The 72,089-nt window shown below is 41.3% G+C and overlaps 1 protein-coding gene and 2 pseudogenes across 1 annotated transcript; all 3 read right to left on the bottom strand.

Moving 5' to 3' along the window:
- Positions 1–35,179: 35,179 nt before the first annotated feature.
- Positions 35,180–36,485, bottom strand: LOC147456739 (uncharacterized; annotated as a pseudogene).
- Positions 36,486–37,597: 1,112 nt separating this feature from the next.
- Positions 37,598–38,101, bottom strand: LOC147456738 (uncharacterized; annotated as a pseudogene).
- Positions 38,102–39,416: 1,315 nt separating this feature from the next.
- Positions 39,417–40,034, bottom strand: LOC147456737 (uncharacterized). The gene has a single exon (XM_086515538.1). The coding sequence runs from the start codon at positions 40,032–40,034 to the stop codon at positions 39,417–39,419; it is 618 nt and encodes a 205-aa protein (XP_086371664.1).
- Between the last annotated feature and the right edge of the window lie 32,055 nt (positions 40,035–72,089).

Here is a 72,089-nt window from a genome sequence, read left to right as displayed (position 1 = left end):
AATGAAACCACGAGTGAGGTAGTCATCCAACTGAAGCTCAACCTCCTTGTCCGCACTAGCACTCATACGATAAGGTAGTTTACTCACTGGTTTAGTGCCTTGCATGACATCGACGCCATGTTGCACATCTCGTGAGGGGGTAAACCTGGTGGTAAATCACTTGAAAATACATCACTATACTCCGTGAGTAAGTGATGAAGCTTTTGCCGTGCAAAAGGAGATAGTACACTAGAGTTATGCTGGGATGGAGAATCTTATAATTCCTTGAATGTTTGCTCTATAACAGTTGCACGTTGCTTAACATAATTAGAATCTAGAACACCTTGATGCTTAGAATTGTTAGCACTTTGCATTTTATTATTGTTAGCACTTTGCTTAACATAACTAGAATTCACAGCACTTTGCTTTTGAGAATTCATTGTACTTTGCATACCATCACTAGAATTCATAGCACTTTTCTCTAGAGAATTCACAAGACTTGGAGACAAGCAATCACACAAAAAGACTTTATTTATTAAATCTGCTTTCCATAAAATAGAAAGCTCAGCTGTGATATAAGATGTGTAGATGGAGTGTTTTTATCACCATGCAAAAGCACATGTTTAGCATTGGCCATAAAGGAGAAGGAGTTATGTTCGTAACTAGGGTGGTGCAATGTGCTGATGGGGGCTTTTCACAAGCCAAGCTCCCATACCCCTTTTCTCTCGTCCCCACCCCATGAAAACCCCCTCTTAGGGAGGGAGTGATAAAAGACATTGGAAAAAGTAAGAAAAAAATAAAGTATGATTATGTAAATATATGAGAAAGGTAGAATAGGCCACCTCATGCCTGCGGGGCAGCTCATCCCCACCTTGCCTCCTTTTTCTTCACTGTTGTCCCGCCGTGTGTCCCTTTTCCTCTCCTCCACTCAAAAGGTCAACCCCCTCTCTCTTCCGCTTGTCCTTTCTCCTTTCTCTCTCCCCTCAAGCTACCCCACCTCTCACTAATAATGCATTCTAACTCACCAATAATGCACCCTAACTCACATGCAACTTACCCTATCTTCCAAAATAGTATACCCCACCCCCCCTTTCTCTCTCCTATCATATCCCATGACCCAAATACCCCCCCCTCTCTCTAAAGGGCGCCATGTCTCTTGTCTTGTAGCTAAATAACCTCCCCCACACTCACACACACTCAGTTTCACTAAAAAAAGTGCCCACAGACCCATCCCCACCCGGTGGTTACCTGATTTTTCTTGTGTTCACACACATCTGCACACAGATTCACCTCTGAACACACTCCTCTCTCTCCCCTTTTGTAATTACTTTATTCTCCATGTCACCTCTCACTTTTTTTCATCAACCCATCTCTCTCTCTCTTAGTCTCTCTCTCATGAGACTGCTGTTCTGGCACATATACACACAGCCAGACAAGTGGGGCCCACAGTCACATGGCCTATGTAGATAATGATTTCTTCATTTCTAAATTCTAGAATTTCTCCCCTCCCTCCTCCCCTATATAAATAGGGGTCACCATCACAAAAAAACACACAACATCACCAAAGAACACACTATGCACTGTGTGTGCCTAGTGCACACACACACACCCACACCATCACCATCACCATCACCACAATCACCATGCTTGTCTTGAGCATGACCTCTACACCCTTGGCTATGGAAGATGAAGGGCAACTAAATAAAGGATGATGGCCATAATCCTCGTGCGAGTCTTCGCCATCAACTCCCACCTATTCGCCATGTGCTCTACCACTCTCTCCCTTCTCATTCCCCTACCCTATGCTCCCCATTTCATCGCCTAATTCTCTAAATAAAGCTTGAGGTTTTGTGAGTATGTTTTCTTGCAATGTTTTGCCCATGTGAGGTGTGCGGAATCGCCACCTAGTCTTGTGTTTTGGAGTGAGCTTGTGTATGTGTGAAGGGTGTGCGAATTCGCCATCCTTTTGTGATGCCTAAGTACTAAGGCGTTATACCCCCTCCCTCTCTCTCTCTCTCACTTGATCTCATTCCCTTTCCTCTTCATCATTACTCCCAAGCATCCATCTCTCTTGGATGAAAACTTTGTTATGGTGGTGTGTTGTTTGCGTCCTAGCCACTAAAGCTAGGTGGTGCCCCCTGTTTGCTTTACCATGACAGGCTCTAGGCGCGCCATTCGGTCCCTGGTGTTTTAGAGGCCGTCGGGGTTCGCTTTGCTCCTGTCATTTGGTGCCCCCACGGAGGATCTTTTCATGAAAACCTTCAGTTTACAAGACTGAAACCCCTAAACTATTGTGAATGGATGAATGGATAGCAGGATTTGCTAATTGGACTACAGAAGAAGAAGAGCTCCAAGCACAACTAGACGAACTCCGCATCTCCATCGAAGCTCGAGTGCCAGGCGTAACGGTAATCGATTTGCAGTGGGAGAGTCAACCAACACGCCAAACCCAGTGGATATACATAGGCCAAGTGCCAAGAAGAAGAAGGAGAAGGTCGAAACCATGTCCGCAACCTACAGCCAACCCACAACAACAAAATGGAAGGAGCTCTACACAATAGAGAATCAACACTATTCTACTTTGAGAATCGGGTAACTCAAGTCACCGAGGTAATTATCACAATCAGTTTTCAAGTCGCACTTGATGCTGCAGCACAGATAACGGAAGCATTGGCTCACACTCTCACTAGAGAAACTAGGGATCTACTGAGTTTGTTTCAGGAAAGAACACCACCCTCTCCCACAAGCTTGGACAGTGACTAAGCACCTCTAAGCTTCACATGAATCAGTACAACCTACCTCAAGACAGATCACACATACCAACACGTGTACGCTCAATTAAGGTAATACTGGATTTGAAGGCTCACTACCAGCACGTCATTGACACCATGCTGGGTGGGGAGCGATTTTTTGAGGTTCTGGCATCAGATCAACCATTTGTCTTACCTTTGGTACAAGGCAATGTACCGTTTGAAGTTTTAATCTATGTCCTAGTATAAGAGGGTATACACGCCTCCTTGTAAAGAAGAAAAAAACTTTTGCAAGTTAAGCAGTGTGTCTTTCTAGCTCTCTCTCAGTAATCATGGCAAGTGTAGCATTTCTAACATTTAAAGGAAAGAAGGGGGAGGATTTGGTAACAGACTTCCTAGATGACTTTGAAGTAGCATGTGTAGTGAGCAACAAAAATACGGATGAATCCCGGGTTAGAATCTTTAAGCATCTCATGAAGCTAGAAGCTAGATCATGGTACAATGCACTTCCACAAGCAACCAAGGATGACTGGGAACCCTTAAAAACCGCTTTTAAGAGGCGCTTTGGGGGAGGTACCACTTCAGAAAAGTTGTGGGACAAGTTGAGAGACTTGAAGCAGGAGGGTCTTTAGAATATGCCACCTATGAGTCCAAATTTGTGGATTTGTGGGAACGGTGGGTTGAGTCACTGGCTAGGGGGAAAGCTGCACCCGATTTCCTAAAAAAAAGATCGGTTCACGCATGGCTTATGGCCGCTTCTCAAGGAGAAGGTGAAAGGTAGATTCCCGGCTACGTACGAGTTAGCCGTTGAGATTGCTTGCCTTAAAGACAAGAAGCTGCAAATGAAAGCCAAAGAAATTGAGTCAACAGAATCAGGAACATCGCGTCGACCAGCAACTACGACAACCACCATTCCACCACCACCACCGGCTCTTGGGGTAAGAGATGACCAACAAGATATGTTGGCCCATATTACTGACCAGCTGCAGAATTTGTCTGTCCACTTAATACAACAAGGGAGGAGTCAAGAAAGAGATCAAGACCCTGGAAGAGCACGACGACAAAACAGGGAGTATCATTGCTACAACTGCGGAGAAGACGGTCACGGTATGTACTACTGTCCCAAACCACGACAAAACTATAATAGAGGAGGTAGGAGGAACCAATTGTCACCCCCTAGAGAAAGAACACCACCACCCCGAGCACCACCCCCACCAACACAAATTCTACGTCCACCCCAGACACCACTACAAGCATCCATCCCACCTCTTCCACCAGCCCCACCACCTGATCGCCCTGTAAACATCATAAGGCTAGAAGAGAAAGGAAAAGCCATAGTAGTGGATCCACCCAGAGCAAAGGAGAGGGACAAGGGTAAGGAGAAGGTAACCTTTTTAGAACCACTTGAAGCCATGACTGTGAAAAGAGCTAGGAGGGAGAAAGCTACACAATCAGATGATGAGAGAAGCATGAGAGGAGAAACTAGCAAGAGGCCATCCAGGCCACGACGGAAATTGGGCATCACTGACTTCCAGCTAGGGGAAAGTTCTAAGCCCTATGATCTAACATTGGATGTGGCAGAGCAAGGACCGAAGATTACATGGCCACAGCTGCTACATGTTGCACCAAAAGTAAGGCGACAATGGTCTAAAATGGTAAGTACAAGACGCTCCAAAACAAAGGTAGCCGGAGCAATTTCAGGATGCAACATGGATGACATCCTTCCAATTGTCGACGTAAACATAAAAGGAAAGAGGGTTGGAAACACCTACATTGATGGAGGTGCACAAATCTGTGTAATGAGCGAAGCTATGATGCTTCGATTAGGGCTTGAGGTTGACAGGCCTTCTCCATGCAAGGCAAAGAATGCAAACAACGCAAAAGTAAAGTGTGTGGGTGTGGTAAGTGCCGTGAAAATCAAAGCTTTCAACACTGAGGTAGAGGTAGATGTTTTTGTAATGCCTACTAAGGGGGAGGGCTATCCACTAATTTTGGGAAGGCCATGGTTGATGGCCATGAAGGCAAAACAGGACTGGGTACTGGCCTTCTACGCATGACCGGTAAGAAAGGGGAGACAATCTACTACGACATGAGGATTGGCAAGCAGAAGCAAATGAATCTAGAAACATCGGTAGATGAAACCACTAGTGAATCTTCCAGTTCTGAGGAGGAGACCACATCCACCGAGGAAAGTGATAGTTCCATTGATGTGATGGGTATCATTATGAAGGATGCACAAAGGGTAAGCACAACTGGTGATCCATCACCAAAAGGGCAACCCAATGAAGAGGAGAGCAAATCACCTGGCCTAGGAGGAAGTAGGTTGAAGGGTATGTTGTCTACGGAATTAACACTTGAGGAGAAAGATAGTTTTTTGCAAATGTTGATGGGATTTCCTTACCTGTTCATTGACAACTATGAAAGAATCACAGGCATTACAGTGGTGGAACATCATATTAAGCTGAAGGAAGGGGTAAAACCAGTTGTGCAAAAGCTACGACGATTGGGGGTCATACAAGAAAAGGCACTCTTGGCCGAGGTAAGGAAACTGCTGGAGGCGGGATTCATCTATCCTGTAGAAAACTCAGAATGGGTGTCACCCGTAGTGGTGACGCCTAAAAAGAATGGTAAGTGGAGGGTCTGTGTTGACTACAAACCACTAAATGCAGCTACAAAGAGAGACCACTTTCCTCTCCCTTTCTTGGATGAAATTCTGAATGAAGTAGCGGGTTTTGAATGCTATACCGTCTGTGATGGTTATTCTGGATACTTTCAAATACGCATAGCCTTGGAAGATCAGCTAAAAACCACTTTTATCACGCCAGGGGTTGTTTTGCATACAGGGTTATGCCATTTGGTCACACAAATGCACCTGCCACATTCCAAAGATATGTCACATATGTTTTTCAACCGTTCTTTGGAACATCCATAAGAGTGTTCATTGATGATTTTTGAATATATAGCTCCCGTATTTCACATTTAGAAAAGGTAACTGAAGGTTTGGCCAGGTTGCAGAGCCTAGGTGGGCAATTAAATGTGGATAAATGCCACATTGGGGAGAGTAAAGTCATTCTACTAGGCCATGAAATTTCAGCAAAAGGTATCAACGCCGACCCAAGTAAGGTGTCCGCACTCATAGCCCTATCTTCACCAACGACCGCACGTCAACTGGTCTCTTTTCTATAGAAGGTGAGGTACTTAAGTAGATTCATACATCTACTATCACAACTTGTTCTACCACTGCAACAACTCACTCAAAGATCAACTTTCACTTGGGACGAGGAAAGCGAACATCACTACAACAAGGTAAAGGAGGTCTTAGCCACTCTGCCAACTATCTCACCACCTAAGTGGGATAAAAAATTCTATGTCACCTCAAGTGTTGATGATGAATCATTGGGGGCTGTGCTACTCCAAAAGGATACGACGACATCTTTCATGAGGCCAATCTACTTCTCTAGTCGAATGATGACAGCAGGAGAGAAAGGTTTCACCCATGTGGAACACTTAGTCCTAGCTCTTAGATTTGCAACTACAAAGTTTAGGTCATATTTGCTGCCTAAGCAATTTGTGATTCTAACCACGGATGAAATATTTCTCTATGTTGTACAACACATGGATGTGTCTGCTAGAATTACTAAATGGCTAGTTCGTCTGCAAGAGTTTGACTACACGGTACAGGTAGAAAGCACGACAAGGGCAAGTTTGGGGGGACTCATGACCTACCAAGTCTTTGAAAGGAAGGAGAAGCAATCTAAAGAAGGAGAAGTCCGATTACCTCCAGTACCACCGATGGTAGAAGGAGCATACTCTCTCTACTTTGATGGAGCCTACAAGCGAGCGTCCGACAAAGAAGCTGCAGGCATAGTGGTCTTTGATGACAAAGGGACAAAGGTATTTTCGTTGGGCCAATTGTTAGATTCACATTCTAACAATGAAGCTGAGTATGCATCACTAACCAAGGGTCTACAATGGTGCGTCTCGCAAGGTGTACAACGCCTTAATGTATTTGGGGATGCTCTACTTCTGGTAAGGCAAGTAAATGGAGCATGGACATGCAAGAATCCTAGTTTAAGGACTCACTTAAGTGGTGTAAAAACCTTGTTGGGTAAGTTTGAAGAAGTTCAAATACACCATATCCCAAGGGCTCAAAACCAAGAAGCAGATGCCCTAGCAAGTGAAAGACTACAGGAAGTGGTGGTTGGAGCAATAAAACTAAAGCTCCCTCTATTTCAAGGAAGTAATGCCTTGCCTGACATCATGCATTTTTTGGAAACAGGGGAATGCCCATCAGATTTAACAAAGGGACAGAAGCAATGGCTGACGCGGAAGGCCACAAGGTATCGACTCATCAATGACGGTTTGTACTATAAGGGTAAGGACCAAATACTCAGGAAGGTCCCTCTCTCTCAGGAAATCACGGGAGTAATTGCTAGCTGTCATGACGGGGTTTGTGGTGGTCACTTTGCCCTAGACATAACAAGTAGGAAAATCTTGCAGGCAGGCTTCATATGGCCTAGCCTCAACCGTGATGTACACCACTGGTGCAAAACATGTAAGTTGTGTCAAAAGGCCGGCACTAGGTCACTTATGTGCCTGAACCACAGACACCTATTCTCTCATATGGCCCATTTGAAAAATGGGGTATCGATGCCATTGGGCCATTACCTAGGGCCAACTCAGGAAAATTCTACATTATCATGGGGGTCGACTACATGACTAGATGGGCAGAGGCTACAGCCACCACTAGAATCACAGCGGTAGAGGTAGCTAAATTTATCTACGAGCACATATGCTGTAGGTTTGGCACACCTTTAGAGATCATCTCTGATAGAGGGCCAGGTTTCAGAACAGACTTGGTAGGAGAATTAATGCAGAAACTGGGCATTACAAGGAGGCACTCTTCACCATATTACCCTCAATGTAATGGCCTAGTTGAAAAGGTAAATGGAATGGTTTCTAAAATTATTACCAAGCAGGTAAACAATCATCCTGGAGACTGGGATAAGTATCTACTACCAGCTTTATGGGCCTACAGAACTTCATTTCGTACATCCTTGGGATTCACACCGTATCATCTAGTATTTGGTAAGGAAGCAATCTTGCCCATTGAAGTGCAACTACAAAGTCTCAGAGTAATGGCAAGCCAGCTTCAACAGCCCAACATACATTTGAGAGATCACATCATCAACTTGGAAAGACTGCAGCTGGACAGAGAAGAAGCAATAAATTATTATGCAGCACAAGCAGAGCATAGACGGCTTAGCTTTGACGAGCATCTCCGGAAAAAAGAATTGAAGAAAGGAATGTTGGTGCTCCGCTACGACAATCGCTTCGACACGTGCAAGGATAAGAAACTCCTACTCCGATGGGAAGGTCCTTTCATCGTCAGGAAAAAGTATGCCAATGGAAGCTACCAGCTTATGGAGGTTGATGGAAAACTTCATAAAACCAGGGTAAATGGTTGGCGACTTAAACCTTATTTTCTTCGATTTGACCAGGCTCCACCTATTGACATTCCAGATGAGGACACACCATCAGCTGCCACCTCCGACGATAATGATCAAACAGATGAGCTAGAGACATGAATGCCTCTAGCCAAAAGGGGAGGGCTAATGATGGGGGCTTTTCACAAGGCAAGCTCCCATACCCCTTTTCTCTCGTCCCCACCCCATGAAAACCCCCTCTTAGGGAGGGAGTGATAAAAGACATTGGAAAAAGTAAGAAAAAAATAAAGTATGATTATGTAAATATATGAGAAAGGTAAAATAGCCCACCTCATGCCTGCGGGGCAGCCCAACCTTGCCTCCTTTTTCTTCACTGTTGCCCCGCCGTGTGTCCCTTTTCCTCTCCTCCACTGAAAAGGTCAACCCCCTCTCTCTTCCCCTTGTCCTTTCTCCTTTCTCTCTCCCCTCAAGCTACCCCACCTCTCACCAATAATGCATTCTAACTCACCAATAATGCACCCTAACTCACATGCAACTTACCCTATCTTCCAAAATAGTATACCCCACCCCCCCTTTCTCTCTCCTATCATATCCCATGACCCAAATACCCCCCCCTCTCTCTAAAGGGCTCCATGTCTCTTGTCTTGTAGCTAAATAACCTCCCCCACACTCACACACACTCAGTTTCACTAAAAAAAGTGCCCACAGACCCATCCCCACCCGGTGGTTACCTGATTTTTCTTGTGTTCACACACATCTGCACACAGATTCACCTCTGAACACACTCCTCTCTCTCCCCTTTTGTAATTACTTTATTCTCCATGTCACCTCTCACTTTTTTTCATCAACCCATCTCTCTCTCTCTTAGTCTCTCTCTCATGAGACTGGTGTTCTGGCACATATACACACAGCCAGACAAGTGGGGCCCACAGTCACATGGCCTATGTAGATAATGATTTCTTCATTTCTAAATTCTAGAATTTCTCCCCCCCCTCCTCCTCTATATAAAGAGGGGTCACCATCACACAAAAACACACAACATCTCCAAAGAACACACTATGCACTGTGTGTGCCTAGTGCACACACACACATCCACACCATCACCATCACCATCACCATCACCGCAATCACCATGCTTGTCTTGAGCATGAACTCTACACCCTTGGCTATGGAAGATGAAGGGAAACTAAATGAAGGATGATGGCCATAATCCTCGTGCGAGTCTTCGCCATCAACTCCCACCTATCCGCCATGTGCTCTACCACTCTCTCCCTTCTCATTCCCCTACCCTATGCTCCCCATTTTATCGCCTAATTCTCTAAATAAAGCTTGAGGTTTTGTGAGTATGGTTTCTTGCAATGTTTTGCCCATGTGAGGTGTGCGGAATCGCCACCTAGTCTTGTGTTTTGGAGTGAGCTTGTGTATGTGTGAAGGGTGTGCGGATTCGCCATCCTTCTGTGATGCCTAAGTACTAAGCCGCTATACCCCCTCCCTCTCTCTCTCTCTCACTTGATCTCATTCCCTTTCCTCTTCATCATTACTCCCAAGCATCCATCTCTCTTGGATGAAAACTTTGTTATGGTGGTGTGTTGTTTGCATCCTAGCCGCTGAAGCTAGGTGGTGCCCCCTGTTTGCTTTACCATGACAGGCTCGAGGCGCGCCATTCGGTCCCCGGTGTTTTAGAGGCCGTCGGGGTTCGGGGTTCGCTTTGCTCCCGTCAGTGCTTCCTAAACCATGCAGCCACTCCCGTCCTAAAACTACCTCAGCACGGTCCATGTTCATAACTTGGAAGTCAAGCGTCATCGTATGTTCTTGAACATTAAGTTCAACCCCTTGAACTACAATGTCCCATACTTCCTTATCATTGCAAGACATTTGCTCTACGACATACTTGTGTGGCAGGGAGTCTGTATAAGCTTCAATTTCTTGACTAGCTTATAGTTCAGGAAGTTATCAGTTGCACCATCATCCACTAAAATATGAGCACGTTTTCCGTTAATAGTGTCATGCATGTGAAACAACTCATGGGGGCGAAAAGTGGGTTGTCACATTGAAGCAGATACACAACACTTGTGCTTTTATTCCGTATGAAGAACCTCTACAACACAATGTTTAGGAGATGAATCTAATGTGAGGCATTGCACCGTGTGCATAGCCTTATCTTGGCCTTTATGGGATTCAACTTCTTTGCCTTGCAAAAGAGGACAATCCTTCTTGTTATGCTGATCCGAAAGACGTGGAGTATCTCGTGCTTAGGCTTCTTAGCCTCTTGAGGACATGGAGAGGTAGATCGTCTCTTGTTCCTCTTGGAACATGTGGGAGATCTACCACACCATTGGCTCTTAGCTGAATTGCTCTTAGTATAAGTATTCTTAGAGTAGGGAACATTTCCCTTCCTCTCTTGGTCATCGTCATACGTTTGGGCATGAGCGATGGCTTCTTCCAAAGTTTTTGGATGTTGAGTCTTGACATGAAGACGATAGTCTTTGTCAAGACCCCTATTGAATCCCCTCATCTTCTGGGATTCATCTAGAACTTCTAGGTTTAACATAATTTCTCGATACTTAGAAAGATACTTGGTGAGAGAGAGGTTAGACATGTAGTATGCATCCCATGCAATCCAGTTCTTTTCTTCTTCATTACAGGGCAAAAAATATTTATAGAAAGAATCTCGAAACTCACTCTTTCAAGACTTAGGACGAGCATCTAATGGAAAAGTCATCCACCACTTGTAGGCCTTGCCTTTAAGCGATATACTTGTTTCCAATGTTGTCTTAAAATCTGGGGTGTGTCTCAACCTATGAATATCACTCCACTTGTGTAAGAATGTATTGACCGCATCCTTGTTCCGATCACGCTCTTCACCCTGAAACTCGAGAATGGTGATATTCTTAAGTAATGCATGGCTATCGTCTAAATCATGTGAAGCATGTGCCTCAGAGAGGAAATTAGGAATAGCAGCTATTGCATGGACTCCTTGAGTTGTGCAAGCTCTGGCTCCTTGAACCACGTGAGCTTGGACTCCTTGAGGCGTTTGTGAGTTCATAAACTCTTTTAGTAGCGCAGTAAGTTTTGAAACATTTTCATTTAATTTAGAAAAGTTACTTTTAAGTACACGAGAGTAGCCATTTCTATGAGGCCATGATCTCCTAGATCATCCTCTTCATGCATGCGAGTGTCGACAGCGCTCGTAGCTGTCGGATTTTTAACTTCGTGATCAAAGTCAAAGGTGTGTGTGTGAGGGGGGTCCTCGCTGGCCATGGTAAACACACACTAATGTAGAGAGAGAAAAAATTCAACTTATACCTTGTAAATCTTGAAGTTGTTGTGTTCTTTTATGCATGCAAGCACAAAAGATGTTGCATGCAACCTTTACCTTGTGTGTGATCTTTGCTTTGTATGTAACTTTGGCTTTGTACTCGACTTTCACTTTGCATGCAACCTTCGCCTTGTGGGATTTTATTCTTCGTAAGAATGCCTTCGAGTGTACTTCACAAGAATTCGACCTTTCTTTGAGAGCTTTGGTTCACGTGTGAAGCTTCTTTCTTGAAGAAAAAGGAAGCAAGAAAGAAATTTTGGTTTTTTCAAAAGGAAAGATCCTTCAAGTTTGTAGCTTTTACTTTCCTTGTAGCTTTCTTTTCACTTTAAGTATGCTATCTTTTCTTATTGTAAATAACAAGGGAAATAGCCTAGTTAGTAAGATGTTCCCCTCTTACCGTCATGGGGTGGGTTCATGAGGTGGGTTCAACCCTCCTTCATGTAAGGGTTTAGAGGGCCTTCGTACACACATAGTCAATGGCTATGCCTCGGTGCCGTAGAGTTACCGGTAGAGTTTGACTTGGTAGAGTTGATGGTATTGTTGCACACACATCCACTTCTTCTTTTGTTTTGTAGGTTGTCGGGCACATGGGTTTCTTCACGCACACTAATTTTTGTTGCTTCTCGACCTTGTCTTCCTTCTTTTGCGCACGCATAGAAGCGTTGCGGCTGTATGCAGGTCGTGAGAGAGAAGAGAGGTGTGGCATGCACATACAAATTCGCTTTTTCTCTTTCTCCCAAAATAGCTCGGATGCCAATGAAAGGAGAGAAGTAATGAAGTGTGCTAATCTCCACCCAATCGTGCATGTGCTAGCCTTCCCCAATCATACACACTTGTCCGTGGAGCCGTGCCTGTTGCCTTGCCCATAGGACCCGTGTCCTGATAAGCACAAAGGACCCAAAGTGGGAACAATCTCTAGTGGAACTTTTGAGCAAGTCAAAGGGGGAGCTTGTGGATAAATAATAGATGAATAAATACGTTGGGTGGAGAGTTCTTAGAATACTGAAAATCATGGTTATGGTCCATGCATAATGCTTGTTTGCTTGCAAGAAGGGAAAATTGCAGGTTTTTTCTCTCTTCAAGACCACTTTTCGGTGGCCCACCGTACTCAATCAGTAGAGGTGATGACGGAGGTGAATAGATAGGCTTAAAGAACATGTTAAGGAGGTATGAATAAAGCTTTTGTGTGTGTGGAACGGATTGACGGATGTGTAGTTATGGTAGGATGAAAGATGACTTCCAAATCTATTTTTTTGGATAATTAGTGAATGTACATTCACTAATCGAGCTCTAACTTATCAACGGTATATCCAAACACTACTCATTCTAGGAAAAGGTTAAAGAAATGGTAGATTTTCATAGATAAAAGAGAGTCTAGATCTGCTCTAGCACAAAAATGAGCGTCACCATTTGGGTAGCGATGATTGGGGTGCATAGCCTTAGTCCTAAGCTACGCGAGGTGACAATCGAGATCCAATTTGACGCCCAGAGCAAGCGGTAACGCTTTGTCTACGTATATAGGCGTCCGTTTTTAACGCTTTTTCCAAAAAAAGCAAACGTAAATCCGCTTCTATGTACTCAAACGAGATTCAATTGAGAAGACTTCATAAACATATCCAATAGAGTAGATAGAACTTGGCTAAACCATCTCGTTTCATTCCGGTGTGATTTCATCGCCCGGTGTGATTTCCCTTCTTGCAAGCAAACAGGCATTATGCACGGACCATAACCATGATTTTCAGTATTCTAAGAACTCTCCACCCAACGTATTTATTCATCTATTATTTATCCACAAGCTCCCCCTTTGACTTGCTCAAAAGTTCCACTAGAGATTGTTCCCACTTTGGGTCCTGTGTGCTTATCAGGACACGGGTCCTATGGGCAAGGCAACAGGCACGGCTCCACGGACAAGTGTGTATGCTTGGGGGAGGCTAGCACATGCACGATTGGGTGGAGATTAGCACACTTCATTACTTCTCTCCTTTCATTGGTATCCGAGCTATTTTGGGAGAAAGAGAAAAAGCGGATTTGTATGTGCATGCCACACCTCTCTTCTCTCTCACGACCTGCATACAGCCGCAACGCTTCTATGCGTGCGCAAAAGAAGGAAGACAAGGTCGAGAAGCAACAAAAATTAGTGTGCGTGAAGCAACCCATGTGCCCGACAACCTACAAAACAAAAGAAGAAGTGGATGTGTGTGCAACAATACCATCAACTCTACCAAGTCAAACTCTACCGGTAACTCTACGACACTGAGGCATAGCCGTTGACTACGTGTGTACGAAGGCCCTCTAAACCCTTACATGAAGGAGGGTTGAACCCACCTCATGAACCCACCCCATGAGGGTAAGAGGGGAACACCTTACTAACTAGGCTATTTCCTTGTTATTTACAATAAGAAAAGATAGCATACTTAAAGTGAAAAGAAAGCTACAAGGAAAGTAAAAGCTACAAACTTGAAGGATCTTTCTTTTTGAAAAAACCAAAATTTCTTTCTTGCTTCCTTTTTCTTCAAGAAAGAAGCTTCACACGTGAACCAAAGCTCTCAAAGAAAGGTCGAATTCTTGTGAAGTACACTCGAAGGCATTCTTACGAAGAATAAAATCCCACAAGGCGAAGGTTGCATGCAAAGCGAAAGTCGTGTACAAAGCCAAAGTTACATACAAAGCAAAGATCGCACACAAGGTAAAGGTTGCATGCAGCATCTTTTGTGCTTGCATGCATAAAAGAACACAACAACTTCAAGATGTACAAGGTATAAGTTGAATTTTTTCTCTCTCTACATTAGTGTGTGTTTACCATGGCCAGCGAGGACCCCCCTCACACACACACCTTTGACTTTGATCACGAAGTTAAAAATCCGACAGCTACGAGCGTTGTCGACACTCGCATGCATGAAGAGGATGATCTAGGAGATCATGGCCTCATAGACATGGCTACTCTCGTGTACTTAAAAGTAACTTTTCTAAATTGAATGAAAATGTTTCAAATCTTACTGCGCTACTAAAAGAGTTTATGAACTCACAAACGGCTCAAGGAGTCCAAGCTCACGTGGTTCAAGGAGCCAGAGCTTGCACAACTCAAGGAGTCCATGCAATAGCTGCTATTCCTAATTTCCTCTCTGAGGCACATGCTTCACATGATTTAGACGATAGCCATGCATTACTTAAGAATATCACCATTCTCAAATTTCAGGGTGAAGAGCGTGATCGCAACAAGGATGCGGTCAATACATTCTTACACAAGTGGAGTGATATTCATAGGTTGAGACACACCCCAGATTTTAAGACAACATTGGAAACAAGTATATCGCTTAAAGGCAAGGCCTACAAGTGGTGGATGACTTTTCAATTAGATGCTCGTCCTAAGTCTTGAAAGAGTGAGTTTCGAGATTCTTTCTATAAATATTTTTTGCCCTGTAATGAAGAAGAAAAGAACTGGATTGCATGGGATGCATACTACATGTCTGACCTCTCTCTCACCCAGTATCTTTCTAAGTATCGAGAAATTATGTTAAAGCTAGAAGGTCTAGATGAATCCTAGAAGATGAGGGGATTCAATAGGGGTCTTGACAAAGACTATTGTCTTCATGTCAAGACTCAACATCCAAAAACTTTGGAAGAAGCCATCGTTCATGCCCAAATGTATGACGATGACCAAGAGAGGAAGGGAAATGTTCCCTACTCTAAGAATACTTATACTAAGAGCAATTCAGCTAAGAGCCAATGGTGTGGTAGATCTCCCACACGTTCCAAGAGGAACAAGAGACGATCTACCTCTCCATGTCCTCAAGAGGCTAAGAAGCCTAAGCACGAGATACTCCACGTCTTTCGGATCAGCATAACAAGAAGGATTGTCCTCTTTTGCAAGGCAAAGAAGTTGAATCCCATAAAGGCCAAGATAAGGCTATGCACACGGTGCAATGCCTCACATTAGATTCATCTCCTAAACATTGTGTTGTAGAGGTTCTTCATACGGAATAAAAGCACAAGTGTTGTGTATCTGCTTCAATGTGACAACCCACTTTTCGCCCCCATGAGTTGTTTCGCATGCATGACACTATTAACGGAAAACGTGCTCATATTTTAGTGGATGATGGTGCAACTGATAACTTCCTGAACTATAAGCTAGTCAAGAAATTGAAGCTTATACAGACTCCCTGCCACACAAGTATGTCGTAGAGCAAATGTCTTGCAATGATAAGGAACTATGGGACATTGTAGTTCAAGGGGTTGAACTTAATGTTCAAGCACATACGATGACGCTTGACTTCCAAGTTATGAACATGGACCGTGCTGAGGTAGTTTTAGGACGGGAGTGGCTGCATGGTTTAGGAAGCACTGACGGGAGCAAAGCGAACCCTGAACCCCGACGGCCTCTAAAACACCGGGGACCGAATGGCGCGCCTCGAGCCTCTCATGGTAAAGCAAACGGGGGGCACCACCTAGCTTCAGCGGCTAGGACGCAAACAACACACCACCATAACAAAGTTTTCATCCAAGAGAGATGGATGCTTGGGAGTAATGATAAAGAGGAAAGGGAATGAGATCAAGTGAGAGAGAGAGAGAGAGAGGGAGGGGGTATAGCGGCTTAGTACTTAGGCATCAAAAAAGGATGGCGAATCTGCACACCCTTCACACATACACAAGCTCACTCCAAAACACAAGACTAGGTGGCGATTCCGCACACCTCACATGGGCAAAACATTGCAAGAAAACATACTCACAAAACCTCAAGCTTTATTTAGAGAATTAAGCGATGAAATGGGGAGCATAGGGTAGGGGAATGAGAAGGGAGAGAGTGGTAGAGCACATGGCGGATAGGTGGGAGTTGATGGCTAAGACTCGCACGAGGATTATGGCCATCATCCTTCATTTAGTTTCCCTTCATCTTCCATAGCCAAGGGTGTAGAGGTCATGCTCAAGACAAGCATGGTGATTGCGGTGATGGTGATGGTGATGGTGTGGGTGTGTGTGTGTGCACTGGGCACACACAGTGCATAGTGTGTTCTTTGGTGATATTGTGTGTTTTTGTGTGATGGTGACCCCTCTTTATATAGGGGAGGAGGGGGGGGAGAAATTCTAGAATTTAGAAATGAAGAAATCATTATCTACATAGGCCATGTGACTGTGGGCCCCACTTGTCTGGCTGTGTGTATATGTGCCAGAACACCAGTTCATGAGAGAGAGACTAAGAGAGAGAGAGATGGGTTGATGAAAAAAAGTGAGAGGTGACATGGAGAATAAAGTAATTACAAAAGGGGAGAGAGAGGAGTGTGTTCAGAGGTGAATCTGTGTGCAGATGTGTGTGAACACAAGAAAAATCAGGTAACCACCGGGTGGGGATGGGTCTGTGGGCACTTTTTTTAGTGAAACTGAGTGTGTGTGAGTGTGGGGCAGGTTATTTAGCTACAAGACAAGAGACATGGCTCCCTTTAGAGAGAGGGGGGGGGTATTTGGGTCATGGGATATGATAGGAGAGAGAAAGGGGGGGTGGGGTATACTATTTTGGAAGATAGGGTAAGTTGTATGTGAGTTAGGGTGCATTATTGGTGAGTTAGAATGCATTATTGGTGAGAGGTGGGGTAGCTTGAGGGGAGAGAGAAAGGAGAAAGGACAAGGGGAAGAGAGAGGGGGCTGACCTTTTGAGTGGAGGAGAGGAAAAGGGACACACGGCGGGGCAACAGTGAAGAAAAAGGAGGCAAGGTGGCGATGGGCTGCCCCGCAGGCATGAGGTGGCCTATTTTACCTTTCTCATATATTTACATAATCATACTTTATTTTTTTCTTACTTTTTCCAATGTCTTTTATCACTCCCTCCCTAAGAGGGGGTTTTCATGGGGTGGGGACGAGAGAAAAGGGGTATGGGAGCTTGGCTTGTGAAAAGCCCCCATCAGCACATTGCACCACCCTAGTTACGAACATAACTCCTTCTCCTTTATGGCCAATGGTAAACATGTGCTTTTGCTTGGTGATAAAAACACTGCATCTACACATCTTATATCACAGCTGAGCTTTCTATTTTATAGAAAGAAGATTTAATAAATAAAGTCTTTTTGTGTTATTGCTTGTCTCCAAGTCTTGTGAATTCTCTAGAGAAAAGTGCTATGAATTCTAGTGATGGTATGCAAAGTACAATGAATTCTCAAAAGCAAAGTGCTGTGAATTCTAGTTATGTTCAGCAAAGTGCTAACAATAATAAAATGCAAAGTGCTAACAATTCTAAACATCAAGGTGTTCTAGATTCTAATTATGTTAAGCAACGTGCAACTGTTATAGAGCAAACATTCAAGGAATTATAAGATTCTCCATCCCAACATAACTCTAGTGTACTATCTCCTTTTGCACGGCAAAAGCTTCATCACTTACTCACGGAGTATAGTGATGTATTTTCAAGTGATTTACCACCAGGTTTACCCCCTCACGAGATGTGCAACATGGCGTCGATGTCATGCAAGGCACTAAACCAGTGAGTAAACTACCTTATCGTATGAGTGCTAGTGCGGACAAGGAGGTTGAGCTTCAGTTGGATGACTACCTCACTCGTGGTTTCATTAGACCTAGCACTTTGTCTTAGGCATCACCAATCCTATTGGTGAAAAAGAAATATAATACTATGCACATGTGCGTAGATTATTGTGGTTTAAACGCGATAACTCAATTCACAGACACACACCCACACACACATTGAGAAAAGAATTTTTAACGTTGAGGAAACTATCCCAAGAGACCAAATTGATCTATCTCAAGACCTTTGATTCAAGAGGTAAATGAGCTAACCAATCTACCACACTTGGGTGATAGAAAGGTTAGTCCATTTTCCTCTTCTTATTCACAGACACGCACCCACACACCCACAAACACATTGAGAAGAGAATTTTTAACATCGTAGGAAACTATCCCAAGAGACCAAATTGATCTATCTGACAAGAGTTGAACTCAAGACCTTTGATTCAAGGGGGAAATGAGCTAACCAATCTACCACACTTGGGTGATAGAAAGGTTAGCCCATTTTCCTCTTCTTATTCATAGGCAGGCACCCACACACCCACACCCACATTGAGAAGAGAATTTTTAATGTCGTAGGCAACTATCCCAAGAGACCAAATTGATCTATCCGAACTCAAGACCTTTGATTCAAGAGGTAAATGAGCTAACCAATCTACCACACTTGGGTGATAGAAAGGTTAGCCCATTTTCCTCTTCATATTCACAAACATGCACCCACACACCCACGAGAAGAGAATTTTTAACGTTGTAGGAAAGTATCCCAAGAGACCAAATTGATCTATCCGTGAACTCAAGACCTTTGATTCAAGAGGGAAATGAGCTAACCAATCTACCACACTTGGGTGATAGAAAGGTTAGCCCATTTTCCTCTTCTTATTCACAAACACACACCCACACACACATTGAGAAGAGAATTTTTAACGTCGTAGGAAACTATCCCAAGAGACCAAATTGATGTATCCCACAACTCAAGACCTTTGATTCAAGAGGGAAATGAGCTAACCAATCTACCACACTTGGGTGATAGAAAGGTTAGCCCATTTTCCTCTTCTTATTCACATACACACACCCACACACACATTGAGAAGAGAATTTTTAACGTCGTAGAAAACTATCCCAAGAGACCAAATTGATCTATCCGCGACAAGAGTTGAACTCAAAACCTTTAATTCAAGAGGGAAATTAGCTAACCAATCTACCACACTTGGGTGATAGAAAAGGTTAACCCATTTTCCTCTTCTTATTCACAGACACACACCCACACATTGAAAAGATAATTTTTAAGGTCGTAGAAAACTATCCCAAGAGAGCAAATTGAGCTATCCAGGAACTCAAGACCTTTGATTCAAGAGGGAAATGCGCTAACCAATCTACCACACTTGGGTGATAGAAAGGTTAGCCAATTTTTCTCTTCTTATTTACAGACACGCAGCCACACACCCACACACACAACGTCCTAGGAAACTATCCCAAGAGACCGAATTCATCTATCTGACAGAACTCAAGACCTTTGATTCAAGAGGGAAATGAGCTAACCAATCTACCAGACTTGGGTGATAGAAAGGTTAGCCCATTTTCCTCTTCTTATTCACAGACACGCACCCACACACCCATGCACACATTGAGAAGAGAATTTTTAACGTCATAGGAAACTATCCCAAGAGACAAAACTGATATATCCGTGAACTCAAGACCGTTGATTCAAGAGGGAAATTAGCTAACCAATCTACCACACTTGGGTGATAGAAAGGTTAGCCCATTTTCCTCTTCTTATTCACAGGCACACACCCGCATACCCACACATACATTGAAAAGAGAATTTTTATCATCCTAAGAAACTATCCCAAGAGACCAAATTGATCTATCTGTGAACTCAAGACCTTTGATTCAAGAGGGAAATGAGCTAACCAATCTACCACACTTGGGGTGATAGAAAGGTTAGCCCATTTTCCTCTTCTTATTCACTCACACACACCCACACACACATTGAGAAGAGAATTTTTAACGTCGTAGGAAACTATCCCAAGAGACCAATTGATCTATCCTAAAGTCAACACCTTTGATTCAAGAGGGAAATGAGCTAACCAATCTACCACACTTGTGTGATAGAAAGGTTAGCCCATTTTCCTTTTCTTATTCACACACACGCACCCACACACACATTGAGAAGAGAATTTTAAACGTCGTAGGAAATATATGTGTGTGTGTGTGTTTGTATATATGTGTGTGTGTGTGTACTTTATGGCTCTCGCTTAAATAATTAATCCCGTAAAATTATTTTCGGAGAACTCAGTTGTTGGAATGGAAAACCGTCTGGGTTGTCCGTCTTCAACAGAAAATGCTCTAAATCTCTATGGTAACCGTTTTTTTTTTCATCGTGTACCACATATCGTAATTGCGTGAGGAACCCATAAAATTAATATTGGGTGGACCAAATACCATAGCAAGCAGCCAACAACACCCACAAATTGTTTTTTTCATTCACAAGGATGCTAGCAACTTTGTTTTTTTCTTCCACCCGCAAATTCGCCAGGACAATTGATTTGCTTCGCAAAAACCATGCACCGCCGTAAAACGGCTTTTTTTTTCAAAATACTAAAATCAAAATGTGAATGGTTTACTTATATATATATATATGTATGTATGTATGTATATATATATATATATATATATATATATATATATATATATATATATATATATATATAGTAATGTCTCCATTACTAAGCCTTGTATATATATCCAAGCCTATTACATATTTATCAAATGAATAAAGATGTGTCTTTTTCAATCATTCTTGTGCAAGTGTGTACCCCGTGCAAATCTATGCACACCTTGAATGTCAAATAGTTAACCAGTCTGCAATGCTTGTTTAAATGAATAAAAGGATCTTAGGATGTGGGATTAATCAATAAATGAACCTTAGGATATGAGTGGATAAGAGGATAAGATTAGGCTTGTGAGGCGTCTCAAGATGGGAAAAGGAAAGTCAACTTTATCCTGATGGTTTGAAAAGGGGCCAATGTGGGCTACCCTGGGAAAGTTAATTAGAAAGGTGGCTAAGTAATTAAGAGGAGAGGCACCTTGAATATGATTAGCCAAGAAAGGGGGCTAAAGTGGGCTACCCTGGGAAAGTTATTTAAAAAGGAGGCTAAGTAATTAAGAAAAAAAGGGGCAACCTGGATGTGATTGGTCAGAAAAAGGGGCTAAGGGAAAAATATCAAGCTGGAGGTCAAAGAGGTCAATTTTTACCTACTAAAAGGTAGGCTACAAGTTAATCACAAAAATGCACCATTTTGACCTCCTAGTAACCTGTATAGTCATTGCCCACCATAGGCAGTCCAATCATAGGAGCCCAAATTTCCTATAAATCGGCCCTCCCCCATACTTAAAAAGTTTCATAGCTTGAATCCAACAACAAGCTTGAAGGAAGGCCATCACCTTGCGGAAAATATTGAGAATATTTTCCATACATAACAAAATACTTCTGTGGTAAAGTAAGATTTAATTGATCTTTAATTTTTTAATGATAAATTTTATCTTTTTATTTTATGTGTTGGTTTTATATTGGTTATGCATATTATTTTTCTATTTTCATGATAATTAGAGTTGGATACTCTACTACGCATAAGTAATGCCAAATTTTAAATTTGGATTATTTTATTATTGAAAAGTAGCAAAATAATGGTAAAATTTCCTTAGGAAATTAGTCGTAATTACATGTTTAATTCACTTATGCATTTAATTATATAAATCAAAGCTCTTCGTGAATGCAGAATAATTTTCTCAATGAAGATTATTTATATTTGGTTATGTTACATGCATTAAATATGTTATTTTTAACTATTTTCTTGAGGACAAAATATCTAAATATGTTGCATTTGGTTTAGATAATTATAGAGTGATATTTAGGCATATAATAATGATTTTGTGATTTAAAATCTCATAGGAAATTTTTTACTTATGAAATAGGGCAAATTTAGGCCAATTTTCAATTATTTTTTTGTACATTTTAATATAAAATTGCATATTTTATTAGAGGGGAAATCAAGAAAATTAGATAATTACTGAAATTCTTTTTTTTTTGAAATTTTCAGTAATGTTTTAGCAATTAAAAATGACTTTTTAAGGCATTTTTAGGCATAAAAATGCTATTTTCTACATTTTTGGGAAAAAACATTTAAAAATAGGAAAAAAAAAAAAAAAAAAATTCAAAATTTTTAGAAATGGATTTAAAGTGTCGAGAGTTAATAGTAATGCTTTATTTACCTTGATTTTTCACTATTTTGAAGAAAAATCAAAGATGGCTCCTAAGCGTGTGTAACGTGACCGTAACGCTGAGACACTACCTAGGGACGCTACCTTGGCATCCACACATGGAAAAGAAGATACCCAAGCAAAATCTATGGTTGATTCTTTAACCTTTTAAAGTTATTTTTTGTTTATAGAGGAATGTTTTAATTTATGCTAAGGTAAGTTAGGAAAATTAAACAGTGAAAGGTAATTGGAAGGTATTTAATGGTGTAAAGCGATACAAGAGAGTAACGGGAATTTATATAGTCCAAATATAAGATGTTATTTCCCTTGGTCGGATGTATCACTATTGCATCTGTACTTGAATTTTGGGCATGAGTTAGGTTAATGCACATAGCCACCATGATAATGGACAAATTACATCAGACACCCTTGTATTATGCTTGGAATTCATAATTAAAAAGGGGGGAAAAATATTCCATTTTTACATATGACTGTACTCTTGGTATGGGACAAGAGTGGGATCAAATTAGGTGATTTCTTGTGTTCCGAGCCATTTGAGACCGCAAGGTCGAAAGGTACTTGTATGGATCAATACACGTCCTTTGGCTTGCTAGTTGGGCGGGTATTCTATTTGAACCCTTGAATCTCGAGGGGCTTGGAGGATGCTAACCCCCTAAGGCCACTGGGTTTGGATCCCACTAGGTGTGGGGTAACTGGGAGCCAAACTAGGTGGGTGAGCTACAAGGTACCCTGACCAAGGAGCTAGTGGTGGTGGAAGGTTATGAACCTTTCATAGGGGAAGGATGCTCTGGTAGGGGTCTGGAGTATGAAGATCCTGTTTACCTAGAATTGGAAGGGAAGGGTACCCATGTATTCCGGTGCGCGTGTGCGTGTGCGTGTACGGAGTGTGTGCAAGAGAAGGGAAGAAGAGAATGGGGAAGGGGGAGATGCACAGGCAGCCACTGTGTGGGTTAGTGGAGAAGAAAGAGAAGAGTCAACTCTTCCTCTTTCTCTCCCTAGATTGAATAGGGAAAATAAAGTGTACAAGGGTGGTTTCCCACGGCCACCTGGCCTACACCCCAACAACCTCCCACTTGAAGGTCATGGTGGCCAATAGTGGCATTAGTATAGTTAGTCTATACAAAATTGATGAAGCATTGCCGAGGCTTCATCGTACACCCATAAGTTCTATACAATGTGTAAATCGCTCCGAGGCTAGGCTCTTTGTGAGAGCATCTGCGGGGTTGTCACCAGTGTGAACCTTGACAAGCTCGATACGCTTGCCAGCCAATGCATCTCGTATGACATGGTATCTGACCTCTATGTGTTTCGACTTTGAGTGAAACACTGGATTCTTTGCCAAAGCAATGGCACTCTGACTATCACAATGTAGTACTGGAACCTCGTGAATGCCCAAATCTCCCACTAGACGAGCCAGCCATATGGCTTCCTTGCTGGCGTCAGACGCAGCAACATATTCTGCCTCAGTGGTAGATGAAGACGTTCAATCTTGGAGACACGGTCTCCAAGAGATAGCTGCTCCAGCAAACATGAATACATAGCCAGATGTGGATCTTCTACGATCCACGCAACCCGCATAATCCGCATCCGTGTAACCTACAATAGATGCATCACTGTTTTCGAAGTGTAAACACTTGCTAGCTGTACCTTTCAAATATTTGAGGATTTTCTTCACTGCTTCCCAATGCTTCTAGCCAGGGTTTTCCATGTACCTACTAACCACTCCCATTGCATGTGCAATGTCTGGTCTTGTGGTTACCATAGCGTACATCAAATTGCCAACTACTGAAGAATATGGTACTTTCGCCATTTCCTCTTTCTCAGCCACTGTCTTGGGAGAGTCTTCCTTGCTAAGTTTGGAGTATGCTTGCATTGGGGTACTCAATGACTTCCCCCCCTGCATACTAAAACGTTGCAAGACTTTGTGAATGTACTTTTCTTGAGATAATTCAAGAATTCCACGTTTCCTGTCTCTCTTGATGTGCATACCAAGAAAGTGATTGGCATCTCCCAAATCCTTCATGGAAAACTGAGCGCTTAGCATCTTTTTCAGCTGATTGATTTCATCAATTGATTTGCCTGCAATAAGCATACCATCTACATACAAGATCAAGATGATTAAAGAACCATCGTTCAATCTTTTTGTGTATAAGCAGTGATCCTCTTGACTTCTAATGTAACCCTGAGACTGCATGAATTTGTCGAATTTTTGATACCATAGCCTTGAACCTTGCTTGAGGCCATAGAGTGTCTTTTTAAGTCTACAAACCAATTCTGACCTTGTTGGTTTTTGGGTTTCACATACGAATCCCTCTGGTTGTTTCATGTAGACATCTTCATCTAGATCCCCGTGAAGAAATGCTATGTACACATCCATTTGGACAAGTTCCATGTCCTGGATAGCAACCAAGCCAAGCACGGTGCGAAGTGTAGTCATCTTGACTACTGGAGAGAAAATCTCATCAAAATCCACACCTTTTTGCTGCTTGAAACCCTTGGCAACTAGACGAGCCTTGTATCTAGGCTCGGGATCTTCCGCTGTATACCCACTTGCAAGGTAAAGCATTTTTTCCTTTTGGTAATTCAACCAAATCCCATGTCTCATTAGCCACAATCGAATTGTATTTTGATTGCATAGCCTGCTCCCACTTAACGCTACCCTCCATTTGTATAGCTTCTTTGTAGCGGGTTGGCTCTCCACTGTCAGTGACCAAAATGTGGTGTATACCCGGCTCAAACCGCTCGGGCGCACGTGATACTCTCTCAGAGCGTCTCAGTGCCTGACTGCTGGACTCCACTCTCTGCGGAGTAATAGTAGTATCTTGCACTTGAGGAGTGGGTGCAACACTACTGAACTGAGTTGGTTCGGAGGCTACATCCTCAAAACGAACACGTCTGTACTCAACATCTTTGATGGGCTTCTTGTGCATTTTTGATTCATTGAAATTCACATGTGAGCTATGAATGACTTTGTTTGATTCTGGGTGTCAGAGACGATATCCCATCTCTCCGTTTGCACCATAGCCAATAAAGATGCATTTGTGTGATGTGGGATCTAGCTTCCGACGAAGTTCTTTGGGCACATGTGCATATGATTCACATCCAAATACACGTAAATGCTCATAGATTGGCCTTTTGCCAGTCCATAATTCCTCTGGAATTTTGAAATTCAAAGGAGAACTAGGTGACCTGTTGATGATGTGCACTGCTGTCAGAACAGCTTCCCCCCAAAATTCGGGAGTAAGCTTCGCCATAGACATCATAGAGACAACTCGCTCTTGAATTGTTTGATTCATTCTTTCAGCTATCCCATTTTGTGCAGGTGTGTATGGAGCAGTAAACTGCCGCCGAATGCCTCTTCTATTGCAAAAATCCTTGAACTCTGTGGAGATGTATTCTCCACCATTGTCCGTTCGAAAAGCTTTGAGCTTTGTTCCTGATTGGTTCTCAACCATGGCGAGGAATTTTTGGAATGTCGAAAAGACTTCTTCCTTACGCTTAAGGAGATACACCCACACCTTTCTGGTAGAATCATCTATGAATGTGAGAAAGTAGTTCGCCCCCCCTAGAGTTTTATGTGGCATTGGACCACACAAATCACTATGCACCAAGTCTAGAGGTTTGCCTAGTTTCTTATTCAATGGCAAAGATGTCAATCTAGTCTGTTTGCCATACAGACAATGCTCACACAATGGAAAGTCTCTGTAATCTAACACAGGTAAGTAGCCAAAACGCTGAAGTGTTTTCATTCCCTTTTGGCTAATATGCCCTAGCCGGCTATGCCACAACTCAGGAGACGGCAGCTCGGCAACATAGATAGAGTGTTCGTCGACACTCGAAACAAACAAAGAGTACAGCGATCCGTTTTTATTGCCTTTCATCATGATAAGGTTTTTCTTGCGGATCATCCAAGAACGATTACCAAAAACTGTAGTGTAGCCAAGATCATCCAATTGCCCTATAGAAAGCAAGCTTTTCGTAAGCTGGGGCACATGTCTGACATTCTGTAGCACAAAAGTAGTGCCATTATGCATCTGAAGTTTCACATCACCAATGCCAATAATGTCAAGCTCATAGGAATCACCAAGCTTGACTATTCCATGCATGGATGCATAAGAGGAAAACCACTCTCTATGCGGTGTGATGTGAAAACTTGCACCAGAATCAAGGATCCAATTCTGTGCATAACCCTCATCCTATGCAACCAAAGCATCTGGAGTGAGATCTGAAGTGAAAATGAGAACATATGAGGCATCTGTTGTCACCTCGGCATGAATCTCTGTGGGCATAATGAGCATCACTGGAGGAGGAGCATCCTTTACTGCAGTGGTAGGCATGGGAGACTCAACAATATTGAGCTCCTCTATCTTTACTGTACTTTTGCCTTTGCCAGAATTATCATTTTTCATGTTTTTCTGATCTCTTAGGAAACTGCGACAATCCTTTTTGTAATGACTCTTCTTGTGGCAATAGTAACACTCGACATTTTTGGCATTGCGGTCTCTACTTTGGTTCCTGTGTTTGCTAGGACTACGAGGATTTCGCTCTCTACTTTTGCTTTTGTATTTGTTCCTGTCACGGCCTCTTGGCTTTGTTGAGCTGCCAGCCATATATCATCTCCATGACTAGAATTATCGAGAGATTTACGACGAATCTCTTCAGTGAGCAACGCATCTGTGACAGCATTGAATTCTAACTTGCCATTCGGAGCCGAATTGCTAATGGCTGTGCAAAAGACATCCCATGAACTGGGTAGAGAGCATAATAAGAAGATAAACTTGAGTTCATCGTCAAACTCCTTAAAGCCCTGAGATGTCAGCTGACTGAACAAGGAGTTGAACTCATTTAAATGACTAGAAACTGTGCTACCTTCTTTCATGTTGAGCTTCATAAGCTTTTTCATGAGAAAAACTTTGTTGGATGCACTTTTGCTCTCCCATGCTGAACATAAGCTATCCCAAAGTTCCTTGGTTGTTTTCTTCCCTATGATAGTGAAGAAGACTGACTCGGCTAGATGTAGACATATCGTAGCCATGGCTTTTGCATCCAAAAGCTCCCATTGAGCTTGTGTATAATCATCATCCTCTGCACGCTCTTTCAACGGTTCTGAGAGGCCTTTGTTTATCAAAACATCTTTCATGCGCTCTTTCCACATGGTGAAGTTGCTACCGTCGAACTTCCGAATGAAATACTCCTCCTTTTCTGAAGAAGAAGCCATCACTGATAAGAGGGTTTGAGAGGTTCCACACTATGGTGAGAAGCTGTAGAAATTTGGACAGAGTAACCTTTGTATCGGGAGTAAAATCTCAACCAAAATAGACTTGAAAGTGCCAACAATGGAAGTCACAACTCGCGGGAAGTAAATCCGGCAGAGTTTCCTTTGTATGAGGAGTCAAAACTCAACTCAAAATGCATATAAATGTGCCAACTGCACTAACTGGGCATCTACTTCACAAAACCACTGCTATGTAAGTTCCAACTCGGCGTCAAAAGCATAAATAACCGTCCAGATACATATCCTATGGCGAGGGTACCGTAAAGGGGAACTCCAGCTACCTGTATCACCGAAGGTATCTCAACATTCAAGCACACCCCAGCTCAAAGAAAACCTCGCGCTATCGACTCTCCAAAAGGCTAATGCAGACACAAATGGACTAGCCACAGTCTCAGAAAGGGCTCTTCCGGTCCGAGTCTCAGAAACGGCCGGAAAGAATTGCCAAAATAGCCAAAAATGGCTCCACACGGAGTACAGTGGGCAGTGTCCGCAACTCAACGTACATGAGTAAAATCGCGCTCAAATAGGCGCCAAGAACTGCTGTATGCAGTGAAAGTGATCCCTGCGGGGATATCTGCTCTCAAAAGAGCTCAGTAGCACTATGTGTGCTCACAACAAAATGCATCTGTCAACGCATGTGTCCGCAGAGAATCTGCTGTCGAAATGACTACCAAATCTCCTGTGAAAGCGCTGTGTGTGGTAATCTGGAGAATCTATGAGTGAATGGGCTTAAAAACCCCCCTCTAGCCTGTAACCTGCGTGTCGGTGTCGCTATGTGCCGATTTCTGCCACCAGGCAAAAATATGCTAGTCGAATAGCCGCCAAAGGTGTCGTATCTGAAAACTGTGTCGTACAGGGCGATCGGTGCGCTCGGTGCCAATGCCGGGTGTCACTCCTCTATGACAGAGGTACCTCACCCGCGCATGTCGCAAGCTCGATCGTCGATCGCGGGAACGCGCTCGTCTGGGGAAGCGCCTGGTGTGGGTCGGATGTCGGAAATCTGCCGCAATGTGGAGTGTCGAGCCGGTGCGCATGAGCGGTGTCGATGTCGATGTCGCCTTCCGCCGCCGGGCGGAAGTGGCTAGCCAAATAGCCGTAAAATGCCAATGCTCGAACGATCAATACCGAGTCGGATCGGTATCGATTGCAGATTTTGCTCGATCTACGAAAATTGTCTCAAATTTGTCGGACTCGGTCGCTTGTGCTCGCTCGCAAGCACGGTGTCAAGCTCTCCTTTGTCTCTGTCACTCTCTCTTTAAGTCACTTGCTGTCGATTTCTCACAGCTCAAGAGTCGGGATCCAAGGGTTTGGAAAGGAGAAGGGGCGGTCGGAGAGTTGGGTTTGAAGGTCAAGCCTTGCATGGGGTGTGCACCCACCCTCAAAGACAAAACATGTTTGTGTCAAAAAAGCTTTTTTTTTTTAAAATCAAATTTTTTCAATAGCTCTCTCGATTTCTGCAGACGAGTGTGTTTGTGTGTGTGTGTGTGTGTGAGGATATCCTTACGGCGCCTGCTCCTCCACCACAGCGCTGCCTTGTGTGCTCCTGCATCTTGCGGTGCTTCCGACTGCTCAATTCGATACTACCCACAGCCCGAGTGTGTGTGTGTGTGTGTGTGTGTGTGTGTGTGTGTTCAACACACCACCACACATTGCATAGAGCGATTTGCAACGGTCTTGAGATGCAACTAGATCTGCAGCAATCTTTCGACAAGAATTGGTTGGCGCTCTTGTGAGCCCGAGTTCCCCCCCTTTAATCCAAGCTCCAATTCTGATTGTACTTTGCTGCAGAAAGCTTTATACCAATTGCCTTGCTTCTTGCTCGTTTCCTGCTACTGCTGCCTTTGACTGGCTGCCCCTACGCACACACTCCACGATTGTCCTCAGCTGCAATAGGCTGCTTGTGAAGCTGCTAATTGCTCTCGAGTGCTCGAGTTTGCAATGCCTTGCTTGCACACGGGCCTACTCGAAGTCCCCCCAAGCTCTCGGCTCAGCCCCGATTTGCTCTTCTTTCTCCCTGCTTCATGCTCTACTATCTATACAGCGATTTGCTTCCTCTTCGAGGCTTTCCCAAGCTAGTACTCAATTTTTCTTTCGACGAGTTTCTCGGTGTCCCAAATCTCCAAGCTTTGCACTATTCTCAACAGACTGCCTCTGATGTCGATTTCCTGCTATGCAGAGCTTTCCAAGCATCCAAAGATTCCTCTCAACAAGGAGAGCTACACACACGGGGTAGTCGGGGCTCGGGATCGGGGTGCCTTGATACCATTTGATGGCTCCGATTTGCCTGCAGAAGCTGCAAAGCTTCCCAAAGCTCTCACTCCTTGCTGTCCTTTGCTCGGCTTCAAAGCCTTCGATTTCCTTGCTTCTCCAAGCCAAGCTCGCAATTTCGAATCTGTTGCACACTGCCAAGCTCAAGCTTGAGCTCCGAGCTCCGCCATAGCCGGCGAGCTCTGTCGCTTTCGAGTCGATTGTCGGAGAGCGATCGCGCGTACGATTCGCTGCTGTAGCTCTGATACCAATTGATGAGTGCGCGTGTGCGTGTACGGAGTGTGTGCAAGAGAAGGGAAGAAGAGAATGGGGAAGGGGGAGATGCACAGGCAGCCACTGTGTGGGTTAGTGGAGAAGAAAGAGAAGAGTTAACTCTTCCTCTTTCTCTCCCTATATTGAATAGGGAAAATAAATTGTACAAGGGTGGTTTCCCACGGCCACCTGGCCTACACCCCAACATTACGGATGCTATGGAGGAGAGTCCCACATAACTTGGATTCTTTCCAGTTGCTATCAAAGTAATCCATTTCTATATTCATGATTTCGGGCTCCTCAACCACGCAGCTTGCGTGGAGCACACTCTCCACAGTCTCTTGGTTTGGTTGGATAAGGCCATTTATATTAATGTCGATGTCGATTTTGCTATAGCGAAGATTTGAAGGAGACATGACGAAAGGCAAGTCCCCCACTTTTGCCATGAATTCATTGTAAGATTGTGTTCTCACGGCACGGTCATAGGTGGCGGACCAGAAGGAAGTACTTGTGTGGGGAAGCCCCTTGCAAGGGGAGAATTTCCTAGAATTGGAACTTGGGATATCTGAAAATGAAAAATTGTCATACACAAGGGGTGTGGAAATGAAAATCAACAAACAATGCACAAGGGCTGAAGGTTGAAGAAACTTATGTTTTACCATTAAGTGTTACCTTTACAGTGCATATTTTTCGTGCATAAGCCTTTCCAGTTGAAATGCATGCATGCGTTCTCTTTTCTCTTCATGGATGCTCAGCTCCTTGCCTTCAAATAAAAGTATCTTGTTGTGTGTATGAGAGAGAGAGAGAGAGAGAGAGAGAGGGAGGGAGGGAGGGAGAGAGCTAACGGAGTTGAGCACAGCACACACACACACACACACACACAGAGAGAGAGAGATAAGGGAGATGAGCACAGCACACACAGAAACAGAGAGAGAGAGAGAGAGAGAGAGAGAGAGAGAGAGAGAGAGAGAGAGAGATTTGTTGATGTGTAGAAGAAAGGTCTGTCCAGGTGGCAATAAATTTTCCACGTTCTCCACGTCTAGTTAGAGTTCTCTCTCTCCGTCTGGGACCATGCATGCACGTATCAATAGTTACATAGAAGCATCATTCCTCTCTCTCTCTCTCTCTCTCTCTCTCTCTCTCTCTCTCAACCCTAACGACCCTCAACATCACGACCTTTGGCGCTAGTCAAATCCAAATGATACATTGAGTCGAATCCCATTATGTAGAAAAATGTCTTAAAAGTTCTTGTGAATGTATGAACTTGTTTAAAGATATGATAAATCATTTTAGTCCATGTCCTCTATCTTGTGATCTCTCTTTCCACTCTCTCTCTCTCTCTCTCTCTCTCTCTCTCTCTCTCTCTCTCTCTCTCTCTCTCTCTCTCTCTCGCGCGCGCGCAACACAAAGATTGCAAATCATGGAGACTAAAAGGATAAACAATACAAATGTTTCACATCTATCACATCACATTAAAGAAAACATCACTATCTCGTAATTTTTGTCTCTCGTGTCCCCTGCGCCTCGGCCTCCCCTCCCCCTCTCTCTGACAACACACATTCTCATTCCACAATAGTATAACCATCAACAATAATTGAATAAAAAGTGAAGTAAAATTGATTCTATACCAATTCTCTTGATAGCAAAAAGTAGAGGCATAAACATGGCTCTCGGAAGACACACACACAATAAGCTCTATCACATTACATTAAAAACATCATCTCTCTCGCTTTCCTCTCCTTGTCCCTCACGCCCCCCCTCCCTCTCTTTCAATTCAAATTCCCATTCCAAAATACTATAATGGGTACGAATCATAAACAATAATTGAATAAAGTAAAAATGATTTTGTATGCAAAAACTAGGGGCATATACATGATGGCTCTTGGAAGACTCACACACATATATGCTCATGATGAGCTCTTATCACATTACATAAAAAGAATTTTCTCTCTCTCCTTGCTTATATATATACACACAATGCGCCATTTTGACCTCCTAGTAACTTGTATAGTCATAACCCACCAATGTCATCCCAATAGGCAGTCTAATCATAGGAGCGCAAATTTCCTATAAATAGGCCCTCCCCCACACTTAAAAAATTTCATAGCTTGAATCCAACAACAAGCTCGAAGGTGTGCGTATATGTATGTATATGTATATGTGTGTGTGTGTGTGTGTGTGTGTGTGTGTGTATATATATATATATATATATATATATATATATATATATATATACACACACACACACACACACACACACACATATATATATAGATATAAAATAATAAGAGAGAGAGAGAGAGAGAGATCTCAAATCCATCAAGCATAGTATGGAATATATTCTATAACATCCTCACTCACATCATGAGTGACTGGCATAAAACTTTGTAGCGAGATGCTCTCATATGCTCTACATGCCATTATGGCTAAATAAGCTACCTACATGAATCTAAGATCATGCCAAAATTCATCTTTTTGGGAACATGCATGTTATATACTCATGATGGTAGTCTTCCACAAGACTAATTAAGTATGCATAGTATGGACTAAATACTACTATATCCCCACTAAATTCATGCACACTGGATATATGCATAGTATGGACTGATACTACAATATCCCCATTACTAAATTCATGTCAATTGGATATACACATAGGTTTCTCTATCTATATAAATTTTTAGTTATTCATCAATTTCTCTCTCGATCAATCACCTTTTTATCTATACTTAGAAAAACATCTAGCCATCATATGGTCGATCTATCTACCTATGTATGTATTTGTCTACGATACATCATAATAGTGCTTTGGATAGTTAACTAGAGATCTACCTAGCTCCCTATCTATCTATTTATATATTTACCCATTCATATCTCTATGCATCTATTTAGTAAAGAGGTTTATCCATCTATCTACCTAGCTAACTATTATCTACAATTTATTCATATATATTAATCAATCTATGTTTTCTTTTTAAATCTAATATATATTAGCTTGAAATATATATATCGATCAATTATATATATCCATCAATGCATGTGTTTATTTATCTTCTTTAAGGAAGGTGTACTATATAATAACTCGATATATATATTTATTCGGTAAAGGATCACTGAAACATACATAATGAGCATATTTGGACCATACAAAGTGTGAAGATTATGTATATTCATCGCATTATCCATGTATGTATGGATAATGATTTTTATATATCTATCGATCTCTGTTTTCTTCTACTGTCTATCTATATGGTTGTCTATCTAATTATCAATATATCCACTTACCTACCTATGTCTATCTATATATTTGTCTCTACCTATTCATATGCCTATCTATCTATAAGTCTACCTCATCTACCTACCTAGCTTTCCATCTATCTATCAATATTTTTCGTCTATCCATCCATAGTCCATCTATTGTCTATAGCTTTAAGAACTATCTATTACCATCCACTGTCTATAGCTTTGAACTATCTATTACCCGAATAGGCCAAAAACCAAAACCAAAACCAAACCACATAAGGAGAACCTCCTAAAAAGTTAGGAATTTACACCCAACACACAACCATCTTTTTCTCTATTCATAATGTTTTGCTTTGCTTGCTGTCTCTCTCTCTAGAGATGAATTGAAAGGTTATATACGTCCAACTCTTCCCGTGTGTGTGATGCATTTTTACCACTTGCACTTGTGATTTATCTCGAGCCAGCAACATTGATTGTGGGCAGCAGTACAAGTGGCACGGGCTTCGAGCTCCCCCAGCTTGCACTTACGTCTAGACACTGGGCATGGGCAGCTTATTCTCGTTGTTGGGCTACTTCATTACACACCCAAACCACTACATGTGTGGGCCACATGCAGAACCTACATACGTGTGCTTGCATACGCATTAGCACAAATATGCATGCACCCACACATACATGTGTCCATATGAATTCAAAAGACAAGATAGAAGGGGCAAAACAACAATAGAGGAATTATTATAACATTTGTGCATGCTGTGCATATCAATGAAAAGAAAGTTTTGCTTATAACATATTACTCTATTTTGTTATGTGTTGCTCACTTTCATGTTTAAATACTCACATTTAAATGTGTAGCACCATAGCAGCAAACAAAAATTAAAATTTAAACTAAGTTAGCATGTTTCAAGATACTCCATTTGCTTAATGCCTACAATAAGCTTGGTATGAAAGTTAAATTCAGCTCCAAGACATAGAGATGTTGGAACGCTAACATGCCTCTCAAGACAAAGATTAGAAGGCAATCACTGGTTACTATGTCAGAGGCGGACCGTTCACAAGTGCAAGGCTTAACCGCCAACTGTGCATCACAATCCTAGCTGAGAGAGGGGCTCAGGAGAGCGGGCATCCATTGCAGACAGCTGCCTTCCATCAGGATGCGTTCGCACGGACAATTGGTAAAGAAACATTCCTAAAAAACAACCAGAAAACAACTATGTAACAAGCCTCTCTCTCTCTCTCTCTCTCTCTCTCTCTCTCTCTCTCTCAGACACACACACACACCACACAAACAGCACACACAGAGAATAAGTTTTATCAAGAAATAAATGCAGGATAAAGAAATAAAAATATACAAGGTTAAGCATTATCAAGAAATAAATGTAGTATCAACAAATCCAAAAATACAAATACTCTATCAAGTACTATCAGGCAATAAATGCACACATCCAAACAAACAAACGCATAACACACGTACAACAAATAGACAGGGATATATATTCAACCTGTTAAACATGTCACATGCGCCAATCACCAAGTGCACACCTCTTGCTCCGACCCATACCAAACATAAGTCTCTTCCTTCAACATTTTCTCCCTCAACTGCCACCGCTGCTTATAGTCTTCATCCTTCAAGTCGAACACACAATCACCAAGAAAGAGTCTCATCAAGCCATCGAACAACCTGCGTACCCCTTCAACTTTCCCATTACCATAATTAACCTTGGGCAAAGAAAACCATTGGGAGCTCAAGTAGTAGGTGCCAACGAGCATAGGGCCATCCGCATAACTTGCCTGTCGATCGTCACGATAATTCTTCCTGTAAAATTCAGTGCCCTTCTTGAATTTCACCTGTAGTTCTTCAACATCCGTTCTCTTCATGCCTGTGATTCCCTGGTGCCTTTTAAACTCAGCCATAGAATTCATATCAATCCTCCCATCTCTAATCTGCACATACCCTTCTGGAACAAGAATCCCATACGACCACGTGGACGAGGTCATAACCAAGACATACATAAATCTACCATGCCCCCTTGACAAGTTAACCATAGCATGCTTAACTGCATAAAAACCAACTTGAAATCGAGCATTCCATTTATGTTTGTCTTCCAGAAACATGCGTTCCAACACACATACAACTCTGTCTGGATTGAAGATGATATTAGACTTGGAGGCAGCCTTCTCCCGCGGTCTGTCATCACTGACATGAAGAACTCCATCAGCAAATCCTGTTGCCACATCAGCATCCTCTTGCAAGTCACCCAACAGCTCAGCAGCTTCCTCTGGAAAGAGAGACAGTCCCTGATTATCACCATCAGACCGACTGGTCCCAAATGGTTCCTGTACATCCTCCGTGTCTGGATTAATGTAGCATCCTAAATTCTCCTCATCGTCGACCTTCCTTTTCTTGCTCCCTACCATCAATTCCTCATAAGACCACTTCCGCTTCAACCCGGCACAGCGTTGATTGTGAATTTCCACGTCCTTCCTGGAGGGTTTTGTGAACTTCCACACACCATCCAAAAATGCAAAATGCACAGGAAATGCTTGCCGCTCAGTTTCTGCCTTGCAATATGCATGTTCTGCTTCCAGGAATTTATTAAACCATCTCCACCTAGCCTGAGCTGTTTCCTTTTCATCCAGAACATTCCCCTCGAACTTTTCTTGAACGGGAAAGTGGCATCCCACAAGAACATCAACAATCTCCACTAACGGGAAGTTGGCAGCAAACAAATCTTTGTGGAAGAAACTTGGAGCAATCTTTGCTGGATCTGTGACTCTCCACTTCTTCCTCTTGATGCTTGCAGAGGAAGAAGTTAAATGACTACGAAGCGAAGATACAGAACCGTGTTCCTTCTCTGCATCCGGTTCCTTCTTTGGATCCACTCCTGGAATCTCCTCCTCTCCTTCCTTTGGGACATCCGCTTTGTCAGACGCAGCACTCGATCTTGAAGATCCCGCACATTCCTAGACTTTGGCAGACCAGATCTTGTGAGTAAATCCTGAACTGCAAGCCAGAAGCATCAAATAAGCAGCCAGGAAAAGACATCCAGTGAGGGAAAAGCAGCAGGAAAATACGTACACTGCGTTTTTTTCAGACGTTGCACGCCCTCCTCCATGAGATTTCCCAGATCAGGCTTCATTCGGTAAGGAAAGCACGTCGCCATGCTAACTGCGCTCGATCGCGCTACACAGAACGAGAGAGAGTATGTTAGGGTTTGATGCCTTTTGTGATGTAGGGTTAGGCTACACTCACTCACTGTGGGCGTAGAACATGGGACAACCCATCATCATCATCATGAACCACCAAAATTTGCTCGGCCTCAAATTTTTATTCTTGCCCCCGACCATGAAATTATAAGAAGCACATGCAAATTAGTCGCAACTTGCTATGGGAAAACTCGGCTATAATGAAGCCTAGCATGAAGGGAAGTAGCAAATAGAAAGAATCAGTATAGAAAATAAGTAGTTGTTGATAGGGCAAAGGTACCACTAAAGATAGATGCCTGCGCATGTAGTTGTTGGCATTATGTGAGAACGATCTACATTGTAATGCAATATCACCTCAACCGGTTCATCTACGTGCGTAGCACCCTTGCAAGGTTTTTCCAAAGCTTGTACAACGCCCACATGTCACACTTCTAAGGATAAATACGAATAGTTTATGGTAGTTGTCCAGCATCATGCGCCATGATGTGCAAAAATATATCCACCCACAGACCCTCGGATCAACGTTTTCCCAAATATAAATCCACCGCACATGTAGGCAAAACCAACCTTAACCCATGTGTGTACACATCTTTAGATATTGTTTTAGAGAGAAATAACCAATTCATGTGCACATGGAATGGAAGTACACAAATCATTTCGTCACTATGGGTGTAGAAAATGGGGCAACAACCCATCATCATCATCATAAACTGCCCAAATTTTCTCGGCCTCAAATATTTCTTCTTGCCCCCGACCATGAAGTTCTCAAAAGTTGTTGCTGCCTGCGCATGTAAATTAGTAGCAGTTTGCTATGGGAAAACTCAGCCACCATAATGAAGACTAGCACTACTAAGGGAAGTAGCAAATAGATAAGATTAGAACAACAAATAAGTACTTGATAGGGCAATTACATATCTTTGTATACATATGTGAGTTTTTTCATATGTAGATACTTGAAGACTCTTGGTTTGTCATGCTTCTTTCCTTGATGGGAAAATAGCATTTGGAATTGGCCTCCTTGTTTATCTTCATACAAGCATTGAATGCTTGAAGCGCTGGTTTGGAAGCTTCATTTAATCATGTATTCTGAAAGAGGCTCCATGCGACTATCAGGCATTATAGTTCTTCCATTGTGTGAGGCTTCCTGATGAATGTTTGAGCCTTCCAATGTTGGCATTCATTGAACTTGACCAGCTTCTGACTTAAGAGAGCTTGTTGTTTCAGCCTTCGTACCCTCCCCTGGATACCTTGTACATCTTGTGTGGTCACCTTGCTTGATGGTTTGTGGTAGCATCTTGGGATCAAAGCCAGGTGGGTGGCTAAGAGTAGGCTTTAATGCTTGTGGCCCATTGAGGCCGACTATCTCACTTGGATATGGCATTGTGTTTGGTGTATTCGCCCTAGGAGTTCTTGAAATAAATAAAGCTTGATAGTTACTAGGATTCATACGAGATACGAATGGAAACCAACCCTTTGCCTCTTCTTCTGATAGATCTGGTGGGGGAATGGGCCTGTAGAAATTCTTAGTTTGATCTTGATAAAAGATTTTCTTGCTTTCTGGGTCCTCATACATCCTTAAGAGTGGGGTTCCACTATTATAGTATATGGAGGATTTGGATGAAACTTTTCAAATGTAATCCCCATGGCACTTCTAAAAAATTTAATGTTGCTTTCGATGTTTGGTGATCGAAATACAGCATTTGTATCTAATAGAATAGGCATGTATGTTGAATTGGATTCCCCAGAATTCAACATTATGTGTTGTTGACTTTGGACACTGGATTCTCTTGAACCTGAGATTACTTAGATAGTACGAACTAGTACTATACTACAATCTTGAAAACCATTTTGTTTTCATTGTGGTCCCTATTCAAGCTCTCATCATCCGATGCTCTACTTATCCACCTATGAATCCTTGAGTTGAGACCCATGAAGGAACCTCAGATTCGTCTCCTGTTGAGATGGCCTCTATTCCTTCTATTGGTGTCCTTGCCACATCTCGATAGGAGTGATCAATCGCGTTAATGCATGTGATGGCCTTTGGTTGCCGTAGGTAGATGTAGTTGGATCCCCAATCCTGAATCATTTTTAGTTGCCGCATGAACGGACGTCCAAGAATGATGTCATAATTTGGGTTCTTCCCAAAATCTACTACTGCAAATGTATGCTCGTACTCCACTCCACACGAGGTGAGAATGACTTTCTCTAGGAGTCCGATAGGTTTCCCAATGTATCCATCAGCCAACTATAACTTTATGTATGTTTGCTTTAAAGCTGGTCTTTCCCCGAGTTTCCCACATCTTTTTTGTGGCAATTGCAACTCCTACTCCACAATCTAGGATAGATAAATTGCTATGCCCTGCGTATTCTACTGGTAGGGTGGTGTTTCCATCATTTCCCTCATAATATTCTCCTTCTTTGTTTAGTGGTACTAGCTCAATCGATTGCTTTTGCCCTTCCCTAGCCGACTGTTGTTTTTCATTCTATCTCTTTTTGCTTCTAGCTCTTCTGTCCCTTCCTTCCTTCCAACTATTTTTGTGGCTCCTATTGCTCTTACTAAGGACATTGCCTTGTTCTCCTGTATGGTGCTCCTTGGCGTTGGCCTGAGCACTAGTTATTCCTGAATAGACACAACTTGTTCTGTTTTTGATGCTCTTAATGGCATGTGAAGTGTTGGTGAATGAATTGGTTTGTTGGCCCTCTATTGGTCGAATGACCACTCGTGGCATGCATGTTTCCTGAACCAATCAGTTTGGATTCACTCGGAGATACTGCGTCTAGTCGTTTTTGATGACAAGACCTAGCACCTAGTGATGTAGTTTTTGATTGCGACAAACGAATAGTTTCTTTTGAAGTGCTTGCCTCCCCTCCTCGGTTAAAAGACCTTCCTAGGTGTTTGAAGTCTCCCCTCCTCGGTTAAAAGACCTTCCTAGGTGTTTGAATTCAGATAAGAGATCCCACTCTTGGCCAAAGGTATCCTTGAGGATTATGGATTTGTGAAAGCTCTCAGTCCTATTGAAGAAGACGTAAAGCACCTTTTCATCAGTCAGGCCGTGCTTCAATGGGTTCTTTCTGTGATAGAAGAACTCACTCCCTGAGTCATTCCTCTTGTATAAGGCTCTATTGTCATCACCTATGCAGACTCTTTTTGTTACTACCAAATTAATCATCTTGAGGTTTGGTTGGACTGACCTGGATGGTACTTCATCTACATAGTGCACTTCCCTCGGTACTATCCGGCCCAACACATCTACTGCATCAGGGTTATCTGCGAATAGATATGACACTCCGTCTCTACCCATGTATCGATCTCCCTGGTAGTTCACCCATAGTGCTAGATCAAAATGAGAGTGGCAATCCTCGATCTTGACCACGTAGTGATTCGTACAATCCTTGCAGATCTTAGCACCATACATGTTTTCTCGTGCAAATGTGATCTTGACATTATAGTCCAATTTGAAGCTATGGGATCTTGAAAGGTTAGATGCTGTGGTGGCCATGCCCATGCTTGGCGGGCTTCGTAAGCAACACTCTCTTGGTGGTGGTCATGCCTATTTTGGATTGTTTCCTATTTTGGGCAGTTTCCTATTTTGGGTTGTTTAGAGGCCATTTTGGTCAATTTTTCTGGGAGATTTTCAAAATTATTTGACCTTACCCAAACTTGTCTAGAACTCGTTTTGAAGACAGTAGATCACTACTACACGAAAAATAGCGCACTTTTTTCGGACAAAATTGCCCGGATTTTCGTCAGTTTCCCATAGTGAATTCACTATGCGAAAATCGTCCCGGGACTAGAATTTTGACTATGGGTGTCATCCCACTCGTAACGATGCGAAACTTATACTCCCCAAATTTGGCACCAATGACCGAGAAAAAGGCTCCATACTCTTTTTTTTTTTTTTGAACCTCTTCTCTTTCCCCAATGGTTGCAAGACTAGCAGTAGCAAATGCACCTGTATGTGTATGACAAGGAATTGCGATTCCTTATTTGACTAGATTCACAAGATTGCTGATAACTTGAGCTCCGGAAGGAATTTTGATGATTCGTAAAGACCGTTAAAATCCTGGGACCATACTCTACAAGGCTAGCACAAAAAGTTTATAGCAGTATGAAGGATGGTAAGGAATCGCGATTCCTTACCTAACACACAATGATATGTTTTGGTTTTTCAGATATGTTAAGCACATTCAGTAGAGCTCAAAAAGTATGTTGCCCACCAAAAGTGGATTCTGAAAGCATATCAGAACATGCAATCTGTGCTATTTCAGAGACAGGATGATAGAATGATGACCACATGAGTTTCAAATGTCACATTTATGAACTAACAACACCAGTGTGCTCAGTAAACATAGGACAACCCATCCATGACAGAATATCTGACACACAGTGACATGTTTTGAAAATCTAGGTGTATTAGACACATACAACAGAGTACAATGGGTATGTTTTCATCAAAACTTGGAATTTGTAAACTCCTAGAATAGTCAATATGTGTTATTTTAGCTGCTGAGATGCTAAAATGATGACCACTTACCACAATTTAAAACTCCAAAAATTATGAACCAATTTGGTCAGTATGCTCCTTAGACATAGCCCAACACAGTCATGCAGAAAAAGTATGGTAGTATGTAGAATGGTAAGAGATCGCGATCTCTTACCTGACACACAGTGACACTGTTTGATTTGCCAGTGTTGTTATACACATGTAGTAGAGTCTCCTAAGTGTATTTTCATCCAAAGGTGGGGTTTGTGAGCATGTCAAATCATGTGTTTATGGCTGTTTTACCTGTTTAGGTTCTAAACTGATGATCATGCCCAATTTATGAGTTTCTTTTCAGATCTAACATGACCAGAATGCTTAATAGTCCTAACCCAACACAGCCATGCAAAAAAATGTAGCAGTATGATGACTGGTAAGAAATCGCGATTTCTTATCTGGGGCCAAATTTCAAATTTTTCAAATATGTTCCAACTGCAGCTTTTTCATGCAAAAAGATGATGTTCTATCATATCATAATCATTCTGAACAATTTTTAGCTCAATGAAACAAGCCTATTACCATACATGAATGCTTTTCTATTTAATGGTCAAGACTCCCCTTTTTTTATGGTTTTAGACCCTTTTCGCGGGATCGGTGAGACCTACCCTACCTACTCCTAATGCGAAAAAAAATGTAAAATAAACGACAAAATAACTTAAAGAAAAACGATGCAAAATGAATGCTACAAAGAGCTCACGAAGGTCTAAATCCTAATGCCAAATGAAAAGGCATAGCATGTCCTACACATTATCCTTACCTAATCTAAGAGGTCCTTGAGAGTCCCACCCTCTGGCTACCTCGAGAGCCTTGAAGTCCCACTCCAACCTCTCACCTACTCTAATGTGAAAGTGAAAGTATTGTAATCGAAATTAGAGGAACCTTTGACAGTGATAAAAGCAAGAAAGACCCGCTAATCTAGGTACTCATACCTCAGCAGCTGTGCCAATGTTAGCGGCACACCGCGACTGGACGTCAAAGCATAGCATTTTCGGACACTAACATATTATCAATGCCTGGGGAAGTGACCCAATTAGTGCATGGAGGCTACGTAGGCCTATCAGACGCTACGGGATCTATCAGCAACACAATGAAAGCAACACATAACCAATCGAATAAGGAATCAAGCTAATACAAACAACACAACTCTCTTTACAAGACTTTTCAATGAGCAAACATCATTCATATGTATATAACATAGAGGAACATGATCAAGCACTCAAATCTCAGATTTTGAGATGGTAAAAAATCGCGATCTCTTAGCTACCAGGGCAGAAAATCAGTGTTTTTGGGCTTGCAAACACACTAGTTACGTAAGTAGATGCTCTACATACTTTTGCATGCAAAAGGAGTGTAATTAAGGCCCCAAATCACTCTAATTAGCTTACTAATGAGCGGATAAAGAGAGCATTAATCATCACTATAAATTGAACATTAGACAGTAGAAAAGCAATTGATAATCACTTACACTTTATTAGAGACACAATATGAAGCAATGTTGATGCATAAATAGCTCCAATGAATCCTTCACAAATGGCTATGAGAGCTCTCACAAACGTGCAGCTCTCTTTCTTCACTTACAAAAGGTTATCTTTTAAAAAGAGGTTTTTGACTTAAATACCTAGGTTATGAGGTTGTGGGTTCAATCCTTCTACAAATTGGAAGCCCATGGCCCCATTTAAGTCATAAAAATGAGGAAAGTTACATTTGTATTATGGGAGTAAGCCTTTAGCTTGGAAAAATAGTTCCCGCAGCAATGTGGGTTCTCGTATCCATTCCCATAACCGCTCCCGTAACCTCTCTCTTTATCTTTGTCGTTCCGTTCCGCATGCGTTGTTGTAGCCGTAGCCCCGAAACACTGCGTCTGCTCCCATTTACTCTTCCTTCTTCCATTTAAATGCTTTGCGGTCCTATTGCACTCTCATAACATTCCATCTTTAGCCTGTTGTTCTCCAAATACTCTGTATTTGCTTTATCATATTTCTCAAAACATGGTTGTAGGACATTAATTAAAATGACCGCCTTTTTTGCTTTAGCTTTGTGTTGACTTCTTGCAATAGCTTCTATGTCGTTGACTTTCTGAAATAGTGTACTATGCAATGTTAGTCAACCACTCATACACATGAGAGTTCATGGTGTGCTAGATGTGCTTAAGATAGCACTACCTAACAATATAAGGGCATGCGAATTGGGCCTAGTTCTATACCTCCCAATATTTAGTCTTTTTTAAGAATTGTAAGCTCCATGTTTTATTCACTTGCAAATTTTAAAAGCTAACCCCTTGGTGGTAGAATAGTCCTTAAATAAATGAACAAGATCTTCTGAAGCTACTTTGCACCCTAAGCAAACATCATTGCCAATTCCCAAAATCTTGATTTGGTAGTGCTTAAGATAGCACTAGAGTCGGGCCTAGTTCTATACCTCCCAATATTTAGTCTTTTTTAAGAATTGTAAGGTCCATGTTTTATTCACTTGCAAATTTTTAAAGCTAACCCCTTGGTGGTAGAATAGTCCTTAAATAAATGAACAAGATCTTCTGAAGCTACTTTGCACCCTAAGCAAATATCATTGCCAATTCCCCTAATCTTGATTTTGTTGTCCCCATAATATCTTCCATGAAAGGACTTTTGTATAGTAATATAGAGGCTTGTGTCACACCTAGTCACGTGAACATCCCATTTTGGGATTGTCTAGTGCACTTGGTGTTACACAAGGTCCATATGAAAGCAACAAAATAAGTTGCCACAACCCACCAAAAATTTATCATAGGCCAAGTTTTAAGGCTTCTAGCTTGATGCTTGACTAAGGGGCCAGGGCCCAAGTTTCAATCCAACTATGCACTCTTGCATCACTTTTTGAACGCGTGTCCAGGTGAGAGCATGGCAAATTTTTCATTAATATAAGTTAAAAGCGCTTAAAATTGGGTATTCAATAAAATCAAATTTTGTCAAACATTATACATTTTTCATTAGGCATATGTTTAAAAGTGATAACAGATGTTAACATTGCCGGATATAATGTGTACCTATCCCGGTACGCCGGAGAAGGCTCAGTTTTGTTGGCACTGCCTTTAGGCAGTACGTTGGTATGGTTTGGAGAGGAAAAAAAAGTTGTAGTTACGTGGTTGTTAACTTCAGTGTAACGCTTGTTATTTACTTGTTGCATTGGAAGTGTTATTTAGTTGTTGCATTGGAAGTTGCATGCATCGCATGATCTCACCTTTCAAGGAAAGCCAATATTCAGCTTGTTCAGGCTCTATGTTCAAGGAATAGGTTTGACAGAGCATCTACGCGATCGCCTGAAGGTACCTCTCCAGGCTCTTCCTCTCTTTGTGCATCCTCTTCTAAGGTACCTATCCCTCTCTTTGTCCATTCTCTATATGTGCATCCTCTTCTAAGGTTTCTGTTTGTCTTTTAGCAAGTGGGTTACTACACAGACGTGGTGGAGATCTCATGGCTAGCTGGAAAGGCTTTCTCCCTCGCCATCAGACCCCTCCTCTCATCTTTGCCTCCCTACCCACCTCCTGTTATTCCCCCATTTAGAGACAAAGAGCACAGATAGATAGATAGATAAATAGATAGATAGAGAGAGAGAGAGAGAGAGAGAGAGCGAGATTTTTCGTACACACACACAGAGGGGGAGAGAGAGGGAGGGAGGGAGAGCTCTCTGAGGGAAGGCGAGGTTGCGACTACACACAAGCATGCACAACCCTTCCCTTCCCCTCTCTCTGGTCAAGTTTAGCAGGCACACCCTTCCCCCCTCAAGCTCTGTCTCGCCAGCACCAACTCTCTCTCTTGCATGATCGTGTACATTCTTCATACGTGCACGAGAAACAACAGAAAGCAATCAAGATGACCCCATTGTCTGTGCTCTTGGTCTCTGGGTATGATGGCGGGGGGGGGGGGGGGAGAGAGAGAGAGAGAGAGAGAGAGAGAGAGAGAGAGAGAGAGAGGAGAACACGTGTTGTTTATATTATTCTCTATTGATTGATGTCTTTAGTGCATGCTTTAGTTGTGAGATTAGAGTGTGATTAGTATGCGATTAGTGGGCGACCATAGATTTCTTGTATCTAGAGCTAGGATTATCCGTTTTGAGCACGGGTTAGTGCGTTAGGATCCTCTCTTGATACCCTACATGACCATACAAATCCACGTCCAGATCTGTGACCTGTAGGTACCAATATGCCCTTTGGCCAAGTGGTCATATCAGGTGGGTCAGCTCTGATTTCAGATCCAGACACATATTTGTGATCCTTACGCATAGGGGAACACATCCATATGCTCATATGTGCTAGATGTTGATATGACCCAATACGCTCTTTGGCCATCCTAATACGTTTTATGGCCATATCACCTTTGGACATATCTAGCCTAGATTTAGCCTTTATATCACATTCTTGTTCATTCCTTGTAGTATTTGATGCATTTGGAGTAGTAGTAGAGTGGCTAGACTAGTCATTTTGGCTAGATTAGCTTACTCAAGAGTAGATAGTGTGTAGATAGAGTGTAGATAGCATGTGTTGAGATCATTTGTACTCTTAGATACGTGGCGTTGTGGCTTGACAACCCACTAGGGCCTCCGACCACCCACCCTTTGGGTCACGCTCCCTCGGTATTTACATATCATTTATTGATGGTCTTACTGACATCCACGATACTACATGTGTGACATTGATGCATGCTTCATAGTACAGTTTTCTTGGCATCGTGTAGATCATTGTTGGAGTTCCATTCTGAGCTCTTGGACTTCTTGCCTCATTTTACTAGATATTTTGCTTATGTGGCTAATCTAGTGTTGAGTGATGACTTGGAGTTATGTCTTGTGTGGCGGGTGAGAACATCTTTTAGTGTTGACGGGTGTAGGTCACAGGTGACAACATAAGCCTTAGAGAAGTCTCTTCTGAGTCAGTATTATTTTTACAGTCTCATGTTCTTTCGGTGGTCTCTCCCATTATTTCTTCTTAGGAAGCACTTCTGTTGGAAATATTGTTTTCTCCTTAGGAATGTTTTCAACCTTTAAAATGTATGGGGAAGGATAAATCTCCTAGATGGGATGGTCTTACTGTGCGCTTCTTTTTATATTTTTGGGAGTTGTTGGCTACTCTAGTATGTGATATTTTTAATAGAGTTTTTAATAGGGAAATAGTAGACCCATGGATTTTTCAAGGCCTGATTATATTGATTTGCTAAGCAAGTTGCTTGCTCCTTGCCTAAGCATTGGAGGCCTATCACCATGTTATATGTGCTTTATAAGATTGTTTCTAAGGCTTTGGCCATGAGACTTATGCCATGTTTGCAAAGAGGGATCCCTCCTCATCAGCATGGGTTTATTAAGGGGAGATCTATATATGACAACATTTTGTCTACTCTGATTGGGATTGTTCTTGCTCGTTTCTCTGATCAAAAGTGTATCCTTTTCCAGCTTGATATGGACAAAGCTTATGATATAGTCTCCTAGTCCTTTATTGATACTGCTATGACAAAATTGGAGTTTCTTCCTAAAGTGGCTGATTCTATGCTTGCCCTCACCACTAATGCTTATTCTGAGATTTTGTGTAACGGGGTATTCCCTTAGCAAGGACAGTCAAACAGGCCCCCTTATCATTTGTTGCGGTTACTCATATTTTAAACCTAGAAGTTGCTACTGAAAAAGGTAATATTTCTGGTTTGTTGCTTCGTGATGGAAAACAATTGTTAACCAAGATGTTTGCTGATGATTCATTGCTATTTCTCAAAGCTGAAACTTTTGTGTTGAGAAATGCTCTTCAAATTGTTTAGGACTTTTCCACCACTTGTGGATCCATGTGTGTAATATTGAAAAGTCTAGGTTGCTTTCTATTGCAGAAGACAATGCTTTTGACCCCCCTTGTTAGACATCTGGGGACTCCTATTGGGTTGATATTTTTGCTAAGCAAAGGTTTGATTGGGTTATGGCCAAGATAGATTCTAAAATGCAAAAATGGACTTTATCAAGAATGTGCTCTTCTCTTATGTTTTGTTTTATATTCCTTTTTTGAGCTTTAACATGGCTAGATGGAATGTCTTTTTGAAGCATATTAGGTTTTTCCTTTGTAAGAAGTCTTTGTCTTGAAACATGACTGTCTTTTTGAAGCCTAATAAATTTTTCCTTTGGACGAAGTCTTTTCTTAAACATAAAGCTATTCATTGGATTTCTTGGGACTATTTATGTAAGCCTTAGTAGTTTGCTAGATTGGGGATTTTGAATATGCATTTTCAAGCAATAGCTGTGTGTGCTAAATTTGTGGTGTATTTTCATAATCCTCTATAATCTTGGACCCTTATGTTGATTCACATGTTGGGTCTTGCTAAATTTCATACTATTGGTGGGTTTTGGAAAAACCACTCTTGGAAGCAAAAGCTACTTTTAATGCCCCTCTGCTATTGAAAAAGGCACATTTCTTAGTTGATATTTTGCACAAGATTTAGTAGGCTACTATGGCATTATCCTAGAAAGGGTCCCACAGATACACTTGTAAATGCTTTATTGTAAGGCTTTGTCTCATGGTCTTATTTGTGGGATGATTCTATCGTTGGTATCAAGACTATTGCTCAACTGAAAGTTATGTTTGGACTACATGATAAGGCTTTGCCTTTACTGTCTAAGGCTCTTGAAGCTTTATCTAAATGGTTGATCTCACATTGGATTAATGAGGGGTGCTTGTTTTCTGATTGGGTGTGGCTTCCTCCGTTGATTCATCCTCACACCCATTTAGTCAACTTGTTTATACTGCTATTGGATGCTTGGCCGAGCAAGCTTAGTAGGTTATGGAAAAAAAAATGGTGTGCTACACTATTTTGTCAGAGTGCTACACTATTTTGTGTACATTTGTCAGAGTGCTACACTATTTTGTTCTAGATTGGGGTTTACATGCTTCTGGTTTGTTGCATTTTTTCAAATTGTTGTGGAGGATTCTTTGCAGATGATCATGTTGTGTGCAAAGCTTGAGGAAATGCAAGTACTCTTGTGTACATGTGTCATTAACAGCTTGAAGCTATATGTTACATGTATTTATGTATTGTTGTTGATCCTCCAGGTGAATTCTGTATTCAACAAGGTCTTTTGGATGAAAGGGATTTTTAGTGTGGGGAATGGTTGCATTTGACCCCATTGGTGTACGGTAACATGTTGGGTAGAATCTACTTTGCTCCTGAAGGCTTTCCCAATTCCTCACAGGTTTTTCAAGAATGTTGGCCCCTTATATCTATTGAAGGTCAAGAGTTTACACTAGATGAGAAGGGTGTCTTCAAGTTTCCTAGGAACCCCAAAATGCTCTCTCTCTCTCTCTCTCTCTCTCTCTCTCTCTCTCTCTCTCTCTCTCTCTCTCTCTCTCTCTCTCTCTCTCTCTCTCTCTCTCTGTTGCAAGGTTTCCAAACCTTGTACCATGCGTGGCAGCTATGTGCACGTTTTCCCAAAGATAAATTCACCACACGTGTAGGTGAAACCAGCCTTACTTAACCCATGTGTATACATCTTTAGAGATTGTTTTAGCCAATTCATGTGCACATGGAATGGACGTAAATAGATCACTTCGTCACTCACTGTGGGTGTAGAACATGGGACAACCCATCATCATCATCATAAACCACCCAAATTTTCTTGGCCTCAAATATTTATTCCTACCCCCGACCATGAAATTATAAGAAGTGATGCTTGCACATGCAAATTAGTCGCAACTTGCTATGGGAAAACTCCGCAGATGCAGGGAAAACTCGGCTATAATGAAGCCTAGCATGAAGGGAAGTAGCAAATAGAAAGAATCAGTATAGAAAATAAGTAGTTGTTGATAGGGCAAAGGTACCACTAAAGATAGATGCCTGCGCATGTAGTTGTTGGCATTATGTGAGAACGATCTTTATTGTAATGCAATATCACCTTAACCGGTTCATCTACGTGCGTAGCACCCTTGCAAGGTTTTTCCAAAGCTTGTACAACGCCCACATGTCACACTTCTAAGGATAAATACGAATAGTTTATGGTAGTTGTCCAGCATCATGCGCCATGATGTGCAAAAATATATCCACCCACAGACCCTCGGATCAACGTTTTCCCAAATATAAATCCACCGCACATGTAGGCAAAACCAACCTTAACCCATGTGTGTACACATCTTTAGATATTGTTTTAGCGAGAAATAACCAATTCATGTGCACATGGAATGGAAGTACACAAATCATTTCGTCACTATGGGTGTAGAAAATGGGGCAACAACCCATCATCATCATCATAAACTGCCCAAATTTTCTCGGCCTCAAATATTTCTTCTTGCCCCCGACCATGAAGTTCTCAAAAGTTGTTGCTGCCTGCGCATGTAAATTAGTAGCAGTTTGCTATGGGAAAACTCAGCCACCATAATGAAGACTAGCACTACTAAGGGAAGTAGCAAATAGATAAGATTAGAACAACAAATAAGTACTTGATAGGGCAATTACATATCTTTGTATACATATGTGAGTTTTTGGCCTGCCCCAAAGGGGGGAGGCCTTAGTGATGGTTTCCCTTTTTGATAATGAAAAAGGGGGATTATTTTTAAAAAATCATAATTTTTTGCCTGCCCAAAAGGCTAAGGCCATAGTGATGTGTTCCCTTTTTCCTAATTAAAAAGCAGAGGTTTTAAAAAAATATACATTTTTTTTATTGGTTAGTTGCCAGAGTAAACACTCATTATAAAGATTTTTGAAGATAGAGCTTTGCACACACTCATTACAAGGATTTTTGGCTTGCTCCAAAGGGGTGAGGCCCTAGGATAGGAAATTAGGAATCCCAAGAAAAAAAGATTTCCTGTCGTGCATGAATCAGAAGATTCAGACGCCCCAAGCACCGTCGTCGTCGACCTTCCTCTGCCTACTGGAGCCTAAACCTTCGTCGAAGGTTTAGGCTAGTCGCCCTTTGCTGCAAAGCTCCCACTGCCTGCGGCTTGTCCGCACGTGAGAGAGAGAACCAGAGCTCGTGACGATCCCTTGGAGCCTTCTGACCTGCAAAGCTGTCAAAGAGGTGCGTCTGGGCAGCATGCATCACTTGCGACACAGCAATGCAGCATCCCATTGTCTACGCTAATACATGTGAGAGGGTGGGGGGCCACTCACATCTGACGACACTCACGTACCTCGGGTCGCTTGTGTGGAGCAACCCAACGACCTGGCAAAGAAATAAGGGATAGAGAGGATGGTGACCTGAGGAGGGACGATGGTGGGCTAAGCAAAGGGTCCCGCCTTGAAGTTCAAAAAGCTTGTCTCAGTCTACTCCTTTTGTCCTAAGAACGAGGGATTGGTTGTATGAAGAACAGATGCGGGAACTGAACAATTGCTCTATATCTCTTTGTCATACCAACAACCGTTATTTCTGTATGGCTCCCTCAAGAACAAGGCATATAAGCTCGGAGCTTGTTGTCGATAGTTGTGGCTTGGGTTGATTTGCACCATCTCTCTCTCTCTCTCTCATCACACACACACACACACACACACACACACACACACAAGCGATAATGATGGATAGAGAAAGAGGTGCATTTGCTGATATTCAAGTTGAAAGGGGTGCTTAAAAGTAATCGATTTTTGCACCCAATAGAATATTGATCTCATCTAAGATGGGCCTTTGACACAGGACGAGTACCTTGCAGCTATTGCTAGAGCAAGCTCACTATGTGCTACTACTCTGCACATTCAAAGAGTAGCTTCAACAGCATGTGCAGGTTAATGCACAGAGATGGAGGCAAACATCGGCTACTCTGACAGTCTTAGTAGAGTTTATCATCGACATCGTCCTGAAGAGCGAGAAGAAGGCGACGGTCATCGAAACCCTCAAAGAAAATGATGCTGAGCTACTTGAGTACCTTGGAGAGAGAGAGAGAGAGAGAGAGAGAGAGAGAGAGAGAGAGAGAGAGAGAGAGAGAGAGAGAGGCTCGATGACTTGGAGAGCACTTAGGTCTTTGTGGCGCGACATGAACAGCCTCGTCTTGAACGTCATTGTGTGCAGCTGTGAGAACGAGAACCTCTTCTTGCCTCACATCAGACGGTTCATCCGTCTCTTCTCAATCTGCACAAAATATTTTTATGGGAAACTCATCCAGGACCCTTGCAAAAACCCCACTATCTGTGCTCTTTGTCTCTTGGTATGATGGCGGGGGGGGGGGGGGGAGGGGGGGAGAGAGAGAGAGAGAGAGAGAGAGAGAGAGAGAGAGAGAGAGAGAGAGAGAGAGAGAGAGAGAGAGAGAGAGAGAGAGAGAGAGAGAGAGAGAGAGAGAGGAGAACACGTGTTGTTTATATTATTCTCTACTGATTGATGTCTTTAGTGCATGCTTTAGTTGTGAGATTAGAGTGTGATTAGTATGCGATTAGTGGGCGACTGTAGATTTCTTGTATCTAGAGCTAGGATTATCCGTTTTGAGCACGAGTTAGTGCGTTAGGATCCTCTCTTGACACCCTACAGGACCATACAAATCCACGTCCAGATCTGTGACCTGTAGGTACCAATATGCCCTTTGGCCAAGTGGTCATATCGGGTGGGTTAGAGCTCTGATTTCAGATCCAGACACATATTTGTGATCCTTAGCCATAGGGGAACACATCCATATGCTCATATGTGCTAGACGTTGACTTGACCCAATACGCCCTTTGGACATCCTAATACGTTTAATGGCCATATCACCTTTGGACAGATCTAGCCTAGATTTACCTTCTATATCACATTGTTGTTCATTCCTTGTAGTATTTGATGCATTTGGAGTAGTAGTAGAGTGGCTAGACTAGTCATTTTGGCTAGGTTAGCTTACTCAAGAGTAAATAGCGTGTAGATAGAGTGTAGATAGCATGTGTTGAGATCATTTGTACTCTTAGATACGTGGCGTTGTGGCTTGACAACCCACTAGGGCCTCCAACCACCCACCCTTTGGGTCATGCTCCCTCGATATTGACATATCATTTATTGATGGTCTTACTGACATCCACGATACTACATGTGTGACATTGATGCCTGCTTCATAGTACGGTTGTCTTGGCATCGTGTAGATCATTGTTGGAGTTCCATTCTGAGCTCTTGGACTTCTTGCCTCATTTTACCAGATATTTCGCTTATGTGGCTTATCTAGTGTTGAGTGATGACTTGGAGTTATGTCTTGTGTGGCAGGTGAGAACATCTTTAGTGTTGACAGGTGTAGGTCACAGGCGACAACATAAGCCTTAGAGAAGTCTCTTCTGAGTCAGTATTATTTTTACAGTCTCAAGTTCTTTCGGTGGTCTCTACCATTATTTTTTCTCAGGAAGCACTTGTGTTGGAAATATTGTTTTCTTCTTCGGAATGTTTTCAAGCTTTAAAATGTATGGGGAAGGATAAATCTCCTAGATGGGATGGTCTTACTGTGCGCTTCTTTTTATATTTTTGGGAGTTGTTGGCTACTCTAGTATGTGATATTTTTAATAGAGTTTTTAATAGGGAAATAGTAGACCCATGGATTTTTCAAGTCCTGATTATATTGATTTGCTAAGCAAGTTGCTTGCTCCTTGCCATGAGACTTATGCCATGTTTGCAAAGAGGGATCTCTCCTCATCAGCATGGGTTTACTAAGGGGAGATCTATATATGACAACATTTTGTCTACTCTGATTGGGATTGTTCTTGCTCATTTCTCTGATCAAAAGTGTATGCTTTTCCAACTTGATCTGGACAAAGCTTATGATAGAGTCTCCTGGTCCTTTATTGATGCTGCTATGAGAAAATTGGAGTTTCTCCCTAAAGTGGTTGATTCTGTGCTTGCCCTCACGGCTACTGCTTATTCTGAGATTTTGTGTAACGGGGTATTCCATTAGCAAGGACAGTCAAACAGGCCCCCTTATCATTTGTTGCGGTTACCCATATATTAAACCTAGAAGTTGCTACTGAAAAAGGTAATATCTCTGGTTTGTTGCTTCCTGATGGAAAACAATTGTTAACCAAGATGTTTGCTGATGATTCATTGCTATTTCTCAAAGCTGAAACTTTTGTGTTGAGAAATGCTCTTCAAATTGTTTAGGACTTTTCCACCACTTGTGGATCCATGTGTGTAATATTGAAAAGTCTAGGTTGCTTTCTATTGCAGAAGACAATGCTTTTGACCCCCCTTGTTAGACATCTGGGGACTCCTATTGGGTTGATATTTTTGCTAAGCAAAGGTTTGATTGGGTTATGGCCAAGATAGATTCTAAAATGCAAAAATGGACTTTATCAAGAATGTGCTCTTATCTTATGTTTTGTTTTATATTCCTTTTTTGAGCTTTAACATGGCTAGATGGAATGTCTTTTTGAAGCATATTAAGTTTTTCCTTTGTAAGAAGTCTTTGTCTTGAAACATGACTGTCTTTTTGAAGCCTAATAAATTTTTCCTTTGGAGGAAGTCTTTTCTTAAACATAAAGCTATTCATTGGATTTCTTGGGACTATTTATGTAAGCCTTAGTAGTTTGCTAGATTGGGGATTTTGAATATGCATTTTCAAGCAATAGCTGTGTGTGCTAAATTTCTAGTGTATTTTCATAATCCTGTATAATCTTGGACCCTTATGTTGATTCACATGTTGGGTCTTGCTAAATTTCATACTATTGGTGGGTTTTGGAAAAACCACTCTTGGAAGCAAAAGCTACTTTCAATGCCCCTCTGCTATTGAAAAAGGCACATTTCTCAGTTGATATTTTGCACAAGATTTAGTAGGCTACTATGGCATTATCCTAGAAAGGGTCCCACAGATACACTTGTAGTGCTTTATTGTAAGGCTTTGTCTCATGGTCTAATTTGTGGGATGACTCTATCGTTGGTATCAAGACTATTGCTCAACTGAAAGTTATGCTTGGACTACATGATAAGGCTTTGCCTTTACAGTCTAAGGCTCTTGAAGCTTTATCTAAATGGTTGATCTCACATTGGAATAACGAGGGGTGCTTCTTTTCTGATTGGGTTTAGCTTCCTCCGTGTTGGCTTCCTCCGTTGATTCATCCTCACACCCATTTAGTCTGCTTGTCTATACTGCTATTGGATGCTTGGCTGAGCAAGCTTAGTAGGTTATGGAAAAAAAAATGGTGTGCAACTTGGTGGTAGAAACTATGCTTTTACTTGTGGAATTTTTCTACTGCGCATGTTACTTTTAAGAACTTTCTATGGAAGGTAATGGTTGGAGCTTTGCCTTATGCTCTTAAACTCTCTATTATGAGAAAGCACTTTGGTATATGTCCCCTTTGTAAGATTCATGTTGAATCATTACTTCGTCTCTTTGGGGATTGTTGATACTTGGGACAAATTTGGAAAAAGGTAGTGACTTTGGTTAGTAAAAATTATCTCTTACCGGGCATACTTCCACAACAAGATTAGGGAGTGGGTTTTTTTTTCTTGTTATTCAAGTTCCATCTTTTGCAATCTATTTGGAAGTTCATATATTAGACTGTTTTTTACCACTCTATGCCTTCATTCTCTTTTGATAGAGTGCTACACTGTTTTGTTCTAGATTGGGGTTTCGATGCTTCTATGCATGATGGGGTGGGTGATCAATGGTCTCATATGGTTTGTCAAGTAAGTCTGGTTTGTTGCATTTTTTCAAGTTGTTGTGGAGGATGCTTTGTAGATAAGCATGTTGTGTGCAAAGCTTGAGGAAATGTAGGTACTCTTGTGTACATTTGTCAGAGTGCTACACTATTTTGTTCTAGATTGGGGTTTACATGCTTCTGGTTTGTTGCATTTTTTCAAATCGTTGTGGAGGATGCTTTGCAGATGGTCATGCTGTGTGCAAAGCTTGAGGAAATGCAGGTACTCTTGTGTACATGTGTCATTAACTGCTTGAAGCTATATCTTACAGGTATTTATGTATTGATTTTGATCCTCCAGGTGAATTCTGTATTCAACAAGGTCTTTTGGATGAAAGGGATTTTTAGTGTGGGGAATGGTTGCATTTGACCCCATTGGTGTACAGTAACATGTTGGGTAGAATCTACTTTGCTCCTGAAGGCTTTCCCAATTTCTCACAGGTTTTTCAAGAATGTTGGCCCCTTATATCTATTGAAGGTCAAGAGTTTACACTAGATGAGAAGGGTGTCTTCAAGTTTCCTAGGAACCCCAAAATGCGCTCTCTCTCTCTCTCTCTCTCTCTCTCTCTCTCTCTCTCTCTCTCTCTCTCTCTCTCTCTCTCTCTCTCTCTCTCTCTCTCTCCCTCCCTCCCCCAATTCCCATTGTAGAGAAAATAAGTGCGCAACCTTATTTTTTTTGTGTGTCACCTAATGAAGGGTTGCTAGTTCCCCTCAAAGGTAGATTCTATTTTTTAAGTCTCTTTTTGATCTCACTCATCTCTAATTTACATGGGGAAAGCTTCTCTGTTTACTAACTCGAGGGCATGTGTAGTAGAAATTGTACATCTTCTTATTGTATGTATGTATATGATTTTTGGCTAGGAAATAGTATTGTATGAGAGTAGACTAATGTAGTTCTGGCTAGGAGCCCTATGAACTATAAGGAAAGAGCATATGGTTGTTGAGTGCATTATAAGGGTGTCCTCCAAGGGAAAGTAGGCTACAAAGCAAGGGACACAACCTCAATTGAGTCGAGAGATACTAGATACTAGCAAAGGTAAAGGTAAGATTAGATGTAGAAAAGGCAAGAAGAGGAGGTCCAAATAGAAAAATAAGTCGGATAGTCAAAGGCATTGAGGTGCGCACGGGTGTGTAGGTGGAGGACCCCTTTGAAGGCACCCTCTACTTCAACTTTTCCATTGTGCTTGAGATTCAAGCCATACTAGTAGCACATGAAGGAGGTAGTTCCACATACAAGGAGTTACTTCTTACTCTGTCAGAATTGTGTAAATAGCATTCTGCTAAGAAGCTTAGAAACTATGCTAAAAGTAAATGTTGAATGTAGTATGTTTGGACATTGCAAGAAGAAAATGGAAAATTAGTATGTTTAGGTAATCTCTTCAGAGCTAGGAGCGTAGATTTTTTTTTTCTTTTTTGTGATACCTTTTGGTTACTACCCTATGTATTTAATCCTAGTTTTATTGTATATTCTCCTTTAGAGTTGTCTGGATTTTTCTTCCAATGGAATGAAACATGATCCTAGTGCCTTTGCCCATTCATAACGCAGTGCCCATTGCACTAGAATACATACCTTGACATAAACTAGAAGCCCGTTTATTACTTATAATAGCATGAAATTTTATGTTGGGAGTATTTACATTGTGGGCTTACTACTTATAATAGTATTTACATTGTGGGTTTTGGCTTAAAAATAATTTGACAATTGTCATGACTTGCTGTAACAAATGATTCATAATTCCTTCTTAAGTCCATCACCATTCCATCCTTCTCAAAATACTCCATATCTACTTTGTATGTGCTCTTGTTTCATAGAAGCGATTCCCCTTCCTAAATTGGTGATCGTTCTCAAGCGTCGTGTTGAAGAAAAGTATAGCACCCAGTGACTTTTAAAGTGAGGATATTTAGTAGTTTAAGTTGTTGAAGATGTGAAGCTTAAGAAGCATTCTTAATAAAAATTTATTATTGTATTGGTATACAACATCAGTCAAACAAAATCTTATTCACAACATGGTTTTATTAAAGTTAGTGTACGATGAGTATTAGTAGATAGTGATTAGTTATATTTGACCGATTGCTGACTATTTTAAAGAAATAGACATCCTTATTATGGTAACTAATGTAACTAACCACTATCTACTACTACTCATCCACATTGAAATTTAATGTTTTGTCGCTCCACAGGTTAATGTGGAAGGGTGTAAAATTTAAGTGCAATGTTATCACCAAATTGGTGACTCTACTATAGGGCGTCTTTTAGGGGTTTTAAAAAAACTTCAATGTTTTAGTTATCTTTTAAATCTTTCTTCCAATTTCAAGTTCTAGGAAAATAACAAATAAAATAATTCAATTAAAGGAGTCTTCTTAGAGTAGAATGCACTCCCTTTTAGGAGTCCCCTTAGAATAGGTGCCCTCCAACAATTATACAAAGAAATTATAAACAAAACTTAAGAAAAATTTTATCCTTTGAAAGATTGTTTTATATGGAGTACAAGAAGGTTTCAAACTATAAGAAATTACCTTACATATATCATTTATGTTTTGGAGTGTTTCATCAAAGAAGACCATGGCTAGACTGTAATATTAATGCCCTTGCAGTTATAGATTTCAAAGAAACACCACCTCTACAACCCAATCTTTTAGCTAATACAATCACCCGACTCCCCTTCATATTAGGAATATTTGGAATTTCATTTTTCAATATTTCTTGTATCTCATGATCTGTGACTTTTGACTTCTATCTGTTGCTACTACCTGATGCTCCTTTTTGAACTTTCTTGTCTATTGTTGTAGAAGTAGTATTTAATAATTTCTCAGCAATAGAAATCTACCTGTGTTGAACCTTCTTTGTGACCACCGCATGTTAATCTCTGTACACTTATCAATAATGTTAAAATTTTTTGCAAAATGCTCATTGTCATCCGTCAATGTTGTCCATAATGATATGAATCTATGAAACTATGCTAATAGTTCCCCTAAAAGAATGTTATCCTTCTCATTACTTGTATTAAAAGTAGCGGGAAAGATACAATTATTTTTTGGAGAAACACAACCCTTATATGGAGAGTCATCTATGAGGATTGTCCGCTTATGATCACATTCAAAGCCATTTGCCATTCTTGTGAAAGGCTTGAACATTACCTCAACATTTGGTTTATCTGGCCTAAAAAGCTTACTCTTATTGTGAAGCTCTCATAAGAAGTTCTTGCTCAATTGAGAAATTTATCACTTTCAATATATCATGAATTTCTAGAAATATCCAATAAAATCATTTGCATCTGTAAGTAAGTATGTATTGCAAAAGATACATAAACACTAAATGATATTTGTGAATTTTAGTTTCTACATGCATAAACACACCAAAATATATGTTCTTAATAGATCCAACCTATTATGATCTAGGCCACAAGGAAAAGTTTATCACTAAGATTTAGCTTCCTAAATTTGATTAATGGGTATGAGCTTGCTAGATTGGACCTAGTCCAATATAAGTCAGATCGGACTAAGTCTAATCTAGTCTCTAATGATATGTATATATATTGGTGAGGTTTTGGAAGATTATTTCCAGTATGATAATTTTTTTTGCTTTTTAGGTAGCAATTCTCATCTACTTGTTATGCTTGCTATATCAAATATAATCTAGGCCATGTACACTGATCATTAAAACTTTGAATATAGAATAGAAAAAAGTTCATTTATAAATAAATTTAGAGAACAAATTATAAAAGATATAAGCTTATAGCAATTCTCATCTACTTTTTATTCTTGCTATATCACATATAATATGAGCCACAATGATAGAAACAAATCAAAACTTTGAATATCATAAAATTTTAAAAATATAGAATTAAAAAAATTGCATTTATAAATAAACTAAGAGCACAAATCACAAAAGATACCTCAACAAGAAATGATAGTTGTGCATTTTAGTTTTCATGTACACAGATACACCAAAATATATATTCTTTTTAGATTAGATCTAGTGTAATCTAGGCCACAAGAAGAAGTTTATCAATAGGATTGAGGTTCCAAGAAGAGATTCCAATGTTAGGTAAGACATATTCTCACCTAGAATTTGCTCAATGGGTTTGAGCCTTCTAGATCCGATCTAGTCCACTATAAGTTATATTAGATCAAGTTTGATTTAGGCCACTAGAAGAATCGTATTTGAGATTCCAAGAAAAGATCCCAACCTTAGATGCTATCTAATCAATGGGTTTGACCCTCCTATATCATTCCTATTCCAATATTAGTTAGATTAGACCAAGTCTGATCTAGGGTACAATAATATGTACATATAAGGGTGACAATTTACTAGATTAGGCCTCGAATGATCAAATAATTAATTTCTAGGTAGTGATTCACATTTGCTTTCTATGTTTAATATATATGATATAATCTAGGCCGTGTCCACAAACAAACCAAAAGATATGTTCTCTTGATAGATATCACCTAGCCTAATCTAGGCCACAAGAAGAAGAAGATATGCTCTCTTGATAGATCCCACATAGCCTAATCTAGGCCACAAGAAGAATATATGTTCTCTTGATAGATCTCACATAGCCTAATATAAGCCACAAGAAGAAGTGTATCAATAGGATTGAGATTCCAAGAAGAAATCCTAATGTTAATTGATAATTAGTCTCATTCATAATTTGATCAATGGTTTGAGCCTTGTAGATCAGACCTAATCCAATGTAAGCTATATTGAACCAAGTATGATCTAGGCTAAACTGGTATATAGATACATGGTTGACCTTCCTAGATTAGACCTAGTCCAATGCAAGTTAGATTGACATGGATGTGCAATTGGACTAGATTAGACCTAGTCCAATGTAAGTTAGATTGGACCAAGTATGGTCTAGGCTACAATGATATATAGATATATGGGAGAGAATGTGAGAGTTTACTAGATTAGAACTAGTTTGATTAAATACTTGCTTTCTAGGGAGAAATTCCCACTCTTTCCATGCTTACTATATTTGACATAATCAAGCCCACATGAAAAAACACATCAATGTTCTTGATAGATTGGACCTAGTGTGATCTTGATATATAAAGAAGGCAATAGGATTGAGCTACCTAGGAAAGATTCCAATGCTAGATCAACAATGGTATATCAAACTTAGTATGATCTATGCAAAAGCGTGATTTAATGTATGTTTTTTATCATGCTAGATCATACAAAGTTTGATCTAGTCTCCAATGAGAGGTAGATATATAGGAGAGACCTTACTACTTTGATCAAAATTAATAAGATTAAATCCCCATCAGCTTATTATCTTTTTACTTTATAGATTGGATCCCCATCTGCTTTTTGTGCTTCCTAGATCAAGTCCTGAATTCCTAGATTAGACCTAGTCTGATCTAGGCAAAGATAGAATTCAATCAATGGGTTTGAGCTTGCTAAATTGGAACTAGTAGAGTGTAAGTGAGATTGGACTAAGTCTAATCTAGGCTATAATGAGATGTACATATGTGGTTTTTTGAATGGGATTGCCTTAGCATACTCGTTAGTCTTATAGAGTCAATTTTTCATTTTGCTTGCTGTCACGACCAAAAACTACCTCCCATATCTATGGCAAAGTGTGTATTTAACTCTTAGATTAAGCCATTGAGTGTTTCTTTGTCCTACTTGGAGAACCCCCATGCTTAATAGCCTTTCACTTAAGCTACATCATCAATGATTAGATCATTGGTTATATTAGCATCTCTTTGAGTAGTGTGTGTTTTGCTTACTAGATTGCTAAAATCCTCCATCTCTTGTGTTTATATGTGTATATTGTGGATTTGGCAAACCCCATAGCCTCCATGCACTAGTCAGGTTGATTCCCTAGCGTTGATTTTGTGTTAGTGCTAGTAAGCTAATAGAGATGTGAACAAACCTCCAGGCCTTATGTGAGAATAACTTGTAAAGAACATAAGTTTATGTATGAACCAATCCTTGTACCAAGGAAAAAACCTTCTTGTGATGATGTAAGCAAAGAATCTCTGCCTTTGTGTGTGAATCTCATGGGAGTCACTTGGAGAAAACAAGGTATATCACGTGCAAACATGAGATCATTTTAAAACCCCTATGTAAGTTTATTCAACATTTCAAAGAAAACCTTCTATAAATTTTAGACACAATTAAAAAACCCCTTCTTCTCAACTAGCTTTTGTTATTATCAACATTACTTTGATGTTTCATTTTAAGATGTTTTATTTTATTTTGATGTTTTATTTTAAGAGGAATCTCAAATCTCGAGCGAGATTTTCCGAGAAATCCCTAAAACAAGCAAGATTGACCAAGGCATACTATACAAAATAAAAGCCAAACAGGATATTTAAGGTGGCTTCAAGCACAAAAAATAACTATAACAAGATTACAACTAATTTTAACGGTAAAACAACCATAAATTTTTGACAAAAAAACCCCTTGAACAAGGGTTTTGTAGAATGTTTCCTTTGATGGGCTAGAACAATTGGAACCAAGTACTCTAGAGAAAATGGTGGAAACTTGAAAACAATTCTATTCTTGCAATGAGCCTATTCTTTTGAGAAAATCCACATCATGATATATATTACAATATGGATCACACCATCATAGGTAGCCTTCTATCGGGGGGGGGGGGGGGGGAGTGGGAGTTAGTGGTGCTGCCAAAGGTGGTGGCAACAAACCTGTCAAGGGAGGTGGTAATGGTGAGGGATTATAAAGAGTGCTTTGACGAAAGAGCACGCAAGGTTGATAAAGCTATGAACAATTTTCTTATGACAACTTTGTCCACATGCTAGTTCTCTTTCACCTACCCATATCGATAGAAACCTAGGTTTAGTGTAGTTCCACCTACAAATTTTGATATTTATCTTCAAAGCTCAAAGTAGAAGGTGAATAAACCTACAAACTTTAGAGAAATTTAGTGTAAAAACCTTCTCTTAGATTTTCCAAGTTTATATGAGCACAGCTCAAAGTTCCTAGACTACTTGGGGTTCCTAGTTTGCTCAATTGTCCGTCATGCCTTGACCTAGATTACTCACCCAACGTGTGATGCCGTATGCTGAATACACTTCTTAGAGCCATGGTGTATGATTTTCATTGTAGTCCTTTGAAATGCTTTTCCTAATGTGGCTTAGCCCTCCATTTTTGTTTGTACTTTATCAATTGTGTGGGAGTTGTACATCCATCAATGCCTCATAGCAATTCAAATGGATGGTAGTCTAGAATTGCATCTGTCCTCTTGCAGAATGATGTGGCCCATGACTCGGTACTTAGCACCCCATAAGGTAACCCCCTCCAAGGGGGTAACTGGGAGGTTGGTTGTGCTACAACAAACAACATTGTGCCACATTGAGACAACTCTGTTGGCTAGGAAAGGTAAATCTCAGGGTCCCTAATCATTGACAAATTTGATTTTGAAGGAGTTGGGCAAGGAAACTCACAATAGATGATGCAAGGAGGTCCTCAAGTTCAACCGTCGTCATTTTCAACAACCTTATAGTATAAACAAAACCCTTCAAAAAATCTCTTTCCCTGAAAACTTGGCAAAGCTACCTACCATGAGAATTTTAGTGGTAAACTGACTAAATTTGAAGGTTTCTACACCAAACGACGCTAAATTTCTATAAATTTTGTAGGTTCAATCTCACTTTCAAATTTAAAATTTAGAGTTAAATCTCAAAATTTGTAGGTGGGATTACACTAAGCCTAGGTTTTTTTTTTCAACCCCTCGCCCTCTCTTTCTCTCTCCTCGCTCTCTCTCAATCTCTTTATAAAGAAAAGTATTTGAAAGAGCCCACGCCGGTGTGGATTTCTTTTTAGAGAGATTGAGAGCGATGGAGGAGAGAGAGAGAGAGAGAGAGAGAGAGAGAGAGAGAGAGAGAGAGAGAGAGAGAGAGAGGAAGGGATCATATATGGGCGAGGGAAGCTTGGGGTTGAGGAGGCAGAGATCGTGCATGATGTAGGATCAACATATCTATGCTTATGTGCGTCACAAGACCTTGTACTCTGTCACAAGTAGAGCTTCTGCATTTTGATGCAGCCCGACCTAATCTCTTGTCGCACCATCATTTTTGGTGTTGCGGCTTGAGTAGGTTTTTTCCCAACCCAATTAAGCATCAAGTATGAAGAATCGTGGTGGTTGTTGGACTAAGCGAGGCAGGGGAGGGAGAGCACGCGCTCCTGCGAGGCAAGAGTTCAAAACTTCTCGTGGAGACGGGTAGACGCAACAAAAGGAGACCGGAAAGACCCAGCTGCTGCATCACCCTTCTCTCTCTCTCTCCCTCTCTCTCTCTCTCTCTCAATACATATTGGCTCACATTTAAATAAAGTGTATTATTAGTTGGCAAGATTCCCTTTCTCCCCAACACCCTTTCACTTTTTTGATATGCACCTCTTTTGGACCCCCCCTCACGGCCCCTCACCTCTCTCAATAGCCCTCGACTACATCAATCATCCTATGAGCGAACACGACGCCAAGAATCTCCAACTAACAACCTCACATGGCAGTACTTCTTGTGCAAGTCCATATGCCCTCGACAATGTTAACACCCATGAGAACAGCGCCAGCCCTGCCCTCCCTCTCTTCAAACCAACAATCTCGATATGAATTATCTCGCAACGTTACAACACGAAGCTGCAAATTTGCATTGCAACACACTAAAAATATGTGCATAAACTCTCTTCAGAGCAACTGACGACTAGAAATCTTTGCATGAATTCTCTAGTCAGCACAAAGATCCACATGTGCACCGACGTGGCTAGCTGCATGAAGAGAGAGAGAGAGAGAGAGAGAGAGAGAGAGAGAGAAGAGCAGTTCTCCGTAGTCTATCGCATGTGCAATGCTACGAATCTTGGGTAATACCACAAGAAAAATGATTTTTCAATATCCTTGATACACTCTCGCTTAGTCAAAAAAGTACATACTAAGGGGCCCTCTGGCTCATCTAAATAAAGTACACTAGTTCCTAAATTCCTGGCTAGTGTCCTGGCATTTGTGTTCTCAATTGCGTTCTCAAGAGATGCTTCTTCTACCAAATGCTGAAAGTACCCCTTTTGCTTTCAACTACAAAACTTGACTTTTGGGCTTAGAATTCTGAATGTCATCAATCAAACATTCCCTATCGTTTTGCAATAACTACTCGGCCAAGACATCGCGAGGACCTTCAGTGCGGTCCTAATTAAAAAAAAAGGGGAAAACGTCACGATGACACACAAATAGCACTCGTTGGCGCCGTGTGTTTAGCTGCTGCCAGCCGACATGCGTCCCTCAATCAAGCTATGCACAAGTGACAGGCAGACCTGCACTCAATAGCTGCTGCCACCTGCCTAGGCTTCTTCTCCTCGCTCCTCGATCACCCCCTAGCTGATAGACTCGCCGCCATGCGCCCCCTCTCCGCTTCCTTTTTTCCTTGAAGTGTAAATCCTTCCATTTCCTACTTCGAAATAACGTCACGATTTCTTGCCTCCTACTAGCTCCCCACTGATTCGCGCCAGCAGCTCCCCACCCTGCGCGTCTCCATCAACAGACCCTCTCCTGCGTCAGCTTCACACCCTAAAGCTCCCTGATGATCCAAATATCCCTTGTCTATATATCGCCAACAGCAATATTGATCAGTGTGTCAAGGCTCATCCTCTCCCTCTCTTACTGGAGTGAGGACCTCCCTTCCCTCTCTTTCTACATGGGCTGCAGCTCTCGACCTCTCCTTTCTCTCTTGCTACGTGAGCAGTGTAGCTCTTAGTAGGATGCATCATGTCCCTTTTTAAAGATACACTGTTCCATATACTGCCACGATATGATCTCCATGCACGACAACTTCTAAAGCTAGGTGCACTTTGCTGCCATATACGCAACGCTTTTTTTAATTTTCCCAGCTGGTGCCCTTCACTTTATCTTAGTAAAAAAGGAAACTCTCTGAAAGAGCGCACGCCGGCGCGCGCTCTTTCATAGATTTTCTTTTTGACTAAGAGACCCCATCCCGCTGAGCGCATGGAGGGACTCAAGGCGGTCTCGCCTATTTGCTAACGCGGTCTCGCCTATTAGTTACAGCGCAAGTTGGGGCTTGTAGAATGCCCTATAGATGCTGCAAGGAAAGTGCTTCTGGACGGATTTTTACAGCGCAAGAAGGCTCTCACCAGCTTGCAGCAAGTGCACGCACCTTTGGCCATGAAATAAGATGACTGCTTGCAATGCGCCCACCTTCTGCTGGTTGGGTTTGCCACGCAACCAGTCAACCAATGATGCTTCCGTCAAGCGCGCTTGCCTTAGAGAGTATCGGTGCCGCATGACCTCGTGGGCAGTATTTCGGGTGCAGTATGCAGGCCGTCTCTTCTGACTTACTATGCTGGAAGCGAGAGACTAAGGTGGGGAGACGAGAGAGAGAGAGAGAGAGAGAGAGAGAGAGAGAGAGAGAGAGAGAGACTACAGGGATGGCTTCTGGCAAGCGCATGGTCGAAGTGTTTCTAGTGCTGATGGTGGCGATGGTCGGACTGAGTGGTGTCGCAGCGCAGCCGCCTTCCTCCAGATACTAGTACAATGCACACCCTTGCTGAATCTGGTGCTGGCCTGCCATTGCCCTCTGACTCTCTATGTGCGAGCTTACCTTGCCCAACCTCTCGCTCACCACCTGCCCTGGCCTCAGCATCAACATCGCCCACAACATCTTTGGCAACAACGAAAGCTGCGTATGATCACCATCGCCTGCATCGATGTGCTCATCATGCACTTCTCTTCATTTTATGGTCATTTGTAGTTAGATTCATGCATCCTGAAATCAAGTTCTCCATCATGCTAGCTCGCTCATGTACTACTTTTTTTGTCAAATTTGCATTGATTCTTCCTTCTTCTTTGAGAGAGAGAGAGAGAGAGAGAGAGAAGTGAGGGTTTCCCTGTGTGTTGTTAAAGCACTTTCCTCCTTTCGTTCGCAATCTGTGGTAAAGTTGCTCGCAATCGCCTCTACCTCTCTCTTCTGGTCCATGCAGTTGCTTTTCAATACAGATCGTCCAACGCTCGGCTGTATCATGCAACCTTGTTGCTACAATATGGTGTTGGTATTGTCGTGCAAGTGCGAGCGATCGATCGCTCAACCCAGCCAATCCCAATCCGTCTTCTTGCCATTCGATCACGATCCTTCATCTTGCCATCGATCGGGATCTTGCCCTCGGTTCTTTGTTCGTTTTCATTGAGTGTGTGACTGTCTCTGCGTTTTTGCAATGAGTGAGTAGTGATGAGACAAGAACTTAGGATTGTATAGATCAAGAAATGGTGCCACATATGCCGAACTCATGAAACCACTCTTGAGCCCTGGACCCAAGCTTCGAGCCCTAGAAGGTGGCGTTTATTAGAACCTCCTATAGACGGTCTCGTAAACATGGAGAGTCCCATTCTGTGCCAAATACCTCGGAGACCACGAGGCCTGACGCCTGTTGGAGGAAAAAAAATGCCCATGCTGCCTGCTGACTCGTGTTTTAGGTCGAGCCATTATCTGATAGTTTATAGTTTAGCTTCTTTTTTATGTGACATATCCGTACGACAAGCTAGTCATCAGCATTGATTGAGTCATGCTGTAAATATCCACTTTCTAGCAAGACAATTTGAATGATTAGAAGATCCAGACCAATTAAAATTGTGATTGGAGGTCTGAATACTGAAATAGTTAATAGGAGTTTTGCTTATGACTTTCTAAGGATCCTCTATCCTCTTGACTAGCGCGCGCGCACATGCACACACACACACACACACACACACAGAAGATAGATAGAGAGAGAGAGAGAGAGAGAGAGAGAGAGAGAGAGAGAGAGAGAGAGAGAGAGGATCCTACGAGGAAGTGTTCACCAAAACATTTTGTAGGAACAAATGGAAAAAAGAACATTGAATATCTTAACAAAAAAAGTTTGGATTTTTATTGAGTTTTACACTAAAATCCTCCAAATTTAGCCAGTTTCCTTCAATGCCACCATTGATATATCAAAACTCATTTAGTTTTTTTTCCTGATGGATACCACCATATCTCGAGTAGACACAAGCTCAAAACAGACTAAATTTGCTACAAACAAATTAGTATGCAAAGTCACTGCGATGACCTCCCCTCTTGTTGAAACTATCGTTCCAAATTTGAAGAAGGCTCTAGTACCACCTTTTAGGGTATGGCATGGCTTTGATCTTCATAGATTGGAGCCGAATTTGCCTCTTATAATTGGTGGGGGCATGAATGTTCCACATGACCAAAGATGTAAAGCATATTCCGACGATGATGTGCCCATTGTGTGTGGATGCTATGGCCTTCCTGACATTTGCCATATTTTTTCAAACAATGATTCAAAATGGAAAGGAGCAGCATCTTCAATCTTTGTGAAAGAAGTTATTCAATTGAAGCTTGAAGTTGTCATATTGTATGGTAAAAAGATCCTCAATATTTTATTTGTTTCCAACTAACTTTTTTCAATTATGATAATGTATTTCTAAAAAACTTTAGGCATAGAACTCTATTAATTTTGATTGTTGTTTTTGTAAATTGATTAAAAAAGGCATATATTGGTCAATTAAAGAAAAATATGATTTTATTGTAACAAAAGAAGTCTTTCAATATTAATGGTGTTTCTTGGACATAGGTCGTGTAAAAAGGGTGTCCTTGTATGAAGATCACAATTACCTTGTAGTATGGGTAGAGCAAGACGACATGGAAGGGACGATTGGTGTATAAATGAACTATTGAGGTGCAATAAATTTCTCTCAAATTGATGTGGCTTAGAGGAGGAAGGATGCACATGCTCTCAAGTATAAATGACAATCAAGAACCAAAGTACTAAACAAGGGAGCACTTACCTTACAAAAAGAAACATAGAATGACTTGAGCATTGAGTAAAGGTCTAGAGCTCTTATTAATCTATCAATCTTACTTCAAGCTCAAACATGTGAAGCCCAAGCGAGAAAAATCCAAGCCAAAGAAGAGTAGAAGTAGAGGAGATTACAGTTAAAGAAATAGAGATTGAGCTAGAAGATCGATAATATTTTCAAATATCGTGTTACATTTTTTAAAAGTAAACTTTGATCTTTTGGAATTTAGGAGGTATTCTATCCATTGAAAACTCTTTTTGTTGTAGTGCATCAATATATAACAAACAATAAATATTATGTTGATGATAAAATTTACTAGTTGTATACAAACACTTGCTCAGGTTTGTCTTTGCTCGGAAAAACTCGCTCGGTGCGTAGTAAGACTCTTATTTTAAGAGCCAACTAGTATTTTGAAACTCTCTTAGTTTTTGCATATTTTCACCATTAGGGGTTGGCCATAACTTCATTTTCTCGACCCAATACATGTGGCTATTGTACCCACTCTACATTCAGTACCTAACTTTGTATGAATATCATACATACATACACATATACAAATATGCATACATGTGCGTATGAATATCATACATGCATACAAATATTGTACCCACTCCACATTCAATACCTAACTTCGTATGAATATCATACATATATACATTTATACAAATATGCATACAAATGCGTATGTATATGCATTTATACATATGTTGACAAAAACATACACTTCACTATTTTCGTTGAATTTACCCAAAAATAAGATGAAACCCTTTTGTGTTGGAATAAATTTCCCTACTACTTTGATGTTTTATTTTAAGAGCCAACTAGAATTTTGAAACTCTCTTAGTTTTTGCCTATGTTCACCATTAAGGCTTGGCCATAACTTCATTTTCTCGACCCAATACATGTGGCTATTATAACCACTCCACATCCAGTACCTAACTTTGTATGAATATCATACATACATACACATATACAAATATGCATACATGTGCGTACGTGAAGGTTTCTAAGTTCGATGATGCCTCTTGTATAGGAGAAGGATGGGTAAGGAAGGGTGAGGGTCGTTTTCTCAACTGACCAATTTAGATTGACAACTCAAATAGAGAGACGTTTGAAGGTTTCTAACTTCGATGATGCCACTTGAAAAAGGTGATAACTCTCATGGTTCTTTGCATTGAGCGTTCACAACACGTAGCTTCGCTATTTGCAGCTCGTGTGCAGTATAATTTCTAATGTCTAAGAAACTTCAAAGCAAATCTAGCCTTGCATTTATCAACATGACACACTTCTTAGTTCTAAGAGAAAGATAGGGTGGTCATGTGTGATGAGTGCAGATGAGACAAAATAGGGAGCCAATACTACTTACCAAGCCCACTTGTAGCATATGGATGCCATTAAATCTCTCTCTCTCTCTCTCTCTCTCTCTCTCTCTTTGTATGTGTGTGCATGTGTGTGTGTATGTGTCTAAATGTATGTATGTATGTATGTATGTATATATATATATATATGATCTACTCATTTGTCCATAAGAGTTTGACAAAAGAGTAGCTAAGCACACAAGAGATGACCTAAAGCCTACTTGTGTGTGTGTGTGTGTGTGTGTGTGTGTGTGAGAGAGAGAGAGAGAGAGAGAGACTCATACAAATGTGAGCTAGAGCAAGTGGAGTATATATATATGTATATACATGTGGTACATTTGGTACAAGGTTCAAAATGTGTGTACAAACACTTGCATGCACATTTGATCATAAAACATAAAAGACAACATGAATAAAAACCAATCTTTATTACCATGGTTTATACATTGTGGGCTTGGGAAGTAGGCATCCCATGTTCATCGTTATATGTATTGACCTAAAGCATGGAATCTTTGGAGATGGGGCTCCATCATCCACCTAGAATCATCAAAAGAATAATTCTTAAACTTAACTAAATACTTACAAAGGACCTTACCGTTCCATAGAAACTTATCTTCGTGTCTTAGAATAGCCTCAGGTTGCAAAATTTCTTCCATCTCTTCAAATTCAGGGGGTTCTTCTTCAAGGGGCTCCGTAGGAGGTGTTCCCTTGAAAGACTTTAGAAGGCTTACATGAAAGGCATTGTGGGTGCGCCAAGAAGCTGACAACCTTAGCCTATAAGCCGTCTCATTTATACGTTCCTAAATTTGAAAAGGACCATAATAGTGACGTGCTAATTTTGCGTAATACTTTTGATGACCTGAGCGCATGCCTTGCTAATCCTTTCCCATTGTTTTCCTTACACGGGCTTTGGAAAACTTGAGCAAACCCAATCATCTTCCTATGCTTATCAACTGCTATCTTTTGTCTTAGCTGTGTTTCTTTTATGGCGTCTTTTATCTTCTCAAATGACGTTTGAAGATCACGCACATACTCATGAGCAGCGAAGATCTTTTGGTGCATCCTCAAAATAGGAGGAACTTTTGACCGACCTTCAACTATTTCAAAGGGATACTTTCCTATAGAGGTATGCACGGTATTGTTACACACGTACTCTACTAATGGTGAGTACATTTCCATTGATTTTGTTGATACACATCATTGACAAAGCTCTTGAGTAGATCTAATATGGTGAGTTGACAATCTCACTTTACCCATCTGTTTGATGATGATAGGCGGAGGAAAAGTTCAACCTTGTGTCCATATTCTCAAATAGTCCTTTCTAGAAGAGACTCATCATGCGAGGATCTCTATCTGAGACTATAGACTTTGGCAAGCCATGGTACTTGAAACTTTGAGAAACAAAGAGGTTAGCCATATGATGAGTTTTGATTGTCTTCTTGACAGGTATGAAATGTGCTTGCTTACTAAACTTGTCAACTATCATCCATATGCATGTATTTCCATAAATTGGTTTTGGTAAACCAAAAATGAAATCCATGGAGATACTTTCCCAAGGTGAATTTGGGATGGGTAGTGATTCAATAACCCTGCTTGTTTACCTTTATCATAATTTACCTTTGTTTACACATCAAACATTGCAAACATAAGCTTTTATGTCTTGTTTCATTGATGGCTAGTAAAAGTATGTCTCAATAGCATTTGTAGTGGCTTGTATGCCCCTCTCCCACATAAGGAGAGCATGGATTCTAACAAACTTTCTCTCTCAATTCTTTAGTAACACGTATCTTAGAGCCATAGAGAAAAAACCCTAAGAAATCCATCTTTTAGCTCATATGATCTTGTATCTTCCCATACTCAAAGCGACATGACGTTAGCAATATATGGATCCATAGCATCCTAGATATATCATTGTGCCATGCCACTGAAACAAAATTTGCTCGTGGTTGTCGTGAGAGAGCATCTGCCACCAATTGTGCTTACCAGGGATGTGACCAATATGAAAGTAAATTGTGACAAGAAGTTTCCCACCTCATTGGTTATCCGAAAGCTTGGTTTGTGTCATGAAGTACTTGATGCTTTGATGGTCTATCCTTATGATGAAAGGATTATCAAGAAATAGTGTTTCCATGAATCTAGAGCTGCAAGTAATTCCTTTTTATAGATTCCTAGCACTCTTTGTTGCTCATTTAAATGGTAGCTTTCATATGCTATGGCATGTCCTTCTTGCAAAAGAACGACGCCTAAGAAATCACCGCAAGCATCACATTCAACCTCAAATGGCTTTGTGAGGTCGGGAAGAACTAGCACGGGCTTAGACAAAAGCTTTTCTTTAAGTGCTAGGAAAGATTTATTTTCTTTAGCTATCCATTGGAATTTGACCTTTTCTTAGTCAAATCATGAAGTGGTCCTACTATAATGAGAACTTTCAATGAATCTCCTTTAGTAAGAGCACATTCCAATGAAGCTTCTGAGTTCATGAAGATTCTTTTGTTGAGGCCATTCTTCTATTATCTTCAACTTGTCTGGATCCATGTGGATAACCTCTTTGGAGCTAATATGGCCTAAATAGAAAATCTCTTCTAAAAAGAACTCATTCTTTTTGCCATTGACATAAAGCTTATTGTTTCCCACTTCTTGGAAAACCGCCTTAAGGTGAGACTTGTGTTCTTCTAAGCTTTTAGAGTAGATTATGATATCATCAAAAAATATTCCTGTGTAAGCATGATGCCTACGAACGATGTGGTCCATCATTCAATTGAATGTGGCTAGTGCATTTGTGAGTCCAAAAGGCATCATAATAAACTCATAAAGATCGAAGGTAGTGCAGACTGCGGTCTTGTGAATATCTTTTGGTACGATACAAATTTGATGTTGACGAGAGCAAAGAGATACCCGAACCCTGACGGCCTCTAAACATCGGGAGCCGATGCATGCCTTGAGCCGGTCACGGTAAAGCGAACAGGGGGCACCACCTATCTTGGCATGGCTAGGACGCAATCAACAATGATGTGAACACCGCGAATTCAAACACACACACACACACACACACACAAAAAGAGAGAGAGAGAGGGCATTGACAAATGATGAAAACCCTCAGGGGCATGACGGAGAATTATTGCTTGCAGTATTTACAATGACCTGCCTTCTGGCGAGGTGACACACCATGGTGATAGTGAGATAGGGAGAAGAGATGGTGAACCTCCTTGGTGTGTTCTCTAGAGACGACTCGATGATGTGAAACTCGCTACCAAGGATGTGTATGTGTGTGTGCATCGACCATTGGAGTCGAGAGGT

Source organism: Adiantum capillus-veneris, chromosome 6 (assembly GCF_014529385.1).
Source record: "Adiantum capillus-veneris isolate H3 chromosome 6, ASM1452938v2, whole genome shotgun sequence".
NCBI classification, from domain to species: Eukaryota; Viridiplantae; Streptophyta; class Polypodiopsida; order Polypodiales; family Pteridaceae; genus Adiantum; species Adiantum capillus-veneris.
The sequence above is the reverse complement of the archived record's forward strand: the minus strand, read 5'-3'. Positions and strand labels throughout refer to the sequence as shown.

Bases quoted from the DNA above. Each gene is read 5' to 3' on its own strand.
- LOC147456737 (XM_086515538.1), bottom strand. From the start codon at position 40,034: ATGGGCATGGCCACCACAGCATCTAACCTTTCAAGATCCCATAGCTTC.